The sequence below is a fragment of the Cryptomeria japonica genome, chromosome 7 (assembly GCF_030272615.1).
Source record: "Cryptomeria japonica chromosome 7, Sugi_1.0, whole genome shotgun sequence".
NCBI classification, from domain to species: Eukaryota; Viridiplantae; Streptophyta; class Pinopsida; order Cupressales; family Cupressaceae; genus Cryptomeria; species Cryptomeria japonica.
This window is the reverse complement of record NC_081411.1, coordinates 83,313,672-83,385,760: the sequence shown is the minus strand read 5'-3', so window position 1 is coordinate 83,385,760 and position 72,089 is coordinate 83,313,672. Positions and strand designations below refer to the sequence as shown.

The following is a 72,089-nucleotide window of genomic DNA, read 5'->3' as shown; positions in this document are numbered from 1 at the left end:
TGTAGCCAGAGGAGTGGCAATTTATAGATCAACTATGCCTTTACCTTTGTCCACTTTAGCTTCTCCTGATTCAGAAACCTTCTTCTCTCCCTTCTCCCCAATATCAGTCTGTTGAATTACAGGGGCTGCAGTTCTATCAATCACTAGAGGATTGTCACTACTCTCAACGTCAATTGTGATATTCCCTTGGTCTTCTGGTTGATCTTCAAACTAAGTCTCAACTTTCTGACTTCCAGAATCACCTTGCTTGTCTTCTGGTGGGGATGATTTAAATGCATCTTTATGCAGAGGGTCATTTTGAATGATCTTTTTCCATATTTACTCTATCTCTTTCCTTACCTCCTCTACATTGCCAATCATTAATCTATTAATTATGTTCTTACTTTTGAATTCCTTTTTATTAGCTTCTTCAATCAATCTATTAACTTCATCATGAGTAATACATGTACATCTATTTACAAGCTCTCTCTCTTTTATTTCTCTATCCATTTTGCTTGCATTCATCCTTCTAGCATCTATTATACTGCACTAGTCCTTTGGAATGGACATTTCTAATTCAATGAATGTCTTACTAAAGTTATGTAGGTATAATATTACTACTTCCTCAACTTTCCTTGGATCATCATCATCAAAATTCTCAAAATTTGCTTCAAGATTCTTCAAATTTCCATCCACTACTATCTCATCTATCAACTAGTCTACTAATAGTGGAGGAATGATTGTGTACTTACCTTGTATATTCTGAGATTCAAGGTCTTTATTGAGTTGACTTTTGACCTATCTACTTCTTTGGGGTCTTCTAGAGGGATTCAGATCTAACTTAGTCTTTTTGCTTTGTTGTACTCCACTGGATTGAAGCTTTCTCACCTATCTGACAAATTCTCCCCTTTTCTTAGCTCTTTCTGCCTCTTCCTCAGACTCAGTTTCTAAGGCCACCAAAGATACTCCAACATGGGTTCTCTTGGGTTTTTCCTTCTACTTCAGCACACCTTTTCTGGATGGGCTAGGTTTTATAGGTTGTGCCACCAGAGTAGGAGAAAACTTAGTTACCTTACGTTTTTCCTTGGAGGAAACCGGATCAACCTTGGCCTCCTTTTGGGCATATTTTTCTCTTTCTTTCTTCACCTCCTCCTTGGTGAAACCTGATTGAGAAGATACTTCTTCTTCCATCTTTGTTACTTTTCTCTTCCAGGAAGGAGCAGTGAACTGCATTTGCAAACTAAGGTCCTTTTCTTTGAATATGTCAAATCTCCCTTCTTTGGGATCCACCAGTTGACTTAGAAGGTATTGTGAATAAGCCTAAAGTGTAGTAGAGTCAACTTCATACCCCATTGGAATGATCTAGACTATCTAGGGCTCCACTACTTCCATTAGACATTGATCTTTATCAACCATAAAGCAAATGGTTTGCTCATATTTCTCAACTACCTCCTTCAGAATCCTTTCCATGTTTTTCATGGCTACTTGGAAAGTTTTAAAATATCCTCAAAGGGCAGATATCCCGATGGTTGCATCACCAATTCCCCATAGACCTTCCTTTATCTGCATGGCCACTGGTCTATCATAGGCCCATTGGACCTTGTCATTGATACCTGATATCTCATTAAGGAAGTATAGTGTCAGGCAAATAAGGAGTGTACCATACTTAAAAGTGATTTTTATCATACTTTATTTTCTTTAGATTGCTTAATAATTCATTCAGAAGTGTCGTGCATAGATCATACCTCTTATCTTCTTTGAGCATCTGATATGCAGAGTAGATAGTGGTACTAGAGATAGAGTTGTACTGACTAGATTGGTAGACCTTGTATCTGACTACCATTGAAGCAAACTTCAAGTCATTCTCCAAAATTTCATTCACAGTCATGGCTCTATTGTCAACCTTGGATCCAGTAGTAGCTATTACGGTGACATTTGATACCTTTCTTAAGATGGGCACATCAACAGTTTCAGCTAAATCAGTTACAACATGAATTGCTTTCTTGGTAATTTTGTGGGGCCTATCAAGCAAGATAAATTCATCATGCATGCAGCTAAGGATGTAGCAAATCCATTCTACCTCATCAAGTAGTGGAAAATGCAGGAACTATGAGAAACCCTTATCCTACAACACCTTATATTCAGGTTTGATATTTCCCAGACCATCAGCCAAATGCTTGTTATATAGGTCCAACATATCTGCATTCCCAAGCTCCTCAATTTCATAGTGAATGTAGGCCCTAATATCTTCATTATGCAGCACGTCATAGGGCATAGATGAGATACACCTTTTGGATCATCCTCGACCGATTTGAATGGATGTTTCTTCAAGATTGGACAAGCCCTGTCCTTGATTTCAACCACTAGAGGAGTCACAATACCAGAAACTAAAGCCATTTCGAATCCTAGGGTTTGTGAAAAACTGAAAAATTTAAACAGATAAATAACTTGCTTCACAACCGGGCACTAAAATTCACTTAGAATTTGCTGAAATTGTTGTTGAAATTGCCAAGTTTCTTTCTCTCACTTATACTCTTACTCACTTGAGCGCATTGTAATGAATGAAGTCTTGAAATGCACTTTTATCCTTCGAAAACCTAATTTTTACTGTAATAAATGCAGCAACCGGTTATCATGATCTTCATGAAATTTCATACCCGAGCACAAGATCCTTTAGAAACTTCTAAATATCATCTACACCTATGATTCAGTCCTTATGTGACCTTTTGGAGTCGATTGCAAACCACTGAAATGGGGATTCTTAGAATCTACATGAGAAGCTCCCCCTAAGGCATAAAGCCCTAGTTACAGGTTGAAGATCCTGCACCAGAATAGGGTGCAGACCTATTATCAGCTCTAGATTCATCCTTTCTCACCCACATCTTCTCATGTTTATCCTTGATTTCTTCTACTTTGTCTTTACCTTTCTCATCTGATTTGTCCTTGTATATTGAAGCATTATTCTTGCTTCTATAGTACTTTGCAATGTGATGGGTTTTGTTACATGCTTGACAAACAACATTATTCTTCATAGGCCTAAAGTTCATATGATTTTGTCTTGCCCTGCACTGTTTATAAATGTGTCCAAATATTCCACAACCATAAAATCTTTTGTTTTGAAAGTTATCCATTACTACTCTACACACATTTGACTTGTGTCTAAAGTTATTGGATATGAAACACTGACTGGTAAAGGTAGGAACGTTATTCATGTTGTTCATCATATTGTTATTGTTTATCATTCTATTATTCATTCTACTTCTACACTGACTCACCATATGACCAAATTTGTTGTAAGTAAAACATCTACTATTGAATTTATGAGCATTAGGTTATCTTACCGGAGGATTCTTTCTCTTTTTCTGATCAGGTTTAGCATTGCCTTGTCCAAATCTAGAGGATTCACCTTTCTCAAATCCTAGACCTAGCATATCCTTTCCATGTCTCTGAATTTCTAGCATCTCATCAAGCCTTGTTGAACTAGCTTTGAATTTTTCTTTGTATTCATTGGTAGTAGCAAGTTCGTCCCTCAAGGCAGCAACCTGTCTTCCAAGTTCTTGACCATTATTCTTTGATTGAGTCAATTCAAGCTTCAACTAATCATTCTCATAGGTAAGCCTGAAGCATTCATCAACTCTTTCCTTCAATGATTGTGCCAGATTCTATTCATTCTTCTTTTGGTCCTTGATTTCCTTAATCTATCTCATTACAATGGATTGCATCTCATTCTTCAAAGTAGCATTCTCTCTCTCAAGCTTGTTAACCTCATCAGCTTTGTCCTATAATTCCATGATCTGATCTTCTTTCTCCTTCAACTTGTTTATTAATTCCTTCCTCTTTTTTCTGCAGATACTTACTTGATCCTTCAGCTCACTAATGAATTCATTAGCAGAATTCAGATTTTTCTTCAAGGTACAAACCTCACTTCTAGCTGCATCAAGATCCTCAAGTGCTACATTGAGTTGTCTTTGAAAACTGAAATCCATTGAATCAATCTCCTAGATCTTCCTCAAGTGGTTAAGCTTCCTCAGAGGAACTAGTCTTTAATAGAAATTGTTAGAATCAGAGATCATTGAGAGGGGGGGGGTGAATCAGTGATCTATCAGAAGTTAAAACCACAAACTTATTCTTTATCCACTAGTGAGCAATTCATAACAGAAAAGAACATAAACATGTGACGATGAAACATAAATCCACTGCACCAAAATTTTTACATGGAAATGCAAAAAGGGAAAAACCACGGTGGGGTTGGAACCCACAATATTCATATACTATGGCCAGAAGTACATAAATATTACATAGATGGGGAATGCACTTGCAGTCAGGCACATTGCCTAGATCTCATTGCTCATATATAGTTGTCTAGAAGGCTATAACCTTCAAGGAAGTCTCACTGACTTACAATATGATTACAATGAAATGAACTCTCAATTAGCATTTGACTATGCAAAAATGAGTTCCAATTAAGTGTTGAATCTCTGACTGTCTCTGCTCTATTGAATATTTTGTTTTTGTTTCAATCAGCTACCAGTTGGTTTGAAAGAAAAATTCACACATGAAACTCTGCTCAATCAAACCAAAACATATCACCACACTATTAATATATCGAAAATCAACTGCCAAATTGATCTTATATATCCAGTCTTAACACAAAAGAAATCTTCTTCAAGTCGGCTTTAAGAACTGTAATGTGTAGCTCCAAGTCAACTTCAATCTTGAACAAAACATAGCACCAGACCAAAAGATTATAATCATATACTTCCTAAAGGTCTTCCCAATCACCGAGATTACAAAAACAATCACCAAAAATACCGCAATCATTGGAAATCATTCTGGACCAAAACAATACTAAAATACCATGTTTTACTGGTTAACACCATCTTCTGGATAAGATGAATCAAAAATGTCAGATCAAATCACCATGAAGAGTTTCCATCAATGACAACCCTAGACCAATATGCAACTACCAGATGTTGCCTAAAATCATCGGATGAGTGTCAATTGCCAATAGTGGTCTCTTTTCTCAAATCCAAAATATCATACAAACTTTTGGGAACTTTAGATGCAATTTCTATAAGTGCCCTACTATACTTATTTAAATATTCAATTGTAGCCTCTTGTAGTGATCTGTTCTCTTTCTCATCCAATCTATCATAAAATTGAGAAAACAATTTGAGATTACCTTGTTCTATTATTTCTTCCTTCACTTTCTTAAGAGTTATGTCAGATTGTTTAGATTCAACTCTTGGCTTCTTGCTAGGCTGACCTTCTCCAAATGGTTGCATCTTGATAACCCTAGCAGCAGTAGCACTCTTCTTGACCTCTCTCATTGCTTCATCTGATTCAGTCTCCTCTTCCGTAGTTGTTGCCACATAAATTCTTCATAATTTCCCTTTCTTCCTCTTCTTAGCTCCACTAGATGGTTTGGATTGAGGCTTTGGTGGTGGGACAGGCTTTTGAGCACCGTAGGAAGGTGTTGATTTCCTTGTTTTCTTTGGCTTTGGTGAAGGATTTTCCATTTTGGTCTTCTTTGGTTTGACCATATCTTCATCTTTCAAGATGTAGAGATTTGGCTCTTTGGAACATCTCCTTTGTAATTCCCATATCCTTTGCTAGTTGCTCCACTTCCTTCCTCACTCTTCTTTGCATCCCAGGTTTAAATTGGGAGTGTAGGCTCAAGATTTGACTCCTTATATGTCCCAAATCTTCCCTCTAATTTATCCACCGGTTTGCTCAAAAGGTGTTGAGCATACACATTAAGAGTATTACCATCAACCTCAAACCTCATGGGCATGATCCATGTTGTCCTATGTTCAACAACCTCAATTAAGCATTGGTTGGTGTCCACCATGAAACATATGCAGTCTTCATACTTCTCCGCAATTTCCATAGGGATCCTTTCCCTATTCTACATCATGCCTTGGAAGGTTTTGAAGTAACCCCATAGATAGCTTTCTGAGCTTGTGCATCTCCTAAACCATCTAGAGCTTCCTTTGTTTGCACCGCCATCAACCTGTCATAGGCCCATTTAACTTTGCCTACACTAGGGACCTCATTCATTAAATAGAAGTATAGGCAAATAATCAAGGTACTGTAGTGTCATAAAATTGTGACCCTAGCAATTTTTTATTGCAATAGGGTCCTCATGCATGCGAATTCAAATCCTCTAGCCTGATCGGAGACCAGAGAGTGCTCGGCTTGTGAAAACAACTTCTTCCTTGCCTCTGCATTACCCTGTTCACATTCTTCCCTGGAGAAAGGGGTAGGATAGGGGTGTGGCACCACTATCCCCCCTTGGACAGAGGCGTGGTGCCTCTATCCCTGTCCTATTTTAGGGAAGGACCCTTGCTAGAGCATGCCTTGTGGGTTGTGCCTTGGGCAGGAAACCTCCTCGATGTTGGCCCATGATGAAATTCAAATCCTTCAAACATATATTTAAGGGGGCATCTGCTCTCTCATTTTGGATAAGTTGGATAAGTTGAAGTTGGATAAGATTGGAGTATGCACAAGCAATCAAGAATTCAAGAGAATTCAAGCATTCTTTTCTAGCATTGAGCATTCTCAAGTCTCCCTTGAAGGCTAGGTGTTACATTCAAGTCAAGGATTCAACCATTAAAGAGGAAATTGGTTTCAACATACAATTCCACACAAGCACATCTATCAACATTGCTACTACAACCTCCCTTGAGGTGATCTACAATTCAGTCTTTTACATTTACTTGCAATTACTTTCTTTCATTACTTGGTTAATTCCAAAACTGGGGTTTAACCTAAAGAAAAACCCCCAATCCCAACCCATTTTCCTCTCTTTTATGTGTGTAGGTTTCAAGTGCATAGTTGTACTTTCAGATCTGGTCTTCATTTGCAAAGGTAGAAAAACCCTTTTCATTTCGCAAATTTTTTGGAGGACCGTGTATATTCCCACCATGGTCCGGGAAACTTTTCCTCAAATTCAAAGGGTGAATTTGTCTCAACATTTTATTGCTAGATCCAGGTGCACAACTTCATCCCATATTTTGATCTCAAGTTATAATCGATTCTTTGTCACTTTTGCACTACATAATTCAATCAAATTCCTTTCCATTTCAAACAAGGAAAAGGGGGATCATCCTAACATTCTTAATTCATTCAGAATTCTATCTATCATCTTCATGTGGAGATTGAATCTAGTGAATTATCTCATCCTCTTCTTCCTAATGCAATTATGAAAAGTGCTTGAAGGATAATCAATAGTGAAACTCTCATCTCTCTTTGAGGGAAAGGGTAGTTTTCCTCTTGATCCATCACTCATCATTTTCCCACCATTACAGGTACCAAATTTAAATACATGCTTTTTGTATTTCTTTATCTTCTTCAAATTGTTCATGAGCTCACTCTTGAGCACCGTGCACAGATCATACAACTTGTCTTCTTTGTTAATTTGGTAGGCAGCGTAAATAGTCGTACCAGATACTAAGTTGTCTCTGCTAGATTGGTAGACATTGTAGGTCGTCACCATGGATGCAAACTTGAAATCATATTCAATAATGTCACTGATTGTCATCAATCTCTCATCATGTTGGGAACCGGTTACCTCCATCACATTCTAGTTCTTTACATTCCTTAGTGTTAATGTTTGTAGCTTCAGTCGAATGATCATTTAGAATACATATAATATATGTTGCTTAATAATAATATATTATTATGTTATATTATTATATTATTATTAATCATATGAAATTTAATATTCAATATTAATCTATTATATTATTCTAAATTAATAATTGATTGATGAAATATTATAATATTGATTAAATTATTATAATTAAAGGAGAGACATATTCGTTCAAGGACATGCCTCTCCAAAGGAATATATATAGTATATTGTTATTCGATTTGAGAACACATAGAATTCTAAGAATGCAAGTATCAGATTGAATCAGATATATAAATTAAAATACATCCAATAAAACCTAGGAAAATCAACATGGTATCAGAGCTCAAGCCTATGAAGTTTAATTTGGAGGTTGGAGAGGGTTGGAGAATTCAGTTTTTTCTAGAATTTTCAGTCTGAAATATGCCATTGTACGGCTCTTGGTTGGCCTCAAAATGAGGACTATAATATATGGATGGAAAGATCTGTGTTTCTAGTTTTCAAATATGTTTATCTCATAAAATTTGATTCATTTTTGTGCAAGATATGATGACTTTGGTGCAGGTCACTTGAAACCCTACCTAGGGTTAGCAGTTTTGGGGAAAATGTCATAACGTTTGTTTTAACCGTTGGATCTGGTTATAACTTGGAAGAAATGTTTTTAATTAGATTTTATAACATCTCACTGAAGAGATTGGATAAATTTGGTAAATTGCAAAAGTTATTAACGACTGTGTGTGGCAGATCATAATGAAAGTGTTGATCAAAATTATGAAAATGTTCTACATCATTCAAAGGGAATTATGATGAGAGATGATTCATGCTTGATATTTCTTATATGGGCTCACCTTATGAAAGGAAATGTTTTAAACTTAAGATAAGTATTCCATGTTTTATTAAGGCACATGAATTATTGAGTTTGTAATTTATGCTATAATATTGGCTAGTAAAATCTTGTATGCTTCTATCATTGGTATTTTTGTTCGAGATAATTTAGTTTATGAGCTATTTGTAATCTCTCTTTGACATACCTTCAGGATGAAAGCACAATAAAATTGAATTAAAGGGAGAAATAAATTGATGCTTATAAACAAATTGATGATTGAGACCAGATGCAGAGGGAGTCTGACATTTCAAAAGAGGACAAGAGGTTGATACAAGAACTTGAGCTTCAGAGGGAGCAGATGGTTCAGTCAACTTGTGGCAATTTCGATCATAATGATTGAGAGGGATTTTCACTATTGAAGGTGAAACACTTATGAGGTAAAACTTGATTCAATCGATTATTATACTAATGAAATCATTTAATGCCTTATGGGCCCTGTGTAAATCATAAGGAAGTGACGACTTCCAAATGATTTCCACTTGTATTTTTGAGGTTATTGGAAGGTGACGATCTTATAATAACTTGAGCTTGTGGATAGAATCGTCAACAAAGGCAATCCACATGAGAGCTCATGGATAGAATCGCCGACTGAGGCAATCCACGTAAGAGCTTGTGGATAGAATCACAGACTGAGACAATCCACTTAAGAGCTTGTGGATAGAATCACTGACTGAGGCAATCCACGTAAGAGCTTGTGGATAGAATCACCGACTGAGGCAATCCACTTAAGAGCTTGTGGATAGAGTCACCAACTGAGGCAATCCACTTGAGAGCTCATAGATAGAATCACTGACTGAGGCAATCCACGAAAGAGCTTGTGGATAGAATCACTGACTGAGGCAATCCACGTGAGAGCTCATGGATAGAATCATTGACTAAGGCAATCCACATAAGAGCTTGTGGATAGAATCGCCAACTGAGGTAATCCACGTGAGAGCTCATGGATAGAATCACTGACTGAGGCAATCCACGTAAGATTTTGTGGATAGAATCACCGACTGAGGCAATCCACGTGAGAACTCATGGATAGAATCACCGACTAAGGCAATCCACACAAGAGCTTATAGATAGAATCACCGATAGAGGCAATCCACACAAGAGCTTGTGAATAGAATCGCCGACGGAGGCAAATTCACACCTTGAGACTATGGTCGCCTGTGATGAGCATCATATGGTTGATGCAAATACTCCCAATATCATGAGATGATATTTTTAAGTTATGGTGAATATCATGTGCCTTGATATTCTTGATTATACCATACTTATTGATATCATAGTGAGATAATATTTTCTCTATTCCATAATTAATCTAGACTTAATGCATTTGCATTTATTTTATCTTCCCAAGCTAAGAGGGAGTGTTAATTATGTTTTGTGTAGCTATGGTGAGGGCCATAAGTGTTGACATGGGAGATCACTACACATTTTGTCTGATCATCCTCCCTAGCTAAGAGGGAGTGTCAATGGTTGTAGCTTCAGTCGAATGATCATTTAGAATACATATAATATATGTTGATTAATAATAATATATTATTATGTTATATTATTATATTATTATTAATCATATGAAATTTAATATTCAATATTAATCTATTATATTATTCTACATTAATAATTGATTGATGAAATATTATAATATTGATTAAATTATTATAATTAAAGGAGAGGCATGTGCATTCAAGGACATGCCTCTCCAAAGGAATATATATAGTATAATGCTATTCAATTTGAGAACACATAGAATTCCAAGAATGCAAGTATCAGATTGAATCAGATATATACATTAAAATACATTCAATAAAACCTAGGAAAATCAACACTTAGGCCAGGAACTTCACTAGTTGCATTCAAGCATGCGATGGATTTGATTGCTAGTTTTGTGATCTTGTGCGACTTGTCAAGCCATATGAATTCATCATGAACTCTACTCAGAATTTATCTAACCCATTTGAGTTCATCAAAAATTAGAAAGTTTATGAATTGAATGAAACCCTTGTCCTAGAGAGATTTTAATTCGGGTTTTAGGTTTCCCATGCCATCTATCATGTGCTATGTATAAAGTTTCATCATTTGAGCATTCCCAAGCTCTTCAATGTTGCAATGGATATAAATCCTATTATCTCCAACATGCAAAACACCATATGGAATGGATGAAAATGCTCCTTCTGAATAATCTTCCGTTGATTTGTATGGGTGTTTCTTAAACTTTGGCCTTGCCCTATCAAATATGTCAACAATCAACAGAGTCACCACACCAAATGATGCTATTGTCAAATTTTAGGTTATAAACAAAGAAAGTTTTTGAACTTTGAAAATACCTTTTAGTTTCTAACTAAATGCAAGAAATCTTCGTCGAGTCTCTTCAAAGCTTTGGGTTCACAGTCTTCTTCACCAAGCTCTCCTACTCTTTCGCTTCAAATGCAATGTGAGAAATAAGAGTTAAATCCCCCCCTTTTATCCATCACATACCTAACTTTTAGGTATAATAAATTGTTAGAACATAATGTTATTAGGGATCACATCCTTATAACATTTATATATAATGTTCTAATATAAGGTTATAAAACCTTATATATTATATGCTTTATAAGCATATCCCATTTGAAATAATTATAATCTAATAACTATTAGATTATTAATTATTTATAAGTGGGGGTTTTTGAAAAGGTGTGACTAGTGAAGTGAACCTTCCTCCTATATTTAAGGAGGTTCTCTCTCATTTGAGAGGTGTGGGAATTTGGAGCTTTTTTGGTGAGTTGTATCACTATGCATATGAGGTATTATTGGCCATGTGGAAGTATTGGAGGAGTGTCCCCAAGTTCATGTCTATTTTATGATAGACTATATTTGTAAGTGTTTAATTAAATGATGCTTAATGGGGTTTTTTACCCGAAAGGGTTTTCCCCATGTATATCTTGTGTAATGTGTACATTTATGCATGTATGATTCTCATTTCATTTATTTTATATCTTGTTTATAATGATTAGTATCCTAAGATCTTAATTTCTAACATGGTATCAAAGCCAAGTTAGGCTATACTAATCATTTTTACAGGTTATATTAAAAAAATGTGTGAACTTGATAAAAACAAATCTCTTTATAAAATTATTACAATCCATGTCGCAAATATGAATAAGTGACATAATGTTTCATTGCTATTTTATTGAGGAAGAGATGCATCAAATATTACATTAGTTGAGTAGCATGATTATAAGGACATAAAAAAATGGGGCTAATAGTTGAGCTTGAACGTCAAGAGGTAAATATTTGAATTTTTTTCAAAGAAAGTTTTTTCCTTAAGAACAATAGACAAATAGTTATAAATTCTAAAATATTTAAAATTCTTACCTTCCTCATCATTTTTTTTGAAAGATTGGAAAATATATTTATTCATCCTACTAATATTTTAGAAAATATATGCAATCTTTTACATTTGAAAATTTATAATAAAATCTTGATATTATTAAAAGAAAACATATATTTTTGATATTATATTTTATTATTAAACCATACATATTATACAATTCTATTTCCTAAATTTAATGCTCAAATAGATTGCATGCAAAGTAGATGTTACATGCTCCTCCTATTAAATGTTACATGCTCCGCCTATTGCTTATGAACGTCACTTATAGAATAGTGTGCTCTAACATTGGAAAAGACACCCCATTTCATCACCAAAAGGTGTAAACGTTGAACAATCGATGGTGGAATTTGTATTTTGTTTTATTAATCCAATTTGGATCGCTCTTCATCAGTATACACCTAGTTGGTTTGTGATAAAGCAAAAGATAAAATAAATACATCTTCTATCTTTTATTTTCTGTGCTAGACATCTTAATATGACATTTTATATTTGAGACTTGCAGGTCATACAAATGCTTGAATAGAGGCAAAAATCACTTCAGTACTTGGTGAAACCAGACACTGTTCCAACCAATAACCAAAACTGCTCTTCCTGGTGTAAACATGTCGAACCCCAAATGAATGCATCTCTAATTTTTTTTTGTCATTGGAATAGAACATCCTACAAAATTAGAAGCCAAATGAGTGTAAAAATAAATATTCCAAAATAATGACAGGCAAATTTTTATAAAAAATCTCAATGTGAACAATAGCTAACTTAACACCAAACTACCCATTCACGGTTGATGTCATACAGATATAAATTTGTATCTAAATACATTTGCTTCCCATATATATTATTTACGTTAGAAGTTGATCTGTCATCAAGAATGGATGGTCAAGGGAATTGAATCGGTTCTTATTCATGTATATGGTGAAAATGGATAACAACAGTATTGAAAGACTAAATGAATTCAACCACAAAACCCTAGCCTAACAACAACAAAGATCCACCATAACATATGAAGATTACCTAAGACAATGCAAATCAAATGAAATCACAAAGATTATACCATCACATGTCCAATCGGGTTTGGATCTCCATTCTTCCTATCTCCATTGATCTTGCTTGATATATTTGCTCTCAGATTTTATGTGTGCACAAGAGCTCAACAAAGAACGGAAATGTGGTTGCAAGTAGGATCACATATGAAAGTGCAAAGCGTAGTCGGAGCTGAATGCATAGTGAGTTAGTTAGTTCGCATAGATTGATTAGGTTGATTAGGGTTGATAATGAAGGAAGTATCTTCTTATATAGAAGACACTATATGAAATGGAGGGATAAGATTGAGAGGTGTAAAAGATAAATGGTCAGCTATGATTAGAGGGTAGGTAAAGAAAATAAGAAAATAATGAGAGGGCAGGTAGTGTAGGAATTAAGAGATGAATGACATGTGTCATGGGTAGAAAAGGCTAATGAATTAATTAAATAAATAAAGATTTATTTAATTAATAGAAGAAGTGGGATGATTAAATAAATAAAGTATTTATTTAATTTAGGAAAAGGGTAATTTAAATAAATAAATTTATTTATTTAAATGAGAAATAAGGCTAGAAGAGGATACATGAATTAATTAAATAAATAAATATTTATTCAATTAATAGAAGAATTAGGCTTAAAGTAATTAAATAAATAAAATATTTATTTAATTAGACTGGACAATTTTAGGTGTCTACAATTCCAAATAGACAACATAATGAAATTCAATTGACATATAACATTTTGCCTTTAACAAAGGAATTATGGACACCATTATTAGAAAAATCCATCTATTGGCCAAGTATTCTCAATGAGATTTAACTTTCATGAACTAGAGAAAATATCAAAATAATCTTCTTTTGGGTGAAATGGAATCAAATTTAATTTTTAGGTGAAACACAAACTGTTTATTTTTATATTTTTTTCACTGTCTAATCTCACATTCATCCTCCCATCCATGAGAGGGTCCCTCTTAATTGCAAGACCTTCAATGACATCCTCTTCTAATTGCTAAAGTGATGAGGCAAAAACAAACGTAGCAACACGAATTCAAGGAATCCATATTCAAATATAGTTTGTATTCCAAACTTATTGACTTTGCATTGTGTTGTGTTGGGCCCAAAATACTTAAAAATGGGTCTTAAATAGAATATTTCCTTACATGGAGTGGATCTCATGGACATGAAAAGGATTAAAAAAAAAATTAAGAAAAAAAGTATTCTGACCATAAGACATCTAGTTGTATGGATGGGATGTTACCTTTACTTTTTTCTCTTGAAAAAGCATGTAAAACTAAAATTGATATTGAGGTCAACATAGATTTTATGAGTTCTTCAGAAAAAGTCTTTATTACATTCTAAGTATAAAGAAAATATTGAGTACAATGGTCATTTTTTTTTAAATGTCAATTTCACAAAGCAATAATAGATTTATGTACAAAATCTTCTTTAGATTTTTTCCTTTTTCCAAAGATCTAGTTGATAATTCATACATCTAAGACAAAATAATTCAGCATCAAAATAAATTTACTTAGATATCATTCTTTGAGAAGAGAGAATCTGATATCTATATTATTATTTTACTTCACAAGGAACTTATAGTTTCCTTTGATTAATAGCAAGTAATCATATATACACACCAAATTAGAAAGTTTGTCTACTTTATGTTTGGTGGTCCCATTAAAATAAAAGTATTTTTATCAAAACCAAATAGACAAGGATAGTTCCTTCTAGTGACATAACAACTCTAACTTTAAATTTGGCAACCTTCCAGCTTAATAAAATCTACAACATAAGTGAATGAAGCATTGCATAAGAGAAATTAGAAACTATACTTATGTCTAGCTAAGGACTTTTACCCAGTTCATTGAAATATTATGGCATCATTTGATGACATATTATGTCATTCCTTATGAATTTTTAAATAATGGCATATTTTTCCATTCTTTTACAACACTTTATGTTCTAATGAAAAGGGTGTATTCAAATAGATAAATAGATCCAAAAATATGACATATGTGTTTATTTTTCACAAACATCTAAAGATCTCATTATTTCTATCAAAGAATTATCATTATTATTATATTGAAATGGTCAAATTCATTCCATTTTGCTAAGACACAAGTATGACAAAATGAATTAAAAAGAAAGGGAAAAAGTTCAAACTTTTGCACATCCATACACAAAGAGGATTACATAAACCTTTCAAAGAATTTTTTGCTAATACATTATTTTATTTTATTTTCTTTCCTAATTGTTACTTTAGCTAACAAATTTTAATTATCTTTCGAGTATCCTCTATATTTATTAGGTATAAAGCATCTATTTATAATGGGTGGCTATCACCCTTATAAACTATCTGGGGAGCAAACCTAGAAAGGATAGCTCACCCATTGCCTAAAATTTTCTATGGATCATTACTATAAGTAGTAGCATGTCTATTTTGTATTTTAAACAAGACAACTAATTATTCATGCTTATTCTCATGAAAATATACATTGATCTCCTTGCTACCAATTATTGGACTATATTTTACATTTATGAGGAATATTATATGATGATTGGCAAATGGAAAATACATACTATTATGTTCTTTCTTTGCACCAAAAATCAAATTTAATTGATTACTATGTTACTAACTATATTGTTTCTTCTATGGTGAGGTTATGCCTTCAAAACATATGGTGCAAGTGCTACTACATGGATGATGCAATACTTTAATAAGAAGATTATCTTCTATGTGTCTTTGAATCAAATGGACAAAATATGAATGTAGCTCTTGAAGAATCAATATGGCCTTGAAGATTTATGGAAGAGTTCCATTTGGATACATATGAAAGTACCATATTACTTGAAGTTACTTTACTCCTTCTAGAGAATATCATTTCTAAAGATCAAATGAACATTGAAGATCATGGGCACCTCACTCAAGTGAAAGCATTCTATAATAAAGGCACCTTGAAGATCATGGGCACCTCACTCAAGTGAAATCATTATATCATAAAGACACTTTGAAGATCATGAGCACATACTATATATTATATTTTTAGCCATCACTTTGAAATCCTCTATGCAGTGATTGGCTTTGAGGTGATGCCATTAAGGGGGAGTGTACATGACACCACCTAGTGGCTAAATCCTAGAATTAAGACCTAATAGGCATAAGACCTTTAGGCATTATATGCTCCAAATTCAAATAAAGCTTGGCCTTAGGTGATGCCATTGAGGGGGAGTGTGCATGTCAATGACACCACCTAGTGGCTAAATCCTTTATTTTTTAAGTCCAACGAGCACAGTATCGTAAGACCTACGGGCAAATTTTTTTTAAGTCCTACGGGCACAGTATCGTAAGACCTATGGGCAGATTTTTTTTAAGTCCTACGGGCACAATATCGTAAGACCTATGGGCAGATTTTTTTTTAAGTCCTACGGGCACAGTATCGTAAGACCTACGGGCAGATTTTTTTAAGTCCTACAGGCATATTGTAAATTCTTCTCCTTGTAAAACTTCCACTTGTAAAGGCATTGTATTAAGACCTACGGGCACTATGTAATGAACCTGGGGAGAGGCTAATTTGAGGGTACCGCGGATCCAATATAATTTTAAGACCTCACAACATCATTTTTAAAACACTGGGATTATAAATTATGACAAAATGACTTTCATGTAGTCCGGAATGCATGATCTTCATGTTGGCATATATTTGTGTCCATGTTTATCACTGTCAAAGAAGACCTACGTTACTAGGGTGCTTCATTTTTTCTTTTATGAAAATTGACATGTGATCCCCTATTAACATTAAGGGGGAGTGTTAGAACATAATGTTATTAGGGATCACATCCTTATAACATTTATATATAATGTTCTAATATAAGGTTATAAAACCTTATATATTATATGTTTTATAAGCATATCCCATTTGAAATAATTATAATCTAATAACTATTAGATTATTAATTATTTATAAGTGGGGGTTATTGAAAAGGTGTGACTAGTGAAGTCAACCTTCCTCCTATATTTAAGGAGGTTCTCTCTCATTTGAGAGGTGTGGGAATTTGGAGCTTTTTTGGTGAGTTGTATCACTATGCATATGAGGTATTATTGGCCATGTGGAAGTATTGGAGGAGTGTCCCCAAGTTCATGTCTATTTTATGATAGACTATATTTGTAAGTGTTTTAATTAAATGATGCTTTATGGGGTTTTTTACCCGAAAGGGTTTTCCCCATGTATATCTTGTGTAATGTGTACATTTATGCATGTATGATTCTCATTTCATTTATTTTATATCTTGTTTATAATGATTAGTATCCTAAGATCTTAATTTCTAACATAAATTCTCAACCTTAACTCCTTCGGATGCTCTGTATGTCACGAATATTATTTAGGAGTCTCAAGTTGACATGAAGCCTTTATGAGATCCTTCAGGATCAACTATACAATAATTCCCAATCATCTGCAACCTATCGTAACCAGTTACAAATCTCAGATAGGGGGTTTTTAGAATCTGCATGAAAATCTTCCCCCTAAGGCCAAGTGCCTTAGTTACTGGATGAGGTTCCAGCACCGGAATCAGGTGTGGACCCATTCACTGCATCTAAATCACCCTTTTTGACTCATTTCTTCTTGCATTTCTCTCTGATCTCTTCAACCTTCACTTTGCCCTTATCATCTAACTTGTTCTTGTCTGTCAGAGAATTATCGTTCATATTCTTTCTTCTGTAGAATTTTGCAATGTGATCAGATTTGTTGCAAGCATAACAAATGTAAAGCGGAAAATCGCGATCGAACCCTAGTTGGTCTCCCCTCTTCCAACTCCGAGGAGAGAGAAGGGAGGTTCGCTAGGATTCGATGGTTTTCACTTAGGGGAGAGACTTTACATTCAAAAGAGGGGTTGAAACTCATAAGATCCAATCCCACACAATGTAAGATTGGATGCTAGATGAATTTCAAGGGTTAGGAAAGCAAGGCTACCCTCTTTTGTAAAGAATGTTGTTAAGGAAATTAAGCTAGGAATGCATAGAAAGTCATAAAGATTCGCTTATAAACTGAGTTTGGGTTATAGGATGAAGCTGCGGACCTGGAATTAGCAGTAGAATGTCGATACGGCGATGTCCTGCAAATTTGAGCAAAAGTTGTCGGGACGATGGCGCCCGGCACCACGGTCCTCCGAAAAATCCGCGAAACGAAGTGGGATCTGTTCGTCTCTGCACAAGGATTCCAGATCTTCAATCTCAGCCGCGTACCTGCAACCTACACACAGAAAAGCGAAGACGATTGGGGGGTTAGGGATTAGGGGTTTGCCTTTAGGTCAAACCCCGGTTTTGGAATTACCCAAGAAATGAGCAAGTGTTGTAAATGTAAATGACTGTAATGTAAAACAAGTACTAATACCTTGTTCTAAGGATGTTTGTATCCTTATGTGCGAAGGTTTAGATGTTGTTGTTTGTTGTATGTTGTAGTAGCATGTAGTAAGTGATCTCCTCTTCAATGGTTGAATCCTTGACTTGAATGCAACACTTAGCCTTGAATGGAGACTTGAAATGATCAATTGCTTGAATGCTTGAATGCTTGAGTATAGTTTCCACGTTTTTTCTGTCATGTATGTGTTATCCCCTTCATATGCCAAATGAGAGAGAAAAATGTAGTTTATATACTTGCCGATTAGGGCTGATAGACTGATTTTCCTGACCTTAGGCCGACCAGGAAATATAATTTCCAAATTGCAAACAAAAAGACCCGCAATCTCCTTAGGAGACTGGGCCCAAAATAGGACCCAGGGACCAGGGCGCTAGGCGCCATGGTCCTGGGGACCAGGGCGCTGGGCGCTCTGGTCCCACCTCCCGGGACAGCAGGGTGCAAGGAGGTTCAGGCCAGGGTGCTTGAAAAATGCAGTTTTTGGTGTCGTGAGCAAGTTTCGGGGTCTCCATTCAGGTTGCGTGTTGCGTCGCCATCGTGAAGACCGAAATGCAGTCGAAATTGCAAGTGTCGCAATTTTAGGACGCTACATTTAGCCCCCACTTTAGCGGGAGTATGTGAGCTCATACTTCCGATAAAGTACAAGGAAACAACATTGAATAGACTTTCACCACATCAAGGAGGCAAGATACACCAAGCCCCCAGTGGACTAAGGATCTTACGACTTCGATTGACAAAGTAAAAGGGAAGATCACGAGGGAGAACCATGACTGTCAGTAGTAAGGTTCCCTCACTATGAGTCATGCAAAAGAAATATCGAAAATTTTCAAGGCAAAGCTAAGTTCACCAAGAAATTTTCACATATCTTGAAAGGATAGACAGGGTGTATGCCCCCCTACGTTAAAGCGATCGCACATGCCTCAACGGGGGTGATTGCTTTAACGTAGTGATACACATAAGAAATGAGAAAGGAAGGGAGCACGTTATCGCAAAGATTTAGCCCCCAAGTGTGAGATAAACCCAAGGATAATAGATACAAAACACAAAGCACGAGGTGACTTCGCTTTCCTCGGGGTCAGTATGCTGTATGATAAGTCATGTATATATATCATATGTATGTATGCATAATTGTTCTTCATTCCCCAATCAAGGAAGGTCACCTAGAAGAAGGGAATACATGTGTCTTTTGAGTCAACATGAGAGAGACCAAAGAGATCTCAATGCTTTGCATCGTCCTCAAGTAGACAACACTAAGGACGACAAATAGAAGAATGAGAATAACATATAGAAGAAGTAACAAAAGAGAGGGGGAGAGAATCTACTATGCTAATGTAACTAGTCTAGCATGTCATCTACCCCCCGATCTTGCTGATCAATGTTTCGGGAAGGCAGGGAACACGCTAGAGGAGGAACATCCAACACAGCAGATGGAGCTATCACAAGATCCAAACAAGGGCTATGTTCATGTTCCGAGCCATGTTGTTCTTGTCTAGGAGCTAGGATAAGTGCTTTAGAAAATTCATGAGATAAATGGTTATCAACATCAACAAGTTCATATTCACTATCAGAAGCAAGAGGAGTAACATTTTCATCATGAATAACATTTTCATCTATATCATCATCAAGATTTATAAAAATAGGCTCTTTAACTCGCACAGGATCGAGACCATCATGCATCTTATGTTTAGGAGATTTAGGCTCAATGTCCGGCTGAGGAGAAAATGGAATAATGCTTGTTGAAGGTGTTTTTGGAGATTGTAAATTTTGAGAAGCAGCTTCTTGAGCCCTAAGACGATGTTTTCGTCAGCGTTCACGTGCAGAATGATTTCGTCTAGTCTTAGTAGGAAGTGTGGAAGATAGAGGAGGAGGAATGTTCTCATCCTTATCACTTGGGTGTTTAGGTTGTGGTCTCTTAGGCTGGATAATAGGAGAAGAAGAAGGTCTCTTCTCTCTATAAAAGGCAGGAGGAGGAACTACTCCATATAAAGGAGGAATTTTTGGTTTAGGAAGAAGACCAAGTCCATCATGACGAGGAGGGATAGGTCTACTCTTAGAAGGTTTATTAGGCATAGACATAGTCACATCCATAGGGATGGGTTGGGAATCTTCTTGAGGAAAGACATTAGTTTTATCTTTCAAAGGAAGAATTTCCTTCTCAAGAATGATAGGAATGTCAAGTTTAGGTGTTCTAGGTTCACTTAGAGATAGGATCATATCTGTTTTCCACTTTTGATAAGATTTAAAAAGATGATCACTTCGCGGAGGAAGAGACTGGAATTGTTTAGGCCAAAAGTAATCAATAGGAACACTAGAGGTTCTTTCAGCTGGTTTAAAGAGACTATGATTGACAGTAACAACTTCACCATTATGGGGAAATTTTAAACATTTATGGATAGGAGAAGCAATAGCTTTCATGGAAGATAGCCAAGGATAGCCAAGCTTCACACAAAATTGTTCAGAAGATGGAATAATAGCAAAGTTCACATCAAGAGATTTATTATGGACCTCAATAGGCAATGTAATAGAACCAATTGCAGGAGAAGAAAATGCATCAAATAATTTCACAACCACATCTGTTTTGTCATAGATCACTTGATTCAATTGCAAAGTAAAAAGAAATTCTTCAGTAATAACATTAACCATGCACGAAGGATCAATAAGTACTCCACGGCAAGGTGTATTCTTGACTTTTGCAACTATGTATAAAGGACCATCAGGTGCTCTAATGGTTTCACTAGAATCAAATGTGATGGAAGGTTCTTTAGGGATTTCTTGCTGCTCTACAAAGTTAATCACATTCAGAGTCATAGACACAAGACCATCAGATGAGAGAGAGGAATCATTAGCCTCAATCGCATTAGAAGTATGAGAAGTATGAGAAGGTAATGGATCAGTAAAAATCTGAAGATTTTGGTTAGGAGGAGCTACAGATGTGTTGCCTTTATCATTCACTCCAGAAACAGAAATAGTATTATTATCAATCAAATCTTGAATTTTACCCTTTAAAGAAAAACATTTTTCAGTATCATGACCAGGCTGACGATGAAAGTGACAAAAAGCTTTATGATCAAAATAAGGTGAAGTAATCTTTGCAGGATCAATTTGTCTTATAGGAGGAAGAGTAAGCACATTTTGTTCCAATAACTTATTCATAATACCATGCAATGATTCATTCAAAGGAGTATACTTTCTTTCTTTCTTGAAAAATTTAGAAATAGGAGGCACACCTGATGCTGCATTCACATTGTTGTTGATGATGTTTTCATTGAATTTGATGGAATCTCTGTTCGGTTTAATCTTCCCAAATGGTTGTTGACTGCTATCACCCTTATCACTCAGAGCCATAGGATGTGATTGTTCCATTTGACTCACAGTCAGTTGATAATTGTGAAGAGTGGCACACAACTGTTGGAAAGAAGTAAACTCAGAAAACAGAAGTTTATCTCGAATATCTTTTTGCAAATTAGAAATAAAGATTCTTTGAATATCATTATCAGGCACTGGAAAAGAAATTTGAGCATACAAATGCTTATATCTACCAATGAAATCAGTCACTTTTTCTTTAACACCTTGTTTACAATGCATTAAATCAATCAAAGTAACTTTAGGACTTATATTGTTTTGAAATTGTTGAATGAAAGCATTTGCAAGTTGTTCAAAAGAAGTAATAGAATAAGAAGGCAACGAGCAATACCATTGTAGGACTTTGTCTCTTAATGTTCTAGTAAACAGTTTCGCAAGCAACCTTGGGTCATAAGCAAAATCAGTACAAATTGTTTGAAAAGTCTTAACATGTGTTAGAGGATCTCCTTTACCATTATAAAGCTCCAAATGTGGGATTTCAACATGTTTAGGAGGGATAGCTCGAACAATGTCAAGAGAAAGTGGGCTCGCAACATCAAATGTGGGCACACTAAACTTAGATTGATTCATAGAGGCAATTTGTTGTTGTAAAGAAGAGACAGTTTGTGCAAGATTGTTAATGGTCGCTTCAGTCGAAGAGTTCATATTAGGTGTGTTAGATTGAGATGGAGGTGTTATGTTATTGAAAGAAGGTAGAGAGTAAGGTGGTGGGACCCTATGATAGTCAACCATAGGGGATGATTGGATAGGAGGAACACTACAAGGAGGCATGGAATGGTTAAATGAATTGCTCCCTTGCGTCATGTTCATTTGTGAAGATGTAATAGGAACACTCATTGAAGGAATGTATGAAGAAGTCGGATTAAATGAAGGAAGAGGATTAATTGAAGAAGAGGGATTGCCCCCATGACTAGTAATCACAGGAGGAACGTCTTGTATAGAAGTAGCCATGATGTTTGATGTAAAGGTAGGTATACTAGCAATAGGAGTGGTCAAAGGAATAGAATGATTGACTTGAGTGGGAGGTTGTGTATAACCTAAAGTTTCAGCACAACTCTTCATAGGCATCACATTCGAATCCACAATGTGTGCAATACCACGCAAAACATCAATTCCATTCTTATCACTTTGAAGCATGCGTTTTAGACCCTCAATTAAAGGAAGAGCTTGACTATGGGGATACTCATGAGACATCCATTGGTGAAAATCGTCAAATTGGTTATCCAATTTCGAAAGTTGTTCAACAGAAACCTCATGGAGAGCTTCTTCATCATTAGGAGGATTAGAGGAATTACCCATATCCTCGTTAAAAAGGCTATTCAAATTAGGTTCCATCTCCTCGGTAGTTAAACCTCGGAAAGACTTAATTCTACGGCTTCGTCTAACGGGAATAGTGTAAGTAGGGCTTATTGTTGTAAAACTCATGCACTAGAGAGGAAATTTTGAATTTAGAGGTAGCAATTTTCAATAAAACCAGCCAATCTTCCAGATTTAAGCTATTAAATGCAATCACAATAGTCTCCCGAAATTTCGGAAAAAATGTCCGGGACCGTGGCGCTCGGAGTGCAACACGGTCCCTGCAATTTTTTTCGAAATTTGCAGGGATGAAAGTTATGATGATTTTAGAGCTAATCTGAAAAAATTGAGGGATTTTACGATCTGTAGATAGGCCAAATTAAAGTTGCAATCTCAAAATTGAACCCTACCAGGATTGTCGAAAAATGCAAAATTTGAATTTTGAAAGAGAGAGGGAAACTGAAATTTTTAATTTTATGATTTTAGAGGGAATGCTAAGAGCAATGCAAATTTTGAAATTCGAAGATTGACTCAATTTCACGCAAAATTCGATTTTGAAAGCGGAAATCGAAGTTGTTGTAATTAAGCACTTAATTTCAAAAGTCACAAATTGCAAGAATTTGAATAAAGCACTGAAATTTCGAATGAATGCAAACACACTTTTCAGATTTAGGACAATAAGAAACACAATTTTGACATGAATTTCAATTTCAATGATTTTTGAATGTTTAGGAGCCTTAATCCAAGCAATCACAAGACCAACTTTGACTGTAATTTTGAAAGTGTTATAATTGATAAAAGCAACCAAAATTCTGGATTTTAGCAGGAAAATACAGTAAGATCTCGCTCCCGAAATTTCAAAAAAAATGTCGGGGACGATGGCGCTCGGCGCCACGGTCCTCGCAACTTTTTTCCAAATTTTCAGGAATGAAAGATATTATGATTTTATTGCGGAATCCAAAGTTACAGCTGATTTGGAGATGTTTTGATCAGTGAAATTATCGGACAAAGATTGAATTAAGAGGGTTTCAAAAATTAGGGTTTTGACATTTAACCACTTAATTTTCAAAATTGGAGCACAGATATGAACTGATAATTTGTAATAAAAGAGCAGATCTGAAACAAGCATTAATAATTAAACATTTCGCAAGTTCAATGTTCAAAAAGAAAATTTAGGGTTTTTATGCAATTAGCCTCTAAAATTTGTAAAAGATCAAACATGGAAATGTAATCAGATCTAAGCATGAAAAATCAAAAAGGATGTTCACGTCGGGTTCACCAAAATGTAAAGCGGAAAATCACGATCGAACCCTAGTTGGTCTCCCCTCTTCCAACTCCGAGGAGAGAGAAGGGAGGTTCGCTAGGATTCGATGGTTTTCACTTAGGGGAGAGACTTTACATTCAAAAGAGGGGTTGAAACTCATAAGATCCAATCCCACACAATATAAGATTGGATGCTAGATGAATTTCAAGGGTTAGGAAAGCAAGGCTATCCTCTTTTGTAAAGAATGTTGTTAAGGAAATTAAGCTAGGAATGCATAGAAAGTCATAAAGATTCGCTTATAAACTGAGTTTGGGTTATAGGATGAAGCTGCGGACCTGGAATTAGCAGTAGAATGTCGATACGGCGCTGTCCTGCAAATTTGAGCAAAAGTTGTCGGGACGATGGCGCCTGGCGCCACGGTCCTCCGAAAAATCCGCGAAACGAAGTGGGATCTGTTCGTCTCTGCACAAGGATTCCAGATCTTCAATCTCAGCCACGTACCTGCAACCTACACACAGAAAAGCGAAGACGATTGGGGGGTTAGGGATTAGGGGTTTGCCTTTAGGTCAAACCCCGGTTTTGGAATTAACCAAGAAATGAGCAAGTGTTGTAAATGTAAATGACTGTAATGTAAAACAAGTACTAATACCTTGTTCTAAGGATGTTTGTATCCTTATGTGCGAAGGTTTAGATGTTGTTGTTTGTTGTATGTTGTAGTAGCATGTAGTAAGTGATCTCCTCTTCAATGGTTGAATCCTTGACTTGAATGCAACACTTAGCCTTGAATGGAGACTTGAAATGATCAATTGCTTGAATGCTTGAATGCTTGAGTATAGTTTCCACGTTTTTTCTGTCATGTATGTGTTATCCCCTTCATATGCCAAATGAGAGAGAAAAATGTAGTTTATATACTTGCCGATTAGGGCTGATAGACTGATTTTCTCGACCTTAGGTCGACCAGGAAATATAATTTCCAAATTGCAAACAAAAAGACCCGCAATCTCCTTAGGAGACCGGGCCCAAAATAGGACCCAGGGACCAGGGCGCTGGGTGCCATGGTCCTGAGGGACCAGGGCGCTGGGCGCTCTGGTCCCACCTCCCGGGACAGCAAGGTGCAAGGAGGTTCAGGCCAGGGTGCTTGAAAAATGCAGTTTTTGGTGTCGTGAGCAAGTTTCGAGGTCTCCATTCAGGTTGCGTGTTGCATCGCCATCGTGAAGACCGAAATGCAGTCAAAATTGCAAGTGTCGCAATTTTAGGACGCTACAACAAACAATGTTGTTTCTCTGATTAGGCCTAGAATTAAACCTTGATTTCCCCTCGACTTGCATTGATTAGCAATGTATCCAAATCTTCCACAAGCATAGCATCTCATATTTCTTCTATTTTCCATACTTCTACATTCATTTGACTTATGACCATACTTATTGCAATTGAAATGTTGTCCGAAGAATGATGAACTATTCTAATTTACCCTATTTCTGCATTGACTTGCCATATGACCAAATGTATTGCAAACAAAGAATTTACCATTGAATTTATAAGCACTAGGTTGTCTTACTAGAGATCTCTTGTTCTTTTGATGATGAGGTTTAACATTTTCTTTGACCATATTTGGAGCTTTATCATTTCTCATATCCAAGTCCTTACTTATCATCTCTACTCTTCTGACTTTGTAGCATCTCATCTATCTTAGCTGAGCTAACCTTGAATTTTTCCTTGTACTCATTAGCAGTGGTAAGTTCATCTCTCAAAATTAGGATTTACTTTTCAAGTTTTTGCTCATTATTCTTGGATTGTATCAATTCAAGCCTTAGCTAGTCATTTTCACAATTTAGTCTACAAAATTCATCAGATCTATCTTTTAATGACCGAGTCAAACTTTCCTCATTCTTCTTCTTGTCTTCAATCTCCTTTTTCAACTTCATCACAATGGATTGCATTTTATTCTCCAAGACTGCATTATCTCTAGAAGGTTTTTCACATTCATCTTTCTTGTCTTTTAAGACTTGGTTATCAATGCTTTGGTCTTCTTCCTCCTTGATTTTGTCCATAAGTTCCTTTCTCTTTTCACTGGATGTGTTCACTTTTTCCTTTAATGACTCAATGAAGTCTTCAACATCACTCAGATTTCTTTTTAATCTATTTTCTTCTTTTCTTGTTGTATCTAGATCTTCAAGTGCCATAGTGAGTTGTTTTTGTAAACTAGAGTACATTGATTCACTATCCTGGGTCTACCTCAAGCTATTAGGCTTCCTCCAAGGAACTAAGCTCTAATACCAATTATTGGAATCAGTGAACACTGAGATGGGGGGTGAGTCAATATTCTATAATTTTTAACTTTCTTGAACTGATTCTTAAACCACTTGATGCAAATGAATAAAGGTAAAGTGCAGAAACTCAATACAAACAAGCACAAAATCATAACACATGAATTTTTACATGGAAACCCAAAAAGGGAGAATTCATGGTGGGATTGAGACCCACATTATTAAAATACTATGATCAGGAGTATAATAATATTACAAAGGGATTACACATGCATTCAAGCACACTACCTAGAGCTCACTGCTCAGTTACAAGAGAGGGCTACAACCCTCGGACGACCCACTATCCTACAAAACTTTAAAAACAATAGCTTGAATCTTTGAACTGATGAATAACATCTACAAATGCCAAAGTGCAGTTTCGATTAAGCACAAAGTATCTTACTTCCACTATTCCAGCACACTTCTCTATTCTATTGTTCTTTCATACACCGAAGCATAAATCCAAAGATAGCACACATTAAATTATGCACAAATGCTCATACAAACTTCACACACCAACATCGATCCTAAAAATGATCATATAGATCGGTCTTATATACCCACATCACTTGTTTTAGGTCATCAACATGTCGGCTCCAAAACATTTGCAAACACATGAAACATGTAAAAGGAGTCAGCTCAATCCAATTACAAATGCATATGCGGGTGAAAACAAATTGATTATATGCTTCACATATGTCGTCTTAACAACCTTGAACTCGGAACCAATCAACAAATCATCCCAAAGATTTTGCATAACATGCTACACCACTAATCACCCAAATAACCATGTTCTTCTTGAAATGTCAGATGTTGGATCTTCAATCTTATATGAGATTCAATATCAAAGGCTAAGATTGTGGACTAATCTATTCCAATCATTCAATCAACTACCTCTTCTACCGCAAAGAAAAATGTACACCCAAAATTGAGTTCTACTCAATGTACTATTACTCTGACGAAAATTGTGTTCCACCTTCCACATGAGAAAATTAGACTTCAAACTTCTGGTAGGATGATTCTGCATATTCCAGATGAAGCTTCTGATCTGAGTTGCCATCAATGACAAAACCTAAACATTCCTTAAGCACTTATCTCTTTTGGTGCAGTGTCTCTTTCCAACAATACCTATTTTTCTCTCATTTTAGATTCATCTTCATTTTTCTAATTTATATTTCATCATGTATGTCAATTGAATTTGCATGTGATCTATGACTAATATAAAACCTTATCTCAGTTCTCACTTGTGGTAGAATCTAACATGGTATCAAAACCATGTTGCCTAGTATAGGTCATCATTTATTTATTTATTTGAGATATTTGAGATAACATATAGATAATATTTTTCCTCAAAAACTCAATATGTTATTCTCCTACATTCTCATATGACATTGAAAATGAAAAAAATTTAAAGGAAAAACAAGCATTTGTTTAATCTAGTTGGATATATGCATGTTCTTATGAGATATGGGTGATTGCAGATTTGTGGTAATATTGGAGGTATTGTCAACATTTCTAAAGACTCCAAAATACTTGAGAAATTCAAGATTGAATTTTATTTCACCAAAATTAGAGACTAGAGGACATAGTAAAAATTTTAAGCCATTTTCCATTTTTGCTTCAAAAATCTAGCTTCCACTACATTCACGTGTACTCATATTTATGGAATTCAATATGTAATGGGCATGGATATTGACTTGGTGGGACACACAAACTTGAAATGTGCAAGTGAATCTTTGGATCACAAGTCTATTTTAGGGTATTTCTTCTCACTTGGTTCTAGTATAGTTTGTTTGTCGAGCAAGAAGTAGTCTACAATTACTCTTTCATTGACAAAGGCTTAGTATAGAGTGGAAGTTAATGCCACCACTAAGGCTATTTGGCTTCAAAATATTCTTACTAAGTTTAATATTCTATTCAAGATGCCTACCATTATCTTTTGTGATAATCAGAGTTCCATATAGATCTCAAGAAATCAAGCTCATCACCAGAGGACAAAACATATTGAGATACATATGCACTACATTTAGGAGTTGGTTTAGGAAGATGTCATTGATCTTAAGAATTATTCTACAATAGAGTAGACAGCAAACATCTTCACCAAATCCTTCATTAAAAGCAAGTTCCTTCATTTGCAAGCTTTTTTAGGGGTGTGACAAGTGTCTACTTCAGGAGGAGCTTCTTAGTCCTTCATTTTCCCTCTCTCTTTGTCTCTCTATGTTAGGGGGACTTTTTATTTCTTTATTTAAATGGTTTATTCCTCTTACAAGGGGGATTCTTCTTTTGGAGGCTCGATCTCTATATACATGGGTATCTAACAGGGCCTCATTTGTCAGAACCCATCTTTTCACCCACCTAAGCTATGTTTAAGAGGGGTGTCAGTGTAGGTTTCTTATTTTCCTTTTGTTAGGGGCTATTTTATTCCTACACATTATACAAGCTTTCTTTGGTTTATTCTAGGAGTGGTTAATATGAGGGTACATGGCAAAATATATTAGCTACATATGTCACTCTCTCTCACACATAGGTATTTGAGTTAGACACCCTCTTTTGGCTTGTTGTGCCACCTCTCATTACTAATATTTTTTCAATATCTAAGTTGATTATGGGGTAGTTGGATTTTTCACCCTCTTTTAGCGGTATGTGCCACCTTTCACAACTTTGTTTATGTCTTCACCTAAGGAGGTTATGCAACATGTTTTGGTATTTACCAAGTAGGTATAACTTCCCATCTTTTATGGGAAGTAGGAGTTAATGCACCTCTTTGATGTATATTCCCTTACTTTACTATATATACAACACTCTCCTCTTAGCTTCACTAGTTCTACTAGTGCAATGATAGCTCGATGAAAGTATTGAGAATGTTTTGCAATTTCACTTGCCTTATCTCCATTTTTCTCTCATTTTAGATTTCTCTTTTGTTTTCTATTTTGATTTTCAATCATTTGCTGAGTGGAGCTGCATTTTATCTATGATTGACATTAGATCTTAGCTCGATTCTCAATTCTCTTAGAATCTAGTAAGGATAAGATATAAAATAAAAAATAAAATAATAAAAACTAATAATATATTACTAATCTAAGTTTCCAAATCTATGATGATAAGAAAAAAATGAATAATTTCATGAATATGCAACTCATTATCCTATCCTACATAAGTAATCAATATATAACACCCAAGTAAACTTAGATAAACATGCACAATATCATACTTAAGATATTTACACAAACAAAGTAATAAAAATATTACACTAACATTGGCATTGAAATGGAACCAAATTTTCTCTATTCCTCTAATTAGAAAGTTATTAGAACTCAAAGGAAGTTCAATTAAATTTTTACCTAAATTTGGTAACAAACTTTTCAACCAAAATGAGGTAAAAAAGAACTTCTCTTTAGAATTCAATTTTGACTCTGTGTGTGTGTGTGTGTGATGACTAACTTAACTAAGGAGAAAGTGAGAGCTTAACTCAAGTGAATTTTTACATAATATGTCATGACTAATTGGGGGAGAAAGTTGTTGCTTCATGCTTAATATCAAACCATAAAAACTTCACAAGTTGCGAATTAGGATAATAAGATTGAGGTCCACTCCTACCAAAACTTATACCTCCAAAGGTTGAGTAAACATAACTTTTTGTAATTTATTGTCATGTCCTTGTATTTAAAAGCATTCAATGCATTCATTTTGGACATCCATGATTTGAGAGTTAAATTCATGCATGTCCTTCATCTTTCACACTTAAATTGGAGAACACAAATGAATATAGGTCTCCATGAGCACCTTTAGAAGCTAAATGCATAAATGAAGACTATTATTTTTATCACGTGCATACATTTCCACAAGTTGGCCTAAGAGAACATGTCCCTTGGTAACATAATGTAAGCCCCTCTAAGTTACTTCTAAATTCTTCCAACCTTGAGATATTAAGAGAATTAGAAGAATTCAAGGTAGATTTAGTTAATAAAGAGGTGAATTTGCTATATTAAATCCATAGTTGAAGGATATTTCTATGATCTTGAATTTGAGACACATTCTTGGACTCAACCCCACATAAGGAGAAAAAGTATTTTGATCCCAAGATGAATATTAAACTAAGACTCCCTATTTCAAGGCTCCATAAATAATAAATTTTAGAACAATCATTTGAATCATTCATCCTTTAATTTGGCCTAAATTAACTATTTAGAATTTTTTCCTATCAAAACTATTTAATCCTATTTATACTTTAAATATACTTATTTATTTATCAATATTAAATTTGATGGTTTTCTAATTTTAAAATGTAACTAAGAAATTATTAATACTAGTTTATATAAGGTGACACTAAAGTGCTTTGTACTAAAAGGCAAAAAACTATAAAACCAATTTATTAATTTTTATCAAGTGTACTCACATTTATATAAGTTAGCATCGGAGAACATGTCACCTACTAACATAATGGAAGCTCTTCTAAGTTATTTCTAAATAGTTCCGACTTTGAGATATTAAGAGAAGTAGAAGAAGACAAGGCAAACATAATCAATATAGAAGTGAAATTGCTAAATCAAATCCATACAGGTGGATTATTTCTATGATCTCAAGCTTAACACACTTCCTTGGACTCGGCCCGACCCGGCATAGAGGGGAGAGTATTTTGTTCCTAAGATGAATATTAAACTGACATTCTTGGTTTCAAAAATTAATACATTACAAATTTTAGAATGACCATTTGATTCATTTGCCTTTAATTATAAAGCTAAGTACCATTATTTCTATTCACATTTACACCTTTGATTATTGTAAACAATAAAGTATAAGGACCTTTAATATACACACTTTAAGTTTATTGTATATATACGTATTATTGGATTAACTTGAATCAACTACTATATTTTTTAATTATAATAAAATCTAAATCTCTTTTAATTTATATTTATTTTTTATCAATATTAGTTTTATGAATCCTACTTTATATAAGGTGACAATAAGTTGTTCTTTACTAAAATAAAAAAATTCTTAAAAACCAATTTATTGTGTCATTCTTATATCTCCACTCTAATTTTGTATTTTAAAATATGTTTAGAGAAGTTAACCAATTTATTTTGGCATTTTTATATCTCCATTCTTATTTTGCATTTTAAATTATGTATGGAAAAGTGCCTATGTAAACAGTCCTGAAGACGGGCATCTACAAAAGCAAGTTGAAATCTTCGGGTCAGATTCTGCCTGTACCAAATTATTATAATTCAGAATGATCTGCGTGGTAATGTACAAAGTGATTGTGATGGTTGCATCGGATTCCTTGCGCATTCTACACGCTTTCTTTTGTGTAAATTGGGTCTATGATTTGCAGGATTCTGCATTTCTTCCAAGCTGTGTCTGTATGAACACACAGGTTGTGGGTCACTTAATCTACTCATTTTCTAATTTGAAATCGTTTATAGCTACCTGATTCTTCTTCCTCCCTTCCAAATTTACTTGATTGTACTTCACCTCCTTAACGAAAGCTTGCTTTTACTGGTGTCCCTCTTCTTGTTTCTTCGTATCAAAGCTCGATCGATTTCCATGGAATCTACTTCCACTTCTGCTGGTAACACTGGGCGTCAACCAGAGGAGGGGATAAATGCTTCTGAAGAAATTGCAGTGACTCGATCTACTTCTGCCACTCCCTCACTGGTAAGCCTGTTTCTGTGCTGCTTTAATTGGTGTGCTCTGTTTCGATCAGAGGGTTCAGTTCAATCCAACACCACCATGGCATCTGTAGCTACCACAAGCAGTGAGCCAGAGAATGCTACCACAAGCAGTCAGCCAGAGAATGAGAATAGATATGCTTTTCAAGGGATCGCACCATCTCCATCTACTTGTGCTCCAACCTCAATGGCAAAGAAAAAACTTCCCTACGATGTATTTATCAATCATCGTGGCCCTGATGTGAAACACACGCTCGCAACCTCTCTCTATAATGTTCTCTATACTGTAATGGGATTGAGGGTTTTTCTGGATTCAGAAGAGCTCGAATTGGGAGATTGCTTACCTAAAGAAATAGAAGATGCGATGCAAAATGCTTCGCTTCATTTAGCTATATTTTCTGAGAATTACGCCCAATCTCCCTGGTGTTTAGCGGAGCTGTCGTTTATGCTCAAAAGTGGGGCGCCAATTGTTCCTGTTTTTTACCATGTTAAGCCTGATGATGTTCGTTATGCAAAAGGAGTCTATGCTAAAGCATTTTCCCGGCACGAAGAGAAGGGTAGGTACACATCAGAAAAGCTTCAGGAATGGAAGAATGCACTCCAAAATGTTTCATATAATGTCGGCCACATCGTTAGTGACAAAGAGTGAGCATCTGATACTCTGTCTCCACCACTGATACGTTTTGTTATAGATTTCTTCTGCATTTAGTGCATTTCTTTAAATTTCTTTCATTCCGCTATACATCAGTATTAAAGCAACGTTTCCTCTAGTAAACATAGGTGTAAATTATGATATTTTTATAAGGATTCCAAGTGAAATTTATTGATCTAAATTTGACGAGTAATGATTCATATGAATTGATTCTAACACTCGTTAAATTACCGGAACCTATCTTTTATGAGAATAAATGAATCAATGAGAGTTATTTGATAATAAGCCATACCTCGATCAAATATGGGCTGATCTCATAAGGGTCAGTAGCTCTGAGCTATAACACTCCAGCAACAGATGGAGTCAAATATGGGCTGATCTCATAAGGATCAGTAGCTCTGAGCTATAACACTCCAGCAACAGATGGAGAGTCTTAGGTTCAAGCTCTAGCTGGTACATGAAAATTTCATCATAATATCAGAGCTGGACTAGGCTAGGAGCCCAAGCATTTTACAGATTGGCTTAAGGGCCTGGGTGTCTGGTAATAAGTCATATTCGGACCAAAGATTGGCTGGAACTACAGACACCAATAGCTCAGTGGTAGACCACTCCTGCAAGAAATGGAAGATTCTAAATTTGAAAAGATTGGCTGGAACTACAGACACCAATAGCTCAGTGGTAGACCACTCCTGCAAGAAATGGAAGATTCTAAATTTGAATCTTAATTGATCTATGAAAGCTCCACAAAGTTAACTGGAACACTACCTAATTGAATTATGATAAGAATAGCCTAATGTTTCTTCTGTTTACTCTTGTTGTTATTGTTTATGTTTAGTGATGAGGTTATGCTGCTCAAGAATATTGCATTTTTTTAACTTTATTTATGGTATGCATATCGGTGTAAAAGCAATGTTTCTTCTGTTTCCTTTTGCTGTTGTATACTTTTAGTGATGAGGGGGGGCTGTTTCAAGAATATCGTTAGTTCTGTTTTGAAAGTAATTCAATATGTGCCATTGGTGGTTGCCAAACATCCAGTTGGTCTAGATGAAGCTGTAAAAGATTTTGAAATGACAACACTCAATCTACTGAACCTCACCGTTCTGTGCAAATTGTTGTTGGAATATGGGGTATGGGTGGTTATGGAAAAACCACTCTTGCTAAACAATTATTTAATAATAAATACATAACTATGGAAAGGTACAATTTTATATTAGATATAATAGATTGCTGCAAAAGGTGTCTTGCACAAGAAGCAGAAAACCTGTTGGAGGACCCTGGTCTTGGAGATGTACGAGTTGATGATATAGAAAAGGGAAGGGTATACTTGCCAGTCTATTAAGATCTGTTCAGGTACTCATCGTTGTAGATGATGTGGATAATGTGAAACAACTGGATGCTTTATTGCATAGCAAGGACGGTCTTCGATGGGGCAGGTTGATTGTAGTTATTACACGAGAGCTTGATGTACTGAGATCTTGGGGTATTTCTTCAATTTATAAAATAAAAAAACTGGATGCACCTCATGCAAAACAGCTTTTTTTCTGGCATGCTTTCTTAAACTCCTGTCCATTTCCAGGGTGTAAGGATCTGGTCGAGAGCTTCTTAGATGTTTGCAACGGATTGCTGTTGTCTTTTAAGGTTTTTGGCGCACAACTTTGTGACAGTCGTAGCAAAGATTCTTGGGAGACTCAACTGGACACGGTCCAGAGGATAGTGCCCAATAGTATCAAGCAAAAATTAAAAGTTAGTTATTACGCCTTAGATGATGAAGGGGAGATATTTTAAACATTGCTTGTTTCTTTATAGGAGAGCAGAAAACTTCTGCCATTGCTGTTTGGTAAGGATCAAGGTGGAGTGGTCTACGCAGCTGGAAATGACTTCTATTGTTGACCTGGATAATGATGAGTGTATAAGGATGCACGATCATATAAGAGATTGCAAAATTAAAAATTGCCCTATAACTTTGGTTTCTGCAACAAATTATAAAAATTCATGATGAAGCATGGCTAAGACTAGTACATTCTTTGATTATGTCATCGACAGCTTCCTTTAATATTTGTTTGTTTCCTTGTTTCCAAGAATTAGAACCGTTTCTTAAGCTTTTGATTGATTTTTTAATTTGAGATTTTAAAGTGAATTGGCATTCGAGGAATAATGTCTACTACAGATGGATAGATAGGTGGGGTTGAGGAGTGTTGGAATAAATGCTCCAACATAATAAATAGTGTTGTGTATGTGTCAGCAAATAGAGTTAGATGTCCAATACGTTTAGTTAAGTTATATGTGTTGTCAAACAGTACCAGTTAGCTGTCAATCAGCTACAGTTAGCAGATTTATAGGATCTGGTTAAGATTATTTGTAACTATTAATATGTGTACTGAATGAATAATACTACAAGCAGTTGAGTGTTTTGTTTGCTGCTTCAAATTCTATTTTGATATAGAGCCAAAGTTATCCATGCAAAATGGCCCCTCCACAAATGTTACAAGCATAGTTTTAAAACTCGTGGACTCCCCACGGACTCGCGAGTCCATGGGAGCCACGAGTCCTTGGCGAGTCCATTTGAAAGACTCGCGAGTCTTTTGCAAGGACTCGCGCGAGTCTTTTGCATGGACTCGCGAGTCTTTCAGATGGACTCGCGCGACCCAGAAAAAAAGCCATGCAAGCTTTAAAATTGAGTTTAACATGTGAAAAAATTTGGTCTCTCCATCAGGATTCATGTATGGAATATAACATTTAAGTATAAGAAAGAAGAAAGATATAAGGAAATGCACTTTCCTTATATCTTTCTTCTTTCTTATACTTTAAGTTATATTCCATATATACTGTCAGGATGTTTGAGAGTGGTTTCGGACCTCCATGAGTTATAATGCAAAATCTAGTTTTTGGAGGATTCTTCAATTTTCCAGACTTAGTCAAATTTCAGGATCCTTCGGCGATGCCCCTTGACCCTAACTTGGGGGCGCTGCCCCCAAACCCCCGTCGAAAAATATAGGGCGAAATTGCACCGATGGAAGTAGGGAAAATTTAACCTCTGAGTCTGATTAGGCTCCATATAAAAGCATAATTAGCATTGAAGAAATCTTGCTATTATACATTTTAGAGTTGAAAGTTTGAAACTATGAGTATGTGACATGTGTAATGTTTCAATTATGGCTCTTATGTTCTCTAAATGCATTAATTTCTTTATGTTTTTTTGTAAAACTACGGTTTGTTTTTTTTGCCGAGTCCTTGCCGAGTCTTTCACAAGTCCGAGTCCGAGTCCAAATCCAAATTTTTGGTTTGCCGAGTCCATGGCGAGTCCGAGTTTTTCAACTATGGTTACAAGGGATGAAGCTATAATAGCCAATACATGGATTGATTGGAGAAAGCTGTTATTACTGGTTTGAGCTTTAAGCCATCGCGAGGTTTTCATTCTTTAGAATAGCAACACCATCCAGTTGGAAGCTGCCAACAAAGGAAGGAGTTGAGGGAAGTTAAGAAGCCTTGAGCATGGCATGCATAGCTGAAACAACATGCCACCACTTGCATTCTTTGCTATTTGGTAAAGATAGTGGTAAGCGCTATTATTACTATTAGCAGCCAAATCTCTGTTGAAAACAAACAAACAAAAATAAAAATGATTTGCTGCCTCAGAAGGAGATACTGGTGCAGTATATTGCTTGAAGTGATAGTGGAGTTGTAGTTGTTGCAATCTGCATTAGCGAGAAAAAGAAGTGCGCCAAGAGGAAAACACTATAATGAAGTCTGATTTTCAAATTTGTTGCTGCTAGGTCAAAGTTTCTTTAAAATAAACCTGTTGTTGAGTACCTCGCTGTAGTTATAAGAGCTGAGAGAATGTCAGTAGTTTTAGAGGAACTATCAGATGAAGATAATGATGATGAAATCATTAAAGAGGGAGAATTTGTTCTATTTTGAAGAGGGTAATGTTTTGAAGAAGTCAATGCTATAGTAGAGGCTAGATAGATGCTCAATAGTTTGGGGTGCTAATGGATTAGAGAAACTATACCTCATTGAGGTTATGAGACATACATGTGAGGATTGGCATCCAATAGTTCAGGGGAGATCCAAAAATCTAGAAGTTCAGCATTATACCTTTATGAGGGCGTTGTGACACTTCATGCACAAATGGTGTCCAATGATGTTGGGAACTTGGATGATAGCAGTATGACTATGCTAGCACTTGGGAGCAACTTGAAGATGTCTTACTGGTCCAAGAACTGTTTTCAAATAAAAGTTCATGCATTATGCTTAATTTTGTAGATCAGTTTAATGTTGTAGCATTAAGAGGGGGTGTTGGAATAAATGCTCCAACACAATCAAATAGCATGTTGTATATGTATCATCAAATAGTATTAGATGTCCAATATGTTTAGTTATATGTGTTGTCAAACAGTACTAATTAACTGTCAATCAGCTATAGTTACTTTCAAAACAGTTAGCAGATTTATAGGATCTAGTTAAGATTGTTTGTAACTATTAATATGTGTACTGAAGGAATAATATTACAAGCAGTAAGTGTTTTGTTTGCTGCTTCAAATTCTATTTAGGAATCTCCTCGATGTTCGAATGGGAATATCATAGTCAGCACAAGCAGAGGATATTGCAGCCTCTGCCTCTTCGCTTGGATTAAAGATTTTTCAGGTTAGAGGAAATTACATCTAGTAATTGGTAATATGCCATGAAAATTGGTCTGGATTTGCTGATTTCACTTTGGGCAGAGAAATCTAAGCTCATTGAGATCACTGAAAAAATTGAGGGTTTTGGAAATCGATGAAGAAATGAAGGATATTTGTTAATTTTAGTACTTTCAGATTAGATGAAACTCAAAAAATCAGAATTTGTTTCTAACTAGGTTAATTAGATTTATTGGTTTTCAGATTTAAGCATAGTAAGAAATGAATGCAAAAGAGATAAGACAAACATCCTGGGAAAACCTCCTAGGACGAAAAACCCAGCCAGAAAAGATCCTCAGATCTGATTATGGTTTTAGATTCAATTGACAATTACACACTTATCTGGAGTATAGAAGTTGCAGTCACAAGGAAGATGATATAGAAGACTACACAGCTAGTTTGTTGACAGTGATCATAATTTACAGTCCTTCTAACTTGTCTTGCTGTGCAGGCACCTTTCAACTAGTTCACAGTCCTTTGCTTGAGCCTTCAATGGAGATCCCTGTCTTTGATGATAACTTGTGATCACCAATTAGATATGGAGTTCACTGTGTTCACCAATTAGATCTGCACATACATGGAGTTCGCTGTGACCTAACTGATAATCTGCTGCCTATGAATGAAGTTCGCTGTGATCTGCTGCTTGCAAAGGAGTTCGCTACCCAAGAAGGATATATTTCGCATTTACTTAAAAATTGCATTGATTATATTATGAGAGGTATATGTCTTATTTATAGGAGAGCAACCACTCCTAATCAAGTCGGCTTCTGATGAATTAATAACCTTTAATTTATTTGCATCACTTTAACCGAAACCCTTTATTAAATAGGGTCGGCCCTATTCATGTAAGCATGTTATCTTGCACATAGCGTGGAATTGTGGAGTAGCATGGTGTTAAGGAGTTCATGATGTATAGGGCCCATCCCTAAGAGTGGCATGTGGGATGAGAAGGGCCCAGCCCTAAGAGTAGCGTGTGAGAGGAGAAGGGCCCAGCCCTTGGCGGATTCCAATGTTGCCTTAAGGCAATTGGAATCCGCATTCTACCTAGTTACAATCAACACTCCCTCTTAACTAGGGAGAAAGATAATCTTACAACCCGGTTACAAGATTAGGGCCCAGCCCTAAGTAATATATACAATGTTTAAATTGTAATTTGAACTTAGCTGTCAACTTCAAATATGCCTAAGAGAAGATCACAACAAGTAGCCACAAATAGTAGCCCATAGTATCCATCTTGTACTACCTGTGGAGAGTGGATGCACACTAGCAAGTCATGAATACATACACAATTATTCATGCACATCATGGAGTCTTTCCATGCCATCAATCACATATATCCATCATACATTGTCTTTACCTCAGTCTTCTCCCAAAGAAGAATGTAACATCATAATCTTCCATCTTGCACCCAAGCATAGAGTGGAGATACATAATCACTGCTCTCCATAAGCATGGAATGAAAACATAATCCTCCATCTTGCACACAAGCAAAGAATGGAATAAACATAATCGAAATATTTTAGTCTTCCATCTTGCACACAAGCATAGAATGGAACTACATAACATAATCTTCCAGCTCGCACACAAGCATAGACTGGATCCACCTTACATTGTTCGCAGAGGGTGGAGAGGATCTTTTCTACCATCTTACATTGCCCGCAGAGGATGGTTAACAATTATACTTCTCCCTGAGAAGATTACAATACCATCTTACATTGCCCACAGAGGATGGTTATCAATTACACTTCTCCCTGAGAAGATTACAATACCATCTTACATTGCCCGCAGAGGATGGTTTAACATTTACAATACCATCTTACATTGCCCGTAGAGGATGGTTACTAATTACACTTCTCACTGAGAAGTTTACAATACCACCTTACATTGCCCGCAGAGGGTGGTTGATACAACACAATGTATCACAGAGGTTGAGACTCCCTCTCAACCAAGGCGGTGTTCTCCATAGCTCCAAGTCTATCTCAAGTTTCAAGAGACTTGGTGAGAACATCTGCAACACAGGATTGTCCTGCCATAAAACACTAAATTGTCAGGTATCACTATACAATTCTGATAATAAATCAAAACAGCATAACAAGAATTTTGAGAAACCACACTGCTTCTCTTGATGCAACACTTGCAACAATGTATTTAGCTATAGTAATACTTAATGCAACTGAGGACTGTCCCTGTAGGTCCAAGAGATCGCAGCGGGTGAATGCTTGAAGTGTTTTCCTTGTCTGTAACACTTCTTGACCAATCTGAACCTAAGCAGCTTCAACCCATAATCAATTGTGTCTTGCAAACATCAAAATATGCTTGCCTCCAACAATATGCTTAACTGAAGCACTTGCCAATCAACCTGCCTCTATTCAGATGAATCTGCAAGATCATAGTTGGCTTTTATGAATTGGACCCATGGTGCAATTATGATCAGGACATATCCTCAAACTTCTTCTAATTGAGTGAGAAGATCCTTATGCCTTACTTCAAAGCTCCCTCTGAAGTCACATCAATCCAAGCTTATAGATTTCTAATGTCAGTAAGGCCTTGCTCCTCGACATTCATCACCTACTATATGAGGTTATATAAAAATGACCTTGGGTGAGAATCACAACATTCATGATAAGTTAGATGCGTTCTTTTAACAGTATAACCAATGATCCATGGAATGCTGAGACAATACTTTATATGACACAAATTAAAAGAGCCAGCCTATAACATATAACCTTGAAAACTTGTACATCACTATACTTCACACTTCATGATAGTAAATACTCAACTGAAAAGTCAGTTTTATGTAACTATTATAGAATCATTCAATTGATAGTCAAAAACTCAATCAGATCATAGGTGAGGAAGTACTGACAGAATGTTTACAAGAAGTATACTTACCTATGAAGATACTAACCAAGCAACGATAGTGAGAGCCTATACTTCCATGAATCAATAGTAATTAGTAAGCTACAGTATATAATAAAATAATTCTGATAAAGGATTTCAAATCAACCTCTAGATATCCAACAGCAAATACAAGCATTAAACAATAAATTCCTAACTCACTTATTTATGGCATTAATGAATACTTCATTTACTCAATTAGCAGTGATACTTATGTAACTGGCTTATTTTCCCTTGCGCACATAGATAAAGGCACACACAAATTAAACGAAGTTCAAAACAGAGAGGAAATATTCAAGTTCGCAATGTCTTTACAAATATATGAAGTTCAACTTTTCTTCTTTGTTTTGATCTCACTCATTGGAACAATTAGGCACTAGATATTTAATGTGGGCATACTTCCATATTTAATTGATCAGGTCACAGACAGGCACGTACACAAAATTTCCCCTACTAGGTTTAGGTTTGTTTTAACCATAATTTAATCTATTTCAAAATACTTATGACTTCAATTAATTTATCAATTATTGATAAGTAAATTGTTCATTTACCATACTAGAGAACTAATTATATCATACTAGATAATTAATTTTATCATCCATAATTCGTAATGCAAGTGTCAACCTACGTTACTACTTCAGTTCTAAGGAAGAAGGGGATGGCTATGTCACCAAAGCGCTCAAAGACCAAGATACAATAGGCTCCCTCAAGGTTTACAGTTCCAACCCCTTACCCTATCTTGGGACCATACCCTCAAAGTTTACGGGACGCTGATCCTTACCCTATCTTGGGAATCATCCTATTGATTGGATTTAAACTGCCCCCTCTTTGGAAACAACTCCATTCTCAACTTTCTTAAATACTGACAGTAGAACAAGTATTAGGCTATAAGTATACTAACTTGTCATGTATTATGAATATATATGAAATTAAGTATAACTGTCATACATATTGCAGTCCATATTAATATTATTATTAAATTCTGCATAAGATCATTATTAGGTATCATATATTAAGCATGCACTAAGCACATCCCCATGCATACCACCTAGGACAAAGATGTTACTACCTGTAACTTAAAAATAGTTATGATCCGATCTGATCCGAGGTGATATCACTGGATGCTTTGATTTCTTTCCTTTATGTCTCTCAATATGAGGGAGAGGTCACACCTCATCATGTATGTTCTTTGGCAAGAGACACACCCTTTCACAATCAGATCTGCAACTCTTATTTAAATCAGATCTTAACCACTACATAAAGTTGCAACCAAAAATAATAAGCCCTTAACAACAATCTTAATTAATCAAGCATCCTTTTATAATATTCGGTTTAACAAGGACCAAAATAGAAGATTCGTTCATTTAACATTTAATGTTTTCATTGTTATCAAAGTCGTCTTATTGAGAGATCCTTATATTTACAAACATGTCACCAAAGAAGGAAAGGACAAGAGGCTGAAATTACATGATTAAATCTGATCGCTGGTTAGTACGAACCTATCTCTGATATTTCCATCAAGCCTATCTTCAACTTCCAGCCCCATTAACCTGACCTGTGAATGAGACAACAATCTGGAAATAAAGGAGTACTAATTCTGAAAATTGAAAGTTGATCTAGCCTATAGCTCTGATACCATGTTAATTTTACTACTTTCAGATTAGATGAAACTCAGAAAATCAGAATCTGTTTCTAACTAGGCTAATTAGATTTATTGGTTTTCAGATTTAAGCATAGTAAGAAATGAATGCAAAAGAGACAAGACAAAGTTACCCTAGGAAAACCTCCTAGGAGGAAAAACCCAGCCAGAAAAAATCCTCAAATCTGATTATGGTTTTAGATTCAATTGACAATTACACACTTATCTGGAGTATAGAAGTTGCAGCCACAAGGAAGATGATATAGAAGACTACATAGCTAGTTTGTTGACAGGGATCATGATTTATAGTCCTTCTAACTTGTCTTGCTGTGCATTCACCTTTCAACTAGTTCATAGTCCTTTGCTTGAGCCTTCAATGGAGATCCCTGTCTTTGATGATAACTTGTGATCACCAATTAGATATGGAGTTTGCTGTGTTCACCAATTAGAGCTGCACATACATGGAGTTCGCTGTGATCACCAATTAGATCTGCACATACATGGAGTTCGCTGTGACCACCAATTAGATCTGCACATACATGGAGTTCGCTGTGACCTAACTGATAATCTGCTGCCTATGAATGAAGTTCGCTGTGATCTGCTGCTTTCAAAGGAGTTCGCTACCCAAGAAGGATATATTTCGCATTTACTTGAAAATTGCATTGATTATATTATGAGAGGTATGTGTCTTATTTATAGGAGAGCAACCACTCCTAATCAAGTCGGCTTATGATGAATTAATAACCTTTAATTTATTTGCATCACTTTAACCGAAACCCTTTATTAGATAGGGTCGGCCCTATTCATGTAAGCATGTTATCTTGCACGTAGCGTGGAATTGAGGAGTAGCGTGGTGTTAAGGAGTGCGTGATGTATAGGGCCCAGCCCTAAGAGTGGCGTGTGGGATGAGAAGGGCCCAGCCCTAAGAGTAGCGTGTGAGAGGAGAAGGGCCCAGCCATTGGCAGATTCCAATGTTGCCTTAGGGCAATTGGAATCTGCATTCTACCTAGTTACAATCAACAATATTCACTAAGAAATACCGCGGGAGAATGGCGGTGATGTAAGCAGCTTCCTTTTAGGTTATTTTGAAGTTTTATTTTCAAAAATTTTATAATTGTATGTTTTCCATCCATCTCATTGACAAACTTGCTGCAGGCTCCAGAGCAGTTAAGAAGGTTGGTTATTTCTAATCGTCATTAGTTTTCAAATATTTCCAAACTCAATAGGATATTTTAATCATTTGAAAAAGCTAGTGGTCAGAGGTGGAAATCTCCTGAATGGTCTGCCAGAAGTTTGCCTTCTCCAACCACTCGAAGTTGGAACACCTGAAACTAATGTGTTTTAAGCTATCATCTATAACCAGCAGTTTTGGCGATTTGAAAAACCTGCGGCATCTAGAATTGCACAGATGCACACAATTCAGCACACTGCCCGTGTCTTCTAAAAATCTGATACTACTCCAACATCTTTACCTAAGTCACGTTTCGATCTCTCCTTAGAGTCGAACTTTCTGGAGAACATGATAAAGCTCGAGTATGTGAGCATTGGAGTTGCCTCCTCACATCACAAATCAGGACTCCTTGAAAGAGCTTCAATTATATGGTTGGAGGAGGTTAAAGGACCTGCCAATGAACATGGGTAGACTGAGCAAGTTGCGAAGGATTGAGATAGGGACTAGTAACATGCTGACAAGCTTCCCGATTTGTCTTCTTTGACTCATCTTCAGATAGTACTCTGCCCCAAGTTGGAGCATTTACGGTTTTACCAAACTCTATAGGGCAACTGAATAATCTTCAAACTGTAGAAATAGATGAATGTCCAATCAGTGAATTTGATCTTAGGGCTGGCCAAACTGGTTAGTTTTTGAGTCAAATTCATCGACTTAAATTTCATGAGTAGTGGTTCATCTTTCCTAAGAATGAATGGTCCACTTAGCACTCATTCAATCATGTGAATGTATTTTTCATAAGAATTAATGGTCCATTTAACATTATTACATTATATGAACCCGTCTTTCATGAGAATGAATGGATCAATAGATGTAACTCAAAAACAATGCAATTAAATCTTAATAAAATTATCATTATATCATCTGTCATCAGTTTAATTTTGCTGCTATTTTATATAGTTAGTGATGAGAATAAGCTGCTCTAGAGTATAACATTTTTTTAATTTCTTCATTTTGTGTTAAAATAATGTGTCTTCTGTTTCCTTGTGCTGTAATGTGTATTTAGTGACGAGGGGAGGCTGCTCAAGAATATTGTTAGTTCTGTTCTGAAAGTAATTCAATATGTACCATTGGTGGTTGCCAAACATCCAGTTGGTCTAGACGAAGCTGTAAAAGATTTTGAAATGACAACACTGCAATCTGCTGATTCTCATCATCCTGTGCAAATTGTTGGAATATGGGGTATGGGTGGTTCTGGGAAAACCACTCTTGCTAAACAAATATATAATAATAAATACACAAGTATGGAAAGGTGCAGTTTTATATTAGATGTAAGAGATGCTGCTGCAAAAGGTGTATTGCACAAGAAGCAGAAAAAACTGTTGGAGGACCTTGGTCTCAAAGATGTACGAGTTGATGATATAGAAGAAGGAAAGGGTATGCTTGCTTGTCGATTAAGATCTGTTCAGGTACTCATTGTTGTAGATGATGTAGATAACGTGGAACAACTGGATGCTTTATTGCCTAACAAGGACGGTCTTGGATGGGGCAGTTTGATTGTAGTTACTACACGAGAGCTTGATGTGCTGAGATCTTGGGGTATTTCTTCAATTTATAAAATGAAAAAACTTGATGCACCTCATGCAAAACAGCTATTTTGCTGGCATGCTTTCTTAAACTCCTCCCCACTTGCAGGGTTTGAGGATCTGGTGGAGAACTTCTTAGATGTTTGTAATGGATTGCCGTTGTCTCTAAAGGTTTTGGGAGCACAATTGTATGACAATCGTAGCAAAGATTCTTGGGAGACTCAACTGGACAAGGTCCGTAGGATAATGCCCAATGATATCAAGCAAAAATTAAAAGTAAGTTATGATGCCTTAGATGATGAAGAGAAGGAGATATTTTTAGATATTGCTTGTTTCTTTATAGGAGAGGAGATAGCTTCTGCCATTGATGTTTGGGATGGATCAAGGTGGAGCGGTCTACACAGTTGGGAACGACTTTTAAATAAGTGTCTTGTTGAGATGGATAATGATGACTGCATAAGAATGCACGATCATATAAGGGATCTAGGAAGAGAAATTGCAAATCAAAAATCACCCTACCGGCTTTGGTATCCACAACAAATTATTAAAACTCATAATGAAGCACAGGTGAGACTATTGCATACTTCGATTATCTCGCTAACAACCTTCTTTAACATTTGTTTCCTTGTTTTCATGAATTATAACTGTACATTGAGTTTTTAATTTTACAGGGAATCGGCATTCGAGGAATAATGTCTACTACAGATGGATATATGGATGGGATTGAGGAGTCTCCTCGATTTTCGGGTGGGAAAATCATAGTTAACAGAAGCGGAGGATATTGTAGCCTGCAACCCTCTTCGCTTGGACTAAAGATTTTTAAGGTCAGAGGAAATCATTATAATCAAGTAATTGGTGATATGCCACGAGAGCTGGTGTGGCTTCGCTGGTTTCACTTTGGGCAGAGAAATCTGAGCTCATTGAGTTCATTGAAAAATTTGAGGGTTTTGGAAATCGATGAAGAAATGAAGGATAATCACTTAGAAGAGCTGTGGGAGAATGACAGTAATGTAGGCAGCTTCCTTTTAGCTTGTTTTAAAGTTTTATTTCAATAATTATTATAATTGTATGTTTTACATCCATCTCATTGACAAACTTGCTGCAGGCTCCAGAGCAGTTAAGACGGTTGGTTATTTCTAATTGTCATAAATTTCAGATACTTCCAAACTCAATAGGGCGTCTTAACCATTTGAAAAAACTAGTGGTTAGTGGTGGAAATCTCCTGAGTAGTCTGCCCGAAGAATTTTGCCTTCTCCAGTCACTGGAACACCTGAAATTGATGTGTTATAACCTATCATCACTACCCAGAAATTTTGGTGATTTGAGAAAACTGCGGCATTTAGAATTGCATGGATGCATGCAATTCAGGACATTGCCAGTCTCTTTTAAGGAACTGATACTACTCCAACATCTTTGCCTAAGTCTCTGTTTTAACCTCACCTTAGAATCGAACATTCTGGAAAACATGATAAAGCTTGAGCATGTGAGCTTAAATGGGTGCACGCAATTGGAGGAGTTGCCTCCTCACATCACAAATCAGGCCTCCTTGAAAAACCTTCACTTATATGGTTGGAAGAGGTTAAAGCAGCTGCCAATGAACATCGGTAGACTGAGCAAGTTGCGAAGGATTGAGATAGGGACTAGTAATTTGTTGACAAGCTTGCCGATTTCTCTTGGAGATTTGCCTGTCTTGACTCATCTTCAGATAGTTCTCTGCCCCAAGTTGGAGAGTTTACCAGACTCTATAGGGCAACTGAGTAATCTCCAAACCCTAGAAATAGACGAATGCCCAATCAGACATTTGGATCTTAGGGCTAGCCCATCTGGATCGTTTACTTCCTCATTGTACAACCTTAAGAGGATAAGACTATTGAAAACAAAAGTGTCCAAGATTTCCATCTCTCAAGATTCTTGTCCCGGCCTTGAAACTCTCTACATTGACAGTGACCAGAATCTAATGGAGATTGAAGTCCTGCCAACTACAGTCAAAGACATAGAGTTACAGAAATGTGAAATGCTGAGGAACATCAGGGGTATTGTTGGTCTGGTAGACATTCAAAAGCTAACCATAACTGGATGCCCAAAGTTGGATGAGCTTCCCAGTTTTGCTCAATTAACTTCTCTCCAAGAACTTCAACTCCAAGGTTGCTACAGAGTTGAGAACATACAAGGTTTAGAACATTGCAGAGCATTGGAGATGTTGAGAGTAGATAGCAGGTGGGAAGCCGCGGGGATAGAGAGTTTGGAGAGCATGGAAAAATTAAGGAGAGTGGAACTGATCGCAAATAGGAGATCAGGTGTCGAAGCTTGCATTCAAAGCATACAGGTAATAATAGTTTCAATGAATTTAGAATTCTAATTAATTTTATCTGTCCATTCACTGGATAATGCTGTGCAAAGGATTTGCAGAATTGGGCAGGCGAAATAATAGGATGTACGCGGGCTGTACCTGATGCGGCCTCACTTCTAAGTTTCTTCGCCTTTCCAGGTGTTTCTCTCCTTCATTCCTTGGATGACCAGATCATTGATGGGGGACAGTACACCCAATTGATGCCGAAGAGTTCTCCCAATGGCAATGCCGCTATTGTATGTTTTGTTATAAATTGTGTCACTCCAAGTATGCAATTGCGCATTGGCAATTCTTCAACGTATGATCAAGTATCTGAAACAGAGGTGGAGAATGGTAGATGGATATGGATGGGTGTCTTCAGGAAACATTCCAGGTGGCATACAGCAGAGGAGTACAGAATAGGTGTAAGCTATTTCTCTGAAGGCGTATGTGAAGTGGAGAGAGGATCACTTCTTGTGATGGGAGAAGACGACAGAGTGATGGAGGCTTTCCGCAGGTTATGGGCACTTCTAGCAAATTGATAGTGTTATATTGACGAATTATAGGAATTAAAATTATTTATGGTATTTTTTTATTTTATGTGAAGAATAGAGTGGTTGAGTATAGCATTTGTTGATTTAATTTTTAATTTTTTTTTCATATTTTAGCACTAATAATTGTGATTTCAAAGTGGTTAGTGTTGATCACAAGGAGTGAGAAGTGAATGAAGTGTATTTCTTATACTAAAGAACAAAAAATTATGTGATGTCATATCAGCACTACAATAAAACATGAGCTTCTATAAAAATTATAGTGATTTGAAATCCTCATATAAGATTTTGAGAGGTGCAAAGTCGGAATGTTCAAATAATGATTTTCTCCTCTACATGTGGGTTAATATTCTTTCATTGAGTTGATATTTTTCTATTGTTTATTTTAACACTTATAAATGTTTTTTTTCTGTTTTTTTAATTGTACAATTTTTATTTTGTAGAAAGAAAATTTTTCATTAAAATATAATGTAATGATGAAATTTATATAGTTTTTTCTTTAAATTTAATTTTATGTTTGTTTGGAGGAAAGTATTTTGAAGAAAGTGGTTACATTTAATATTCTCTTATTATTTCTATTTTTTTTTAATTGAAATAATGCAGAAAAAAATATACATAGAAGGTGGGCAGTATAAAGACTACCAAGTTAATCAAGTAGATCAACTCAACAATAACAACCATACACATTGTCAAGTTAGGCATGAAGCTCAACTCAATTATAACATCCATGCGTAGCACTGCCAAGGTTTCCAACCATACACCAACTGAAAATAAGGTTTCCAACCTGTTGACGTGTATTTTGTACACTGCCTAACACAGAATAAAATACCCAAGGGTACCTTATCCTCTCTTGAATAAAGCCTCTGATTGCTGAAGATATTGCGGAAAAGGATCAATCAGGATGACTCCAAGGTTCTTCGTTGTAGGATCTCTACGTGTGGATAAGCTCTCTGTGGTATGATGTGATTTGCTAGAATCACAAGGGGATTTACATTTGATGATTGAACTTCTGATTTGCTTTGAATATTGTTGGAACACAGGCTCTTACTAGCTTTGATTTGAAAAAAGGAAAAAAAGACGAGGGCGAGGAGAGGATCTAATCTTAATACTAAGAATGTAGGAGCAATGAATGATCTTTGATGAAATTCTAACTAAGTCTTGTTTTGACATCGCAGGACCATCTCCACAAGGTTAGTGTGATCTTCGAAAGAAAGCTTTATGATATTCAAATCATCACTGCAGGCATAGACACTATCAGGTTGATGCATATCAATGAAGAAGCGACAATTGAAGTTAAGCTTAAGCTGAACGATTCCAGTTGACTATGCAAGGCAAGTTTGCAATCAACAAACTGCTAGTAGTATGGATATACAAATTTCACTATCAATCAAGCACCTTTCTTCCACTCATCTAATAACATGAAATCAAATATGAGAAGTATAGAGACCATGCAAATTGTCGAATCGACCCATAAATTTCACCATTTCTTCAATGAAGTTACAAGTCTTTTACAACATCTTGGCAACAATCTTTGCCTTCTCTCTCTACTCTACTCTAATTGCTATTTTAATCACCTTCTAACTACTCTCTATTCACTAACTCCTTTCTAACTGCTTCCAACTACTTCTATCCTCTTCTATTCCCTTTACGAATGAAATGTCAGGGCTTATATAGTGCCCTCAATACAATTCGATGGCTTAGATCGATTTGAGATCAATGGCCAAGATTCAACAATGAAAACCCTAATTAGGGTTTGTTACAACCATTACATAACATTTAATGCTTGACCAATGATAAAATTGTATTGCTTGGACACATGTCCTCTCTGGAAAATTCCACCAATGAATAGCCGGGGTAGGTACATCGAAGTTTGTGCCACCTTCCATGAGTTGGTACATTGAATCTGGACATGCTGAGGTGGACCACATTGATTGGAGAAGTGATGACTAGGATGCCACCTCGTCTAACACTTGTAACTTGGTAGATATTCAACTTGATGTTGTTGAGAAGCTAGCTTTAATTAATTCTTCTGGAACTATCTGCTTCTTCAACGAACCCTTGATCTGACTTCTTTTGTCTTTGATGTGCAGGACGATTGATGTACCTCGCCTTGGAATGCTGGATTGGAAGAGGTCGCCCTTGTTGATGTTTGATCAAAGAAAGCCATCCTTGCCAATGCTAGACTGGAGGAGGTCGCCCTTGTCCTTGCTTGATCTTCTTGGAGGAGACCGTCCTTGATCTGGCTTGATTTTCCTTGAGGAGAGCCTTCCGACTTGTAGATCCTTCGAGCTTGGGAGTCGCCATCTTGATACCTACACAACATTTCACAATTAATAATATATCTTGAAGTGTAGAAAGGAAGATTCAAGATTCTAATTTAGGAAACTTCATGATAAATCTTGAGTTATCATTTCCTAATTTAGGATTTTCAAAACAAAACGCAAAATTTAAATCTTCAAAAATGGTGCCAAGGTGATTACGCCATACCTCCAATTGGGAATTAATTCTAAAAAATGATGCAAAAATAAGGTGAATTTGCTAGGCAAAATGTAGATCAAGACTTCGTTTAGCAAAATGCGCCTCTTTTAGTCCTCACAAGCATCAACTCCACCACCTTAAGTCTTCAACACTTGAGGAAAATTCGCTCCAAATAGGCCAGCTTTCGCACTTCTTCTTTGCTTCTCCAAATCGCACTTGAAACAATGAATGAATGATTTGAATAATGAAAAACACACCCCAAATATATAGAGCGCTCACCATTTCACCTCCTCATAGGCCGACTTGATGAAAATAGGCCAAAAAATAAATAAAATTAGAAAGGAAGAGGCCGACTTAGCAAATAAAAGGTGAAATAATAAATAAAACCTCAAAAGGAGTAGGCCGACCTAGCAAATAATGCCTTGTGCGCTCAACTTTTCATTTTTTTATTTCACAAAAATTAATTTTAAATGCCTTTATAATAGAAATTCGATTTTTTGAGGCCCAAAATTAATTTATTAAATGCCAATTTAATTTATTTTTTCAAATATTTCGAAGTTGATGATTTTGGCATTTCATGTGATTTGGAGGATGTTAACGTTGGGATAAGGCAAAAAATAATGAATGTCAATAACTTCACTCTGGTCCCTTGGTGAGGGACAGGAGCGCTCTTGCATTTTAAGCCTTGCATTCCTTGCTTTCACGTTCAAAACCTCATCCTAGGCGTCCAAAACGACATTTTTAATTGGAACATCGAGTTTAATTCACTTGATCTTTAGAAGGAGCGTGCCTTAGGACATTTTCGCCCTGGTCCCTTGGTGAGGGACAGGAGCGATTTTCCACTTCTGTCCTTGATCTTTATCTTTTAAATTGCTAATTCACGTTGTGGGGTAAGCAATGATCTCCATTCGTCCCTTCAGTGCATGTTCAACTCGTTTTTTGCAAGGCAAAATTGATGTTCTAGAGATTTTTGCCCTGGTCCTTCAGTGAGGGACAAGAGCACTTATTGCATTTGTCATCAAAATTTGCAACTCTTGCATCTCAATTCCACCTCGAAGCATCTTAAACATCATTTCAAATTTGCGCCTTGGCTTAGATTTGTCCAAACTTGGCGAGAAGGACTGGGTATTAGGTTTTTCGCCCTAGTCCCTTGGAGAGGGACAGGAGCGATTTTGCAAATCCAAGCTTATCCGTCCTTTGTTAGCCTTCCAAATTATATTCAATGGATAAATCATGTTTTCCTTGGTCTCTTCAAATCATAAAATTGTCTTGATCCTGCAAGAACAGTGCAAATTTGAAATTCAAGCTCCGGTCCTTCAGTGAGGGACAGGAGCGAATTTTGTCTTCTAGGCCAAAATGCTTCACTTTTCACCATGAAATGTCTTGGCTAAGGAAGATATCATCTTGTTACACGCCATGAATAAGAGTTTGAGTCCAAACAAGGTCAAAAAATGTGTATATGAATAAAATCGCTTTGGTCCTTCAGAGAGGGACAGGAGCGCTTTTACCTTTCTAGACAAAAACTCCATCATTTCATCGTCTTTAATCAAGTCTGGATGCTCTATCACGTTCATTTTGTCCTCCATCATGCCTTTGATGTCTCAATTTGTCCAAACAAGGTCAGGAATGACTCCACTAAGCCTTTTCGCTCTGGACCTTTGGTGAGGGACAGGAGCGATTCGCCTTGGACCCTTGGAGAGGGACATGAGTGCTTTTCGCTCTGGATCCTCAGTGAAGGACAGGAGCGAAATTTGACTTTTTGAACTCTCTATCAGGATAATTTTTATGGAATATAACATTTAAGTATAAGTTATATTCCATATATACTTTCAGGATGTTTGAGAGTGGTTTCAGACCTCCAGAAGTTATATTGCAAAATCTAGTTTTTTGAGGTTTTTCAGTTTCCAAACTTAGTCAAATTTCAGGATCAGGACTTTCAGACTTAGCCAAAATTTCAGGATCAGGACATCACTCAAGCCGGACTTGCTTATCCATGTGATCCCCTGGGCGACACTCAAAATGCAAAGGCTAACTAACAAAACCCTAAAAGACCAAAAAAAAAAAACCCTAAAAAGCAAAAAAGCAAGGGTCCCCATTTGCAATGGGGCGATGTGTGAAATGGTCGCAACACAACCATACACCAACTGAAAATAACGATTGTACTAACAAAAGATAACAACCATACCTAGACTAGTTGAACTATAAGCCAGACATTACTAGAAATTTGCAACTATACTCTAAATTTGGAAAAACTTTGAAGTTGCTTGAGCAAGAGAAATCTTTTTTCTAAAGAATTTGAAGCTTGATGTAGTCCAAGTAGTAACTAAGCATGTTGTTGTTTTTGGAGATTCCCTGTAGTTGACAACAAAGAGAGACAATTTGAAACAAGGTGTTAGAGTAAAACTTAACAAATCAGGTTCCATGGTGAATTTACTGATTTGAGAACATTGATACACACTTGCATTTCCATATGTCAAGAAGAACAAATTGTCTCAAAGAATCAACTACCACATTATTACGAAGGCCAACACCCAACAATGCTCTTTTCCAACTCAATTAATGATTAAAACTAATACGAAATTACTTGAAAATAACATTTCATTTTGCACTAGCTACGGGGTAGTCCCAAAATATGTGCTTTAAGTTTTCATCATGCTAATAAAAAAAACATTTGACAATTGAATCAAAAATTTCAATCTATCTCCAATTGACAATTTGTTACGTAGAACATTCCAAGCTGATATTTTTAGCTTCCACTTTAATCTTCTGGATTTGTCCACTCAAAGTCCTCCATTGTCTTTCATTAAACTTTCTCCTCCAATGTTTATTCAATCTAAGATTACGTGACATGTCGAAAAATAATTTGAAGTATATCTTTTTTAAGAGGATAGCAAGTGAAAGGATATTTAGACAAGCAAAGCCAGTCTCCAGAAGCAAAGCCAGTCTCTAGTGAAATTACACTGCAATGGGGTACATAGTTTCATTACAAGATCATTTGGTACCAATGATTTCACAAAAATATAAATCTCTCAGCCATGTTATTTAAATTAAATTTTTCTTTCAACTTTAATTTATCGGAGTCCAGTAACCATCTTTAGGAAACTTTGGTAAGATTGCATAGAACTTGCATGACCTTATTGTGAGCATTGTTTCCTTTTTTCGACTATATTAGAGTGGAAATTAAGCAAGAATTGCCATTATTTTTTTTGGTAAGTAAATAGCTGGTTTGGGCTAGCTCTCCTTGTATTAAAATGGTAGAAATTTACATTGAAGTTGTCCATATAACCCAAATCCGAGAATACCCCCAAACACCCTACATGGTTATCCTACTCCAGACTTAACAAAGAAAATTGAAAATGGGGAGAACCAGACAAAAATCCCCCAGACTGCCTGTCGACAAAACCAACATATATACATAAAATGCGGCCAAATAACTGAAAACCGGACCTAGACATTACACCATTATATGTCTCAAACCATAGACATAATCTATATGCTAGTTGTGCTATCATATCACCAAAGAAAAAATAGACATGAGTATTCTTCTTCATTAGTCTCCACCTCTTCATTTTCATTTGCTAGTGTTTGTTGCGTAGCCATAGCACGAGCAACCACAAGGCATTCTAAGCCACATGCATGGTGAGTTGGTCCTCTTGTTATCTCCATGAAGTCCTACATGTCATTCTCCAGCCACTCCTCCCTAGTTGTAGACAGTCCTGATTTTCCAATATCCTCCTATGCTTCTATCTCATCATCTGCCAAACCCTCCTCCCTCATGTAGGAACTAATCAAGTCGTCCTCACACTCAATCACTCCTATTAGTCAATCTTTGGAGGAAGAAAATTTTGCGACCCATGGATTTCCATCGTTCTTCAAGCTCCTTTGGCTTCAATGTCCTAACAATTGAGAATTTATTGATTGTATTGTTCCTGTTGCTAGCCATATAGTAATTTTGAGGTAGGGGAACCGTTAAGTCTTGAAGCATACTGTCCAAAGCGGCATCAATTTCACCTAGAAAATTGTGCTTGAAGATGATTTGTCAAACCTTTTTTGTGTTGCCTTTCTTGACTCTACCATACAATAGCAATGACAGAAACATCGTCGCTATATCAGTATTCGCCCTATGACAGTGAAATGCACTAAAAAATGCTTGCCCCAATACTATCTTCACTACATGTAGCTCTAGAGGATGTCCAAATGCCATGATCATGATCAGCCTCTTATCTATTATTTATTCTTGGAACGCCATTTGTCTCTTTGTTGATTTAAGAAACAATGGCGTGTCCATGACTTTATTCGTAGACTTGTTTGACTGAAATAGATAATAGCAGAATTTGTTTACAAATGCAAAAGTTGCCTTTAGTAAACCCTCCACTTCAATATAAATCATGAGATTAACATGCTTTATGGGGGCAGAGATATGTGGAATCTTGTTGTATTAACTCCATATACCTTTGGTTGATTACAAATATGGATGACACATGTGTCATTGGAATAGCTATTGGCAACAAGTAACACTATTGCCAATACAATATTGTCGTGATTTAGCAAACATCCTTTCTTTTACTATTTGGACATAAAAAACTCCCCAAAAATGGGCTCGTGCGATATGACTTTGTTGCCAAGGAGAGAGTATAGTGATACAAAAGTTGAAGTAATCAATATTAGTTATCCAGCATCCAACCCACATGGTGTGATCAATCGCTACCAAATATCCTGCCAACCAATGCCAAATCATTATCTTGAGTTGTATTTTGAGGCCTTCTTTGCCAATTCATCCGCCAACCTATTTCCTTCCCTATACACATGGCTGATTTTGAATTGTTTTAGGCTATCAATCCACTTCTTGATTGGGGCAAGCCACTTGCTTCATTTTCAATTAGGCGCCTGATTTTGTCTAATGGCATTGATAGTGATAAGTGAATCTCCTTCTCCAATTTCTTTGCCTAGCTTTAGTCCTCTAAGAGAAACTTTGAATTTTGTTATATTGTTAGTTGAATCTTCTATGAATTCAGATTTTTCTATATTGACAACTCCTAACTCATTTCGAGCCACACACCCAATTCCACTTAGACCAAGATTGCCTTTGGAGGAGTCATCAAAGTTAATTTCGATCCAATCTATCTCTGGGGCATTCCACTGAACATTCTTTTGATATAAGGATTGATTGGCCTTTCTATTACCCAATAGTGATGGTATGATAGTCCCTTGAACAATTGTCATTTCCTCATCCCAATTTGAAAAAGTGTTTCCTTCTAAGGTTTTATTCCTAGCAATTGAATTTGCCAACTCCACTATCAAAGCCTCCATTTTCTTTACAAGGTTGTCACTTGTCATTGATTGTTCCTTGAAAATCCTTCTATTACATTTCGTCCATAATTTCCAAACTACTGAGGATGGAAATACTAGCCACAGACTGCCAATTACGCCTTTTTGTGCCATTTTGGCCACATACCAAACCATCTTGCTCGGAAATGGAAAGACATCTTCTTTTTTAGAATTTATGTTAGACTATCTTTTTTATACTAGGGGGCATTTAAATCATTGAATGACTTGCATTCCCACTTGGGGATGTTGGTCATGGTGATGGTTCCATAGTCACAGACCTTGCTCTCGCATGCATTAACAATCTCCCTCTTGATATCCATCAAATACTGCAAATTTTGTAGCCCTAGATGTACATCATAGGAATCCTTCTAGAAGGATGCACTTTGGCCATTTTTAACTTTCCAGTTGATATACTTAGTGATAATATCTCTACTCTCAAGAATGAAATTCCAAATAGTAGAGTCTCTCGATGGGTTCCTTGTGGTGAGTATTCTAATTTAAGATATTTTCTTCTTAGGATTTGAACCCATTTTTTATTGCCCTAATACATGTTCCATACTTTTTTTTCTCCCATAGCATAATTATAATGTTGAGTTGTTTAACCCTCGCACCTCTAGCCCCTTGAGGTTTGCATATCTTATCCCATGAAATTAGTGGAAATTTTTGCATGTCATTAGCCCCTCTCTAGAAGAATATTTACATGACTTGTATGAGAATATCTTTCACTGCCCTAGGGATCTTCATACAAGACATATAATATGATGGGATAACAAACAACACTACCTTGACCATTTAAAATTTTGCCAGTCGAGGTCAACCATTTTCCTTTCCACAATTCCATACTCTTCTTATAGTCGTTGATGAGGCTTTCCCAATAACATTTTTTGTTCACTCCACCAAATAGTGGCATCCCCAAAAATTTCCTTGGGAAATCGACTATTCTTAGCCCCAATATCTTAACAATCTCCCTTTGAAGACTAAGTTGAGTGTTGTCAAGGAAAAATACCTCCGACTTCCTTCAATTTTGTCCTCGAGCCTTACTATAATCATCCAACGGTTTCTAAATAATTCTAGGTTCACATCTAGTAGCACTTCCAAAAAGGAGTGTGTCATCTGTGAATTGTTGATGGGTGACTGGAGCCATTCTAGTCGTGATTTTGATACCCTTCCACTGCCCCTATAATTTGGATCACATGATACTTCTACCAAGAGCTTCTACCATGATGATAAAGAGAAATGGTGAAAGAGGGTCACCTTGTCTAATACCTCTGGAGGATCAAAGAAACCTTGGGATACTCCATTAACTAATACAAAGAACTTTGTGGACCTTATACAACTACCAATCCACTTGATCCATTTATCCCCAAACCCAAATTTGTTCAAGACTTTGAGAAGAAACTGCTTGTCCACAAGATCATATGCCTTTAGAAAATCCAACTTTATTATCATGTTGGGGGACCTTAATTTCCTTGTTGAATGTATTGCTTCATGGGCCACAATGATACCTTCCACTATTGACCTGTCTGGGGAAAAACTGCTTTGCTCTTCTGACACCACCATATTAATCACTTATTTTAAGTTATTGTCTATTACCTTGGTTATAATTTATGTGTTGTGTTGAATAATGCAATTGGCTGAAAATCACCCATTCTCTTAAGCTTCTTTCTTCTTGAGAACCAATATGAAAGTGTGATTCAAGGCCCCAAACATGGTCATTTTTCTTTTGGACTCCACTGCCTTTAGGAGACCTTCCTTCAGGATGTCCCAAAATAATTGATAAAAATTAGTAGACAAATTGTCTAGCCTTGGAGCTTTGTTAGGGTTGAATTAAAAGGAATTCTAACTTCTTCCATAGTAATAGGTTTGTATAATTCCAAGTTGTCTGCCTCAATGATCAAAGAAGGAATTTTACTCAAGAACCTTTCCCTCTCCTCTCTATTATCTTGTGCTTATCGATTAATAATAGACTAAAAGTATCTTATTGCTTCCTTATTTTATTCCTCCATGGATTGAGTCATCGTTTCATCTTCCCTCTCTACTTCTACAATTATCTTTCTACTTCATTGAGCAACTACAGTCTTATGAGAGAATTTAGTGTTTTTGTCCCCCGCCTTTAACCAAACTTCTCTTGATTTTTGTCTCCAATAGCATTCTTATCTTGCCATAATTTTTGTCAACTCATTCTTTAGCTCTTTCTCTTTCTCAAATTCTACAACACCGTACCTTTCTTTATAATTGTCTCATTTAACTTATGTAATTCTACCTCCATTTTTTCTCTCTCTTCAAAGATGTTTTTGAAGTGTTCTTTATTCCATTCCTTAAAGAATATTCTTAATGTGTGATAGATTCTTACTGAAAAGGTATAACTTTGAGTGATTCCCCAACCTAATCTCATTCCACTAGATTTTCACTAAATCAAATAGTGTAAGGTCTCTGAGCCACATGTTTTCAATAGTAAATGGGGATCCACCTTTGTTTCATTTTGGATTTATGATAAGTTGCACTGGATAGTGATTTGTGCTAGTGTATGGTAGTATGACCACCTCATAGGTATCTATGGTGTCATCCTAGTCCCTAAATAAAAGAAAGGGATCCAATTTTTATACTATATTAGTAAATCATTGCCTACAGTTAGTCCAAGTGAATCTCTCATTCTTGATTGGCATATCCCTTAAATGATTCTCATCTACAAACCTTGGAAATCAAGTTGCACCCTAGATAAATTTTGCGGGCCCCCCATCTTTTCTAGTTTGTCTAATGTGGCATTGAAGTCACCCCCTATTTTGATTTTTTCACCATCCAAATAGTTTTAATCATTGTGTGATTTCACTCCATAATTCTCTTTTAGCTATGGTTGAGATGGGTCCATACACATTTATGACATTAAATGTTATGTTTTGATTGAGAGATTTACTCCTGACAGCTATCCAACTCTGATTTCCTAGGACCATATTGCACCTGACAAATTATGGATTCCAGGTAATGCCCAACCCACTAGAAGCACCATTTGACTCCACAAAAAACCCCTCCCACTATCTCCAAACTTTCATTCTATTCTAATATTCCTCCTTACTCCACTTAGTTTCCTATAAAAGTACTACGTCTATTTTGTTTGTGTCAACTTGATGCCTAATTAGGCACCATTTGCTAGCATTCTAGGTAATGAGCCCCGCACCTCCTCAGGAAGGAGTATCTCCTTCCTAGATACTCCTTCATGTTTCTCAATTTTCTTTGGCCTCTTGCACTACCTACGATTGCTAGCTTGGCTTTGTTAGATTTGTGCCCCCTCTACGTTTTTCCTTCAATATTTGGTTTCATCAATTTAGATTGTGTTTTCTCTATGCTTTGTTTTGTGAGACTTATAATCAAAATCATCACTTAGTGGTTCTACAACCCCCTACCTTGTGTCTGACTCATCTACTTCCAACTCAATCCTTACAACCGCTTCCTCTAATGCCATAATAGGCACTTCTCTTTCTTCCTCAAGCAAGTCCTCAATTTCTAGCAAGGGAACATGTTGGTATTTCCCTTCCATGGTTGCAATTGTCACCTAGTTTTTTTCAAGTCCAGGAATGTTGCATTCAATTGCAATCTCAAATTCAACCTTATTTTCAAAATTATTTTCCTAGTTTTTTGCTTGCTCCTTCTCTACTAGCCCAACAACTTCCATAGACTTCTCCCCACTTTGATTGCTATCCTCACTATTCGAAGTTTTCTCTTCCATCTCCTAATTTATCCTTATGCCCCACATTTCCTCTATTGTGAATAAATGTGGAGGGTTCATCCTACTATTTTCCCTAATATGACTGTACAACACCTCAAAGGCCACATTTGGATCCTTGGGCCCTTTCTCCTTTGACTAGAGAGAATCTCCTAATGGTGTTTCTCCTACCCTTGTGTTGTGGTGAGCTAGCTTCTAATTATATTGATTGGCTCTATTGATTTCAACAACTCCATTGCAATTTAGTATCCCATGCTCTTTGGATTTACACTTAGGACATAACACTAAAAGGTTCTCCCTATCCACTTGTTGTTTCCAAATTCCTCCTTCTCTATGAAGCTCTATTTTTGTAGACAAAGTTTGATGAGGAGTTAATCCTATACACTTTCTAACATAGGCCCCCCAAGCCCTATCCTCTAAAATATTGTCTACGGATATTAAGGTTCCCAAACCCCTACCAATTTCTCCAAGTATCTCTTCCCCGCAGTAATCAGTTAGGATGTTGTATAATTGGATCCATACCAAGCCCCCCCAACCTTATGCTCCCACAGATTGAAATGAGGATACCAATCAATTAGATGCAATCTTGTACTATCCAGGTAGTGTGGGCCACTGTTTAGGGCTTTTTCCTTCTCCGACATGTTGGGGAATTCCGCCATAAAGTATCCATTGGGTAGGTGTTGTGCGTATTCACACATCGCCCCATTGCAAATGGGGACCCCTACTTCTTTTTGCTTTTTGGGGTTTGTTTTCCTAGGTTTTCGAGTTTTGTCTGTTAGCCTTTGCTTTTCGAGTGTCGCCAGGGGGATCACCTGGATAGCAAGCTCTGCTTGAGCCAGGTCAAGTTGGTGAGTGATGAAGTCTGGAATGTCATCCTGATCTTCAAATGTCTTGACTAAGTCTGGAGTGTCTTGATCCTAAAATTTGGCTAAGTCTGGAATGTCCTGATCCTAAAATTTGACTATGTCTAGAAAACTGAAGAATCCTCCAAAACTAGATTTTGCAATATAACTCCTGGAGGTCCGAAACCACTCTCAAACATCCTGACAGTATATATGGAATATAACTAACGGAGAGACCAAAATGTCAAATTTCGCTCCTGACCCTTCCAAAGGGTCCAGAGTGAAATTCTCCATAAGACATTCTACTTTGACCAAAGCCTGGAACTAACGCATTCCCAGGCTTGAATGAAGGTAAAACCGCTTGTTTGAATGAAGAAATGTGAAAATGAAGTCAGGATCTTGGCCAAGATTAGGCATTTCGCTCCTGACACTTCCAAAGGGTCCAGAGCGAAAATCTTTGGGCACCTCAATTTATCACTTGTCAAGACCAATTTCATAGTTCCTTAGGCATGTTTGGGGGTGTCTTGACATGTTCTAACTTTAGGAGGTGAGTAAAGGTGGATGAGGTGAAGATTTTAGCCAAGAACATGATTTTCGCTCTTGACCCTTCCAAAGGGTCCAGAGCGAAAATCCTTATAACTCTTGTTTTCTTCCTTATTTTGGCTAGGCGTTGGCTTGATGGGAGATGAATGGGTATGTTTTTGCCTTAAGAGGGAGTTTGATTGATTTTGAAGAACAAGATTTTGGCCTAAAGGAAAATTTTGCTGCTGACCCTTCCAAAGGGTCCAGAGCGAAATTCATCATAAACTTCATTTGCTACCTTGTTTGACCTTGAAACCTTCTTCCTCGGGTGGAAAATGATCTAAGTTTGCTTCTTGAAGTGGTTTGAAGTTTGAAAAGTGAGTAATCTATCCTATAATGAGATTTTTGCTCCTGACCCTTCCAAAGGGTCCAGAGTGAAAATCCTCCTAAGGCTCATTTCCTCCCTAGTTTGACCAAATTTTGAGTTGCAAGGCATCTTGAAGGGAAGTGTGGACATGTTTGGACTTAGGAAATGTTTGGAAGCATTGAAATGTGAAGGATTTTGGACCAAAAGATGAATTTCGCTCCTGACCCTTCCAAAGGGTCCGGAGCAAAATTCCTAAAAACACCTATTTTCCATAGAAAGGAGGTCAAGTCCTTGGTCTTTTATGGCGTGGATGGAAGTGAGATAGCTTGTCTTGAAGATGTTTTGAATTGAAAAAATGAAGAATCTAGCCCAAGTTAAGATTTTCGCTCCTGACCCTTCCAAAGGGTCCAGAGCAAAAATCTCTCTAAGAGACATTTCTTTCCTCGTTTAGCCAAATCTTGATGACCAAGGCATGTTGAAGGAGAGAATTGACATGCTGGAATCCTTGGGGATGCTTGGAAGTTATGAAAATGAAGGATTTTAGCCAGGAAAGGAAATTTCGCTCCTGACCCTCCCAAAGGGTCCAGAGCGAAATTCCTTATAAGCCTACTTTTTAACCTTTCTTGGACATGAAACCTTGTTCCTAGGGCAATGAAAGATGAAATTCTACCTTGCAAAGAAGTTTCAAGTTGAAAAGATGATTTTTGGTCAAGAATGAGAATTTCGCTCCTGACCCTTCCAAAGGGTCCAGAGCGAATTCTCTCAAAACTTCTCTTTGCTATCAATTTTTTGCTAAGATCAAGTGTGGGATAAGGTAAAATCAAGGAAAAGTTGCCCCTAAGAGTGACTTTAAGTTGCTAGAAACCATGAAAGATGAAGGAATTGAGCCTAAAAGTGATTTTTGCTCCTGACCCTTCCAAAGGGTCCAGAGCGAAAATCCTAAAAACCATCTTTTCTTCCAAAATTTGAGCAAAGTCAAACTTGGACAAGGGTGAGAGAAGTCATTTGGATTGCCTTAGAGTGGATTTTGGTTGCCAAGAATGCAAATTTTGAAGCCAAAATGAGAATTTCGCTCCTGCCCCTTCCAAAGGGTCCAGAGCGAAATTCCTAAGATCACCCTTTTTTCCTTGCAAATCAAGTCAAGATTTTGTTTGTTATGACCTAGACAGGAGTGAGGCAAGGTGTTCTAAGTCTTGGAGGTAATTTGAAGTGGAAAGGATGGAGAAATAGCCCTAAAACAAGATTTTCGCTCCTAACCCTCCCAAAGGGTCCAGGGCGAAAATTCTTCAATCACCTTTTTTTCCCTTGCGAAATCAAGTCAAACTTGGGTTGGATGAGAGGGCAGAAGTGTTTTCTTGCCTTGTGAGGTGGATTCAAGTTGAAATAATGAAGGAATAAGCTCAAAACAAGATTTTTGCTCCTGACCCTTCCAAAGGGTCCAGAGCGAAATTCTTGGAAACTCATTTTTTCTTCTTGGAGATGGTCAAATTCTTGAGTTTTATGGCATGGTTAGATGGACTTTGATGTGTTCTTGCCTTTGAATATTGGATTGAGGTAATGGAGTAGCCAAAACAAGCTCAAATTAGGAAATTCGCTCCTGACCCTTCCAAAGGGTCCAGAGCGAAATTCCTAAGATCCCTTATTTTCCTAGCAAAATCAAGTCAAACTTGGGTTTTTATAGCTTGCATTAGTGTGAGAATTGATGTTCTTGCCCTTTTGAAGTTGGTTGAGGTTGAAAGATGGAAGAATAAGCCTAGAATAAGAATTTTGCTCCTGACCCTTCTAAAGGGTCCAGAGCGAAATTCTAAAATCCATCTATTCCTCTCATATTTATGCCAAGCTAGGCCTAGACAAAGATGGTAGAGGTCCTTGAGATTACCCTTGAATGGATTTTTGTCTCCAAAAATGATGATTTTGGGCTAGGGGAAGAAATTCGCTCCTGACCCTTCCAAAGGGTCCAGAGCGAAATTCTTAAAACCTCTATTTTTGCCCCAAATTTACATCAAGCTTGGTGTTGGTTAAGAATGAGGACATCCTTGGGCATGTATATAAGCAAGTATGATCACGAGGTGAGAAGAATTTGAGCTAGGAATGCAAAATTCGCTCCTGACCCTTCCAAAGGGTCTAGGGCGAAATTCTTATGGAGCCTGTCCTTGGAAAGAATCTTAAGCAAACTTCATTTTGATATCTTCTTGTTGATGATTTAAGGTATAAAATGCTATGTTGAAATGAATTTATTATGTGTCCTTAATCATCTTTTTGTTTGTCTTGCAGATGAAAGAAGACTAGGGCAAGACAAGGACGACCTTCTCCAGCCCAACATCATCAAGGATGACCTTTTCCAGCCTAGCATCATCAAGGATGACCTCTTCCAGTCCAGCATTTTAAGGGAAGGTACACCATCCATCTTGCACATCAAAGACAAAAGAGGATCAAAGCAAGGGTCCATTGGAGAAACATATAGTTTCAGAAGAGTTAATTAAAGTTAGCTTCTCAACATCACTAAATTGAGCATCAACCAAGTATCAGACAAGGTGGCATCCCAGTCATCACTCCTCCAGTCGGGTTGGTCCACTTCAGCATGTCTAGATTCAATGTACTTGACTCATCAAAAAAGACACAAACTTCAATGTACCTACCCTAGTTATCCATTGGTCGAATATTTCAAAGAAGACATGTGTCCAAATAATGCAATTATTTCATTGGCTAGAATTGAGTTGTTTGTAACAAACCCTAATTAGGGTTTTCATTGTAAAATCTTGGCCATTGATCTCAAATTGATCTTAGCCATTGAATTGTATTATGGGCACTATATAAGCCCTGGCTCCTCATTTGTAAAGGCTAATGGTTAGCTGATAGAGAATAGTTAGTCAATGATAGCTAATAGTTAATAGTTAGTAAATAGAGGCCAGAATAGTAGAATAGCAATTAGAGTAGACTAGGAAGAGAAGACAAGACATTGTTGCCTTAATTGTAAAGACTTCTTTTTCATTGAAGATATGGTGAAATATGTCATTTCGTTGCAATATGCATGGTCTCTTGTTGAATCTTTATTTTAGATGATATATAATTAAATTGAATGAAAGAAGTTGTTGAATGCACCTGTGTGGAATCTGTCTAGTCCATATCACTAGCCTCTTACTGATTGTAAGTGCGCCCTGTGTGGCCACCTGGCATTAAATGAGCTTAATCTTAAGTCATTGCACGTCTATTGTTCATGCATTATCTTGAATGGTGATCAGTGTCTGATGGTGTACGATTTGAACGTATTGGAAGCATCCCTTAGAAGATCGCACTGAGTTGGTATTGAATTGTTCAACTTGATGGTGAGACCCAGCCTAGTAGGACTCCACCTAGTCGTTCATCCATCTTCTCGCATTCTAGGTAGTAGAGTAGAATTCCTGAACCCTACATCTTTTGTCATTTGTTTGTCTTCTAGTTAGTTAATAGGACCTGTGATTCTAGCAAATCAGACGTTTAGGTCGTCAAGTGTAAGTCCCCTTGTGATTCCAGCAAAATCACATCATACCACAAAGAGCTTCTCCACATGTAGAGATCCTACATAACAAAACCTTGGAGTTACTTTGACTGATCCTTCAGCGAGATCTTCAGCAGTCGGGAACTTTGTTCAAGAGAGGATAAGATACTTTGGTATTTTATTCTGTGTTCGCATGTGCATAAAAAACACATCAACAATAGGGCACTCATAGAAATGTGGGAACCCCATTTTTAGTCACACCGTGCTTCAATGCTTCCAATTTCCTTAAGACTTCCTCCCCATTTGATGAACATTTCTAATTCTTTAAGCCTCCCCCTAACATTCCTAATCTTATTTCCATCAATTGAAATAGAGTGATTTGATCTACAGGGATTGGGTGACTTAGTAGATTGATTTGCATATTGGTGTGATGGCCCTTCGTCTCTAGCCATGATGTCTTTCCCTTTCCATGGTATGTTGGTTCGTGGTCATACCTCCCATCTTGATTATGTCTTTCCTCTGCTTCACTAATTATCAGATAAATCTACATTTGGGATTTTTGCTTGCTTGGACCACCCATTCCTGCCTTTCTTAAACCATCACTTAGTTAGGAATTCATTTAATAGGATTTTTCTCCCATACTCTTGATGCTATGTTTGTCAAGATCTGTTGAACTTGTTTCCCAATGTTGCTCGCCTTTGTGGCTAGAGCCATGGTAGCCCTCACTGTCTGCCCCGAAATTGAATTTGATATGGTAGTTGATCCCATTTGCTATCTACATGAACTTTGGTTTGATTGTTCCATCCCCAATCAAATGTTTTAGGGTAACCATGCCTTGGTTGATCTTGCCACCTATCCTACTTATCAAGTCTTTGCACCTCTTGAGTAGGACTAATGCACTTGTCCACCCACCTATCATTTTCAAACCCCCACAGTGGGATGTGTCTATTCTCTCCATCCCTATCATGCTTGTTGTTCATAAACTCCGCCTCCTCTAAATCGTTCCATGTCTTCCCTTAAATATCTCTTGCTCGTCTAATTTCCTCGCTCCCTATGCTCACCATTTATTTTTTTGAAATCAAGAATTCTTGTGATTATTAGGCACTAATGTAATATAAGATTGTGTGATGTCAAAAGGATTGCTTCACGGCCTTAGCAAAACCAACATAGTGAATGGAATTTCCTTTGATTGACTTATGTAAAATGATTTGTAAAGGATTTGGAATATCACTTGTAAATATCACACCCTTTTCTATGCATGTTTCCAAACCTCCAATAGATATCAACATCATATTAATTAAATTGTCTCATTTCCTTCTATATTGAATCAATATATTGGATCACATTTTAGTTATTTAAAAAGTTCCACTATGCATACATATGACATGGTAGCTGCAACAAGTTGAGTCCCACTTTTGGGCAAAAAGTGGAAGTGTTTTCTCTATTTTTCAAATTTTCTATCGATTGATGTCAAAATTTGAGGCACTTAGAGATTGAATCTCAAAAAAATTCAGTAATAGAAAATGTAGTGTTCGGAGTCTACTTTTCAAATATGTAATTTATTTCAATACCCACATGGTAGAAATCACTTTTTTGCAGGCATGTTTAAAAACCACTTTTTCAAAATCCCTGTTTCGAGACCATACCACACGTGTACGATCACCTTTTTTTGATGCAAATAAACGAATTTTTGCAAATCTTTCTGGGAAACAATACCTAAGACACCAAATAATGATGAGAATATTTTTTCTTTTTTTTAATTGAATATACTTTTTTTGTTGATTTTTAATTGACAATAAAGTACATTTTCAAAACATCGGGTGTACGACCACCATAATTTGATGAAAATTTCATATTTAAAAAAACAATTAACCTTCAAAAGAATTGTATGTAGATTGATTTCATATAATTACTTTTCTAAAAAACCTAAAAAACAAAAAAGTTATTAAATTTTTACTGAACCTCGGTATTTTAGGTTTATGTACCACTCTTGACTAATAAATAGTACAAAACAGTGGCATCATGTTTGTCCTAGTTTTGAGCATCATTTTTTTCGCCACGGATTTGTTCATTACGAGGCCTAACCAATACCCCTCTTGAAGTCGGGGTATTTGGCCTCAAGGACGGATGAGGCCTAACCAATCCCCCTCCTTCGGAAGGAGTGATCACCGCCCCATTTAGAGTTTAGTTTGCACTGTCACTCCCAGTAGCGTGATCAGCCCCTAGAATGAAAAATGGACGGTTGGAGAACCGCTCGCTCCCCCGGAAGATCAGTTCTTTCCTAGTCTATTTTAAATCCCATAAAAACTATAGAAAGGGGGGGCTAGAGTAAATAGTAAAAATAATCTTATCACTATGAAATTTACATTTTTGAAATCAAGACACTGATAACTCTAATGGGTTTTTCGTTTCATCAAAAAATTCAATAAGAAGGCCCTCAAAAAATTAGGCCAAGGCGGAAATATGATATTCTTTTGCCTTAGCCATTTTTTTGGAGGTCCAAGCATAGGCTTGGTCTCACCAAGCCTAATCCAAAGCCAAAACCAAGGCAGAGGGTTGTTTCTCGCTCCAACTTTTATGAAATGGGCACTCGTTATTTGAAATTCAAAAAACAAGCGTCTGTTTTGCTTTGTATCGTTGAACACAAAATGGGCACCTATTTTTTAGAAACGTGTACCTGATTTAAAAATGGGCACTCGTTTCATTCAAATAATGGGTGCCCATTTCTTAAAAGATCTGTTAGGCAAAAAAATGGCCCACAAAGACAAATTTCAATGATTGAATGATTATTCAATCATTATCCAACAGGTTTGATCTGCAGAGAGAATATTTAGTTAAATAATTCTCTTTTCTTATCTTTTTATCAATCTGACAAGGAGATCCATTCGAATTCAAATTTTGGTGCAGCCATGGGATCAAATCAATGCAGAAAGAGGTGAAGGAAGGTTATGACAACTGAAAACATTGTAGCAAATAGAGAGGAGGCAAAATGTCAATGAGAAAGAAGAGCAAGAATTAAACAATTGAACAATGTTGGAGCTTCAAGTTCAACAATCATTTCAGAAGATGAGAACATCAAGGACGCCATAAATGTTGAAGAAGGAAACACAATAGAACCAAATTTAGGTGCACCTTCTAATCCGTTATTGGATACAGGTAATGTCTTCACAGCCTCATGTTTATTCTCATGAACAAATTGGTGATTTAGTAGAAGCAGGTTACTCATTAAATCACACCCCAATTGAAAATCAAACCCCAAATAAAAGTAAAACTCAAATTGAAACTGAAATTGAAACCGAAATTGAAACCCCAATTGAAATTGAAAATCGAGCGGCAATTGAAATCAATAATGTGGATTTAGACATGGAAATACTAATTGAAAAAGAAACATGTTTGAATGATAATGAAATGAATGAGTATTTTCAAATTAAAAGTGATGTGCTAGACATTCTTTCTGGCTTGGTTTCATGGAGATAGATTAGGACACATGCAAATAGATTGTTTAGACAATTTTTTTTATAATAAGAAATTTGGGTTTCAATGTCAATTAAAGTTACAACTAATTAAAATGACTAAAATGTGAAAAGTGATGAAGAAGTTAGGCTTTTATGTCAAACCCAAGAAGGATATGTCTTTAAAACAAGTTGTATCGACTATTGCTAGTGATTTTGATACAATCAGAAAGAAAAGTCATTCTAATGATAGGAATGCAGCACGATGGGCAATAACAACAAATTTAGTGAGCAAAACAACTTCTGATAAAAGAATGATGACTAACATAAGTGGATATCTTAATATTCATCGTAAAACTTTGTCAACAGTTGTAAAGAGAAGAGTTAACATTGAAAGTAATCCAGCAAACAAATTGTGGACTTTTAGTGGTAGACTACGAAGGTCTGATATGAAAAGTTTACTAGTGAAGTCAAAACTTTGATCGAAAAATTCTGGCATGGTAATACAAGAGTATCACCTAATGCTAGAGATGTTCTTAAATTTAGAGTTGGGTCAAAAATTCATGATCCACATCCAAAACACCTTTTGGACATGACTCAAACTGTATTGTACAAAAAAAATTGGATGATAAGGTGTTAACTATTAGCATTATTCAAAGGTCTTTTGAAAAAGTATAAACCTTGGTATGTTCGGATTAACAAGGAAAGAGTCACATGTTGTTCCAAAACTCATGTTCAATTTCGTTACCATTATGATGTATTTCGATATATACGTGTTATCATGCATAGTAATGGAATGTTGCAAGAATGTGGTATAAATATACCACCTGAAACTATAAAGGAGTTTATATCAAGTTTGTTTTGCAACCCACCTAATGAGCAATCTTTTATTTCCAATGCATGTGTTTCTGGTGTATGTGATATATGTGGCAATCTTGCATTGTTGGATGAATGTTTGCATGAAAATATTTCAATTGATTTTGGACAACAATTAGTTGATGTAAAAATATTTAAAACTTTTGAGTATCCATTGAAGGATGGAAAGGTTGGAAGACGGTGCGATCTAATTACTGAAAAAGTTAGTGTTCATGCATTTATGAATGAATTTAAGAGTAAGATCGTACCTAAATATGATAAACACTCTCAAAATGTTATATGGATCAATGGTCAATTTTGAATATGTAAGAATACATTTCTTATTGGTAGTATACTTTCGGTCGTTGACTTTGCAAATAATGACACGCTTACACCACAAGATGAGGTCCAATCACAATATTATAATTCGGTGCAAGTAGCAATTTTTGTTCATATTGTCTATAGGCATGCACCTAATAGTACAAAAGAGATCGTAAAATTTTTAGAGAGTACCATTTCTATATGAGTGATAATAAATTACACTCATCGGAGTTTTTCTAGTATTGCTTCAAGACCTTTTATGAGAATTTGAGGGAGAGAGAGAAATTCATATGACACAACATCTAATATGGTCAGATAATTGCACATGGCAATTCAAGAATGCTAGAATGTTTTATTGGTTGAGTAGGATACATAAGCAAACTAATATCGAACACATGTGGAGTTTTTTTAAGGCTGGACATGGGAAAGGAGAACATGATGGTGTCAGTGCATGTGTTAAGAGAGCCCTTTGCAGAGAACAACTCAAATTCGAGGAAATGACTAAATTTAAAAATGCATGTGCAATTGTGGATTGGTATAGTGCAACATTATCCATAGGATCAAATCAAACTCTACAATCAGACATTTCTTCTAGCTAGTTGAAGAGGAGAATATCCTTCCAAGATATGATTGTGATACAATCAATGGGTCAGCTAGATGGCACTCATTTAAGAGTTCTAATTCTAACACTTGGACTATATGGACTTGGGAGCTTGCATGTATTTTTGTCAATTTTGTGTTGCAGGTGAATGGGAAGAATGCAAGAATATGAAATGGGTTGAAGAATAGAAACAAAAATCCTTAACACCTAGTGAGACACAATATCAAGATGTTAGAAGAAATGAAGACCCAGATCATGCATTTGCATCAAAATATTATGATCATGTTTCAGACCTCATACAACCTGGCAATTTAATTCAATTTCTTGTTTATAACTTTAATTATATTATTTATGTATTGTCATATAATTTATTATTGTATTTGAATTATAAATTCTAACAGGTTTTATTTCTACATGTACTTAATTTTGTTTTCTAGGACATGTGTATGTTGTTGTTGCACCCGAGGATAATGATGAGCAAAATGAGTATTGGCTAGCTAGATGTGTAGAACCTAAGAAAAATTTGATATGTCATCAAGAAGATGATGATGGTTTTCAATATCTAGTTGGGTCCATTGTGATAGTTTGCACATGGCTATGCAAATACCTAACAAGAAGGAATGGATTACCAGCTTACCAAGAATACCAACCATAAAAGAAGATTATACACTATTTTCATTTAGTGGTGGCAACAAACATCAAATTAGAAAGATACAAAGGGAATAAGGTATTATGGACATTTTCAATGGAAGAGCATGACGCAATCATAGATGCATTGCAAAAGAGAGAGGATGCAAATGGTACATTAGGTTGAATCAAATTTATGCATGTAAGTTTGTGTCAATTGTGTGAACTTTTTATATGTAACTTTCTATAAGTATATATGTCTTCTTTATTCTTATACATGCAGCTAATTAATTTGTTGTTCAGCTATCGAGTACAACTTTATGTAACATGGATGACACTGAACTTGTGCATTTTACAAGTTTTGGCTAATCAAAGTTGTAATACTAGGTGAGTGCAATTATTTTATTGTTGTTATATATGGTAATACAAGATGAGGTCCTAGAATTCAATTTAATTATGATAAATTTTTGTCTTTGTCCCTTTAACATATATGTATATGGTGAAAATGGATAACAATAATAACAAAATTGAAAGGCTAAATGAATTCAACCACCAAACCCTAGCCTAACAACAACAAAGATCCACCATAACATATGAAGATTACCTAAGAATGCAAATCAAATGAAATCACAAAGATTATACCATTACATGTCCAATAGGGTTTTGATCTCCATTCTTCCTATCTCCATTGATCTTGCTTGATATATTTGCTCTCAGATTTTATGTGCACAAGAGCTCAACAAAGAATGGAATGTGGTTGCAAGTAGGACCGTAGTGTAGTCAAGTGCATAAAATGATTAGCTAGGTTGATTAGGGTGATTGATTATGGTTTGATAATGAAGGAAGCATCTCCTTATATAGAAGACACTATATGAAATGGACGGATAAGATTGAGAGGTGTAAAAGGAGGTCAGCTATGATTAGAGGATAGGTAGAAGAAATAATAAAATAATGAAAGAGGTAGGTAGTGTAGAAATTAAGAGATGAATGACATGTGTCATGGGTAGAAAAAGGCTAATGAATTAATTAAATAAATAAAGATTTATTTAATTAATAGAAGAAATGAGATCAATTAAATAAATAAATATTTATTTAATTTAGGAAAAGGATAATTTAAATAAATAAATGTATTTATTTAAATGAGAAATAAGGCTAAAAGAAGATAAATGAATTAATTAAATAAATAAAGATTTATTTAATTAATAGAAGAATTAGGCTTAGATAATTAAATAAATAAAATATTTATTTAATTAGACATGACAATTTTGGGTGTCTACATTTTGCCCCTCTTTGAGACAATGCGGCTTGATGCGTTGTTTCAAAGAAGATAAGATGAACTGATACAGAGTTGCCTCAAGATGGGAATTATATGCCCCCTCGAGAGATTGGATGAAAATGTGTGAAAAGATTGCAGACAATCTCTCGATAAGAAAGAAAGGCTAGAATGGACTGACCGGATAAAGTGACAAAGTCACGGGATAACGATGACTGATACAGGAGACTAGGGCTAGGGTAGTCTATAAGATAGACCATGAGGGGAAAACATCCTCCTTGTCATCCACACATCCAAGAGATCAAAGTGTAGAGTGAGATAGAGCAGCAGCAGTCAGTAGCGATGGCATTGGTTCATAGATTCGATCGCGTTCGCCGATTTCAGAGGCCAGCAGAGGCAGGAGAGCCAGTAAGTACCACAAAACCTCCTTGTACTTTAATGCATTTATTGTTGTCATTAATGCATACTAGGTAATGTAATAAATGCACGTTTATGCGATCTAAAAGAGCGTTTATGTCATGAAAGC

The 72,089-nt window shown here is 36.2% G+C and overlaps 1 protein-coding gene across 1 annotated transcript; it reads left to right on the top strand.

The window, feature by feature from the left end:
* The first annotated feature begins 31,711 nt into the window (after positions 1-31,711).
* Positions 31,712-47,773, top strand: LOC131041475 (disease resistance protein Roq1). The gene is made up of 5 exons (XM_057974583.2): positions 31,712-32,844; positions 44,299-45,385; positions 45,490-45,828; positions 45,924-47,144; positions 47,228-47,773. The coding sequence occupies exons 1-5, from the start codon at positions 32,075-32,077 to the stop codon at positions 47,687-47,689; spliced, it is 3,879 nt and encodes a 1,292-aa protein (XP_057830566.1). The 5' UTR covers positions 31,712-32,074; the 3' UTR covers positions 47,690-47,773.
* Positions 47,774-72,089: the final 24,316 nt, after the last annotated feature.

Bases quoted from the DNA above. Each gene is read 5' to 3' on its own strand.
- LOC131041475 (XM_057974583.2), top strand. From the start codon at position 32,075: ATGGAATCTACTTCCACTTCTGCTGGTAACACTGGGCGTCAACCAGAG. The intron at 32,845-44,298 runs GTGAGCATCTGA...ATGTGTATTTAG, and splicing joins CACATCGTTAGTGACAAAGA to TGACGAGGGGAGGCTGCTCA. The intron at 45,386-45,489 runs GTGAGACTATTG...TTAATTTTACAG, and splicing joins AAACTCATAATGAAGCACAG to GGAATCGGCATTCGAGGAAT.